We start from the raw sequence: 72,089 nt of genomic DNA, 5'->3' as shown, positions 1-72,089 counted from the left end.
CTTCTGACATTTTATTAGTGGTAAACATTTTCCTCAATTCAATGCTATTCCAGTTAGATGTCTTTGTAACAAACCGTATCAAAAAGCTCTTAAATCTATTGTTTAAATCAACTATAATGCATCCAAGGTCAACATGAGAAATGCGAGAAATATATTTTATTTATTTTGCATCTCTTGGAAAAAAACAAATTTATGTAAGTCACTAATGGCTTTCTTTGCTTAATCCTAATCCAGCAACACCTTTTATTCTGACACTGGGTAAATTTAAATATATGAGAAAATGCTTTGACCTTCAGTCAACATTCATCTGTTTTATGGTTTCCAGCAGGACTGAATGATGGATCCTTAATTCTATTGACATCCTAAGGTTTCTGAAGCTCGAAAAGGTAAAATGAATTTATTTACATTGTACAAGGCAAGAATGTCTAACAGGAACTCCTTGGAGCTATCTCTCTTTTAATTATACCTCAACCACCTTCAGAAATGAAGTCAATCCAAGCCACACGCTTAGTACAGCTTTAACAAAATTTTAATAATCCTGCAGCATTGGATTAATTGATAACAAAGGCATTTCAAAACTTGATCAGAATAGCAATCTTTTTTTTAAAAATTGTAAAAATTACAGATTTTAATAAATCTATTAATTTTAAACTTCTATTTGTAGATATATATTAATAATTAATATATAACTACATGCTAAAACTTAATTGTAAAAAAAATGCCCAAATATTCTGCTTTTACTATAACCTTTAGTGGTGGATATCTGTACGGAGAGAGAGAAAAAAAGACATTTAAAGAATAACCTATAGCAATTATTCTACAGGGCTTTTGAAGAGCATAGTCTAAATATAGGTTTTTGTAAGGTATGTTTAGACCTTCTACTTTTGATTAATGTTTTAATAATCATTTAGAAGGAAGAATTTTAATTGAATTTTAATATCGCTGTATTTGTTTGCACAAGTGTTTTAAGTATGTCAGCCTCTATTGAGCTTCTGATAATATTTACTATTTCAAAAATGCTACACTTTGAGTCATATCTATATTATATAATTTCAGTACAAAATACTTAAAAGAATACTTAAAGCTTTTGAAGATAGCTACATTGGAGTTGGATAAAATCACACATTAATAATGTGCTCACAATAAATTCATTACCTGCAATCACTTTTGAAATTTCATTCTATTGACCTTTGCAAAAAAATTGTTTTCATTCTAATTTATCTTTTGAAAAGTTCACTTAGCAGTAATCTATAATACTGCAAAATCAGCCGAATAGCAGTCAGTTCCTTCAGCCTAATGTCTGCTTCATTATTCTTTCACACCACTTCTTATCATACGATCAGATTGTGCAAAAGTAAAGCAGATTTTTAAAAAAAATACAATTCAGTGAACAGGTCGGTTCAAAGGCTATAATTCAAAGTGAAGTGCTGCGATTGTCCAGGAACAGAGAACTTTCACTCTCTGGTTTGTGATGTCACAGCTGCTGGTTTGAATTACAACCTTGTTAGTCACTACCAGTTATCTATTAGCCCATATGTAAGCCACTGAACTGATTGTTATGCAACGTTAGCTTCGTTTCCATTGTCATTGAAATATTTGACAAAAGTGTGATAATGTCAGTTGCCTGTCTTTCATCAAAGTGACCTAAAATGGTAACCTGCTACACACGTTTTTTTTTGTTTTAAAACTTAAAATATTAACTTCATATTTGGTCACACCAAGCCGGCTGCAGTTTGCTGGGTGCTGGGTAGATGGCACTACAGCCATAGTGGAGATCAGACTGTCATTCCTCTGGGTCTTATTTCCATTATATGCTTGTAAATTAACCTGTCAATTTATCAATCAACACCATCTTGATTTTTTTTCATCCACGGTAGCAGTCGAAGTGAATTTGCCTCGTAAATAACTGGGAGCCTGTGTTTGTTAGTATTGTGAATGAGTTTATTATCACTTTGATGACTGCTATGAATCACAAATGCTGCCGGGAGGCTGATAAGGCAGTACGAGTTAACAGGGTTTAAGCCATTTTAGATGAGGAGGATAACCATGCATGCAAATAACATAAATGAAAAGAAAGGGCAAGCATGTTCCCCTGTTAGTGAACAATGTTAGAGCTGGACAGAAATGGTGCAATGGATGTACTGAAGAAGTCCTGTGTTGGACTTTTATGGATTTTTTTTGGAATACCAGTGATTTGGGGAAGATCGCCAAGACTTTACAAAGTGGAGAGGCTGAACCTCACCGCCTGTTTCACACAGAACATTGTTACTAAAAAAAATCAGGACTCAAACGGGGCCGAAAGATGCAACATTAAAAGTGAAAGCAGTTGTTCAGCATTTCATCTTTAAACCGGTAGCTCCATGATAATCTGCGCACCCCCCCCCCCCCCCCCCATATGGAAAAATGAGAAGGAGGGGACCTCAATTGCCCTGAATCATCCTGCCTTTCATTTTTAAGTCTGTTCATTTTCTCCCAGTTCACATTATTAGCCTACACATGAGTGCATAATAAAAAAAAAGTGGTGCGAGATAGGCTTCCCTCAATAGCTGAAAAGCATTTCATTTCACTTGTTGTTATTTGCAAATGGTGTATTGTGAGAACGGTCGGCCCTTTGCAGTGGGCTTGGCGGTTGGTCTTTCACGTGAAGGGACAACAGCTGGTAATTAGTGTCAGCAAGCTTAGCCTAGCCTAACTATGTAAGCAGATTATTTCTGACTGGAAAAAATACTACAGCTGAGCTACTCAATGGACTATTTATGGTTATTAGTCCTGTTTTTAGCACTGGAACATAATTAACTGATTCATTTTCTTTCAGGGGTTTCTTAAGATTTTTTTTCCCTGAGATGAGAAACGTGGGAGTTCTCACTCCTGTGGACTTCTGGTGGTCTGTACTTGTGCATTGCACATGCTGAGCCCCATATTTTCATCTGTGCAAGGATGATTACCTTTACTGATTGGATTTCCCCCAACCATCCCTCCCTTACAGGAACATCTGGGGAGCCCCAGCCCTTCCAGGATTCTCAGTATATTGGCTGCGGCAGATACTGAAGATAAAAAAAACACATTGAAGCTTGGTGGCTGTTGAAGATAATTTATGATTAACCTGTCAAGGAATTCAGAGCTTTACTGTTTGCCTCCAGAAAATAAACTAATGAGCAGAGGAGATATTTAAGATGTAATTAACAGTTGAACATCCTGTTTACCTATATACTTCCTTAAAGCTGAATTGAAAGGAAGCTTCAGGTAGGCGAATTAGATACTTTTAAATACTGCAAATTTCAATACTTTCTGCAAGTAAATACACATGTGAGCAAAACAAATGCATTATTTGTAAAATAAAAGCTTATCTTAAAGAAAAAGAACTCTTTCAGCTAATGATTATTTGTTCCTTTTCTGAGTATTAGGCCTGTGATTTGGCACGGTGTCTCAAAATACTATGCTTACAATAACACAAATCAAAATTGACTTGTTTTATCCTGTTTAACTAAATGTCAACTGTATTCACTTCAGAAACCTATCTGTGCTACTACAAGGATGACCAAGTATTGTATAAATCTGCAACATTATATTACACACAGTATAACTATTTCACTAAATGTTTTCTTATAGTTTATATATGGCAGCCTACAATACTCAAGAATGCAAGTGGAGTAAACTTCTGCTTCCTAATATTGGTACATAAATGTATTAAACTATTTGTTTGAATGTGTTGAACTATTTGCATGAATTTCTTCCTGTCACGGTTTTCATAGACAAAAACATTTCAAACACACGTTACATTGCCAACTTTCTGGTTAATTCTTCAGTTGGCCAAGGGAATGTCTTATGAATACGTTAACATCATATGGTAACGTGTCAAAGTACAATTTCATTTCAAAGGGCCACAGAAAAGTTAACATTGAATGTAAATTGACTTCACAAGTACTTTTATACTTTTATACCGTCATAGTTTTTTCAGTTTTTTTTATTGTTTCAAAAATATAAAGTTGTTGAATGCTTATTGTGAGCTCTGCTGGCTAGAAAGTATATTTTTCCTTGTAAGGTTTTCCTGAAAATTTGGAGGACATGTGCAAAACTGCTAAAGATTATGTTGGGGAGAAAGTAACAAAGAGTGAACAACTTCCACAGAAATGCTTTCTTAGTACTCTTTGTTCACAGAGTTATACACAATTACTGCCAACAGAGGTCAAAGGCTGCAAATGTATAGATGTGATTTTTGATAGTTTTGATTCCAGCCTCTGTATACCAACAAAAGTGATACTGCAGTCTTAATACTATACACACCATTGGGAGAAACCATTTCATTTCATGCATTTAGGCATTTGTCTTGGAGTTGGCCATATAATACTCTTATTCAACGTGCTTGGAAGCAATAGGCAATTAAGGGGTTTGAAGGGGTGCTTTTCTGCCTGTGTGAAAGGTTTCAGGTGTGAAGGGCTTATTTTCAAGAGCACTGCAAATTTATAAAGCTTTCAGAGCCCCCTTGTAAAAGGGGGAGGGGGAGGTAAGGGCGCTCAAGTGCAATTTTCTATTCAGTGCCTGAACACTGTGCACTGTTTCGTGTGTGGCTGGTAACAAGGGCTACGGTAATGGCACAGACAGGATCCTTTGGCACAAAGCCTGAGAGGAGAAAGAGATTACTTTAAAAAAAAAGTATAGGCAAATCTGAAGCAAGCATGACAAGTTGAAGAACTACTCAACAATTACAACAGCCAGCCACTGGACTGTGCACACAGATACCTACTTAGTCTGAACACACTTTGAAGGACCGTTCAGTGTGTATCAAATGATCAATACTTTTGCTGTTTCCCTTTGAGAAATGTGATATATATATATAAATTGCAGATTACCAACTGTTACTTTTTATTGCAATTTTACCTTGAAATTCCAGTGCAATACTCAATTTCACTCCATGTAAGAAATTAACCAAACAAGACCGAATTAAACAATCTAAAATCATATAAACAAACATATCAAGTAATTTGTGCTTTGGAATATCGTTCTTGTGTTCATGGCAAAATCATTGTCAAGACCATACATTCTGAAGAGTTTAATTCAGTGTATTATGCTCTTTATGCTCCAAATGCTTGTATTCAATTTTATCTTCCCTTGTTCCAACACTAGCCATTCTCGTTATTTTATAGGTAAGACAGACAATCCAATCAGAACTCACTGAAATAGTTCATCAGGTAATTTCTTGTCCTTCTGTCCAGTGTTTAATATTCCTGAGGTTACCTATGTTCAATTCCTTTTGATATATAGTTATTTATATAATACAAAAATGTACACATTCACATATATATACATTTTATTTATGTATGTAGTTTAAATATATATATATATCAGACTCCACAGAATTAAGAGGGGTGTATGATATCGAAAAGTGCCCATTCTGCTCAACTAGTCACTAATGGTGTTTATACTTTAGCCATGTTCAAAGACTTTAAAAATGTTTTGATTTCACATCTGAGTTTGTCTTTTTTTGCTAGATTACTTTTAATTAAAAATTCATTGATTAAACTAATACAATACCATAAAATAGTGGTTGATATCCCATGATAATAAAAGGAATATATTGTTTTATAATAGGGATAGTATCAACAAAGTACAATAAAAATGTCACAGCAAGTAGGTGTCAAGCTTTTAAATCATGTCTGAATAACTATTCCTTGAACAATTCTTGGCTATCGTCATGCTATTCAAATAGAACATTTTTCGTCACATTTGTATAAGCATGAGACTTGTTATAACAGAAGCTATTAGTAATTGGATAAGTACAAAATGTTGAAATTAGCATGTAGCAACCGAGACTGAAAATCACAAACACAAAGGAAAACTGACGGTTACTAGCAGCAGCCAGAAAAAAACTCTGGAATCCCTCAAAACATTTTTTCAGAAAAAAACTTTTGGTTTGTCATATTGCATTCATCACTAAGCTGAGCATTAACAAATGGAAATAAGTTTGTGTTACATAATGAATAAAGAACAAGGAAAATCATTAAACATGTCTGTACAAAACTTTGTAGACGTCCAGGAGCCATTCCTTTTTAGCTAAAGAGTCTGTGCAAGTTGTCAGTCACGGTTTCAGGTATTCAGTTATGCTTGAAATCATGTAGAATTTTCTTTCATGATTAAGTACAACTCATCTCCGCGCTAATCTTGATGGCACTTGTTGATTTCAAGCTTTGTATCCTTAATAAAAATAGAAATAAAAATGATGGAAATCATCATTACAACCGTTACAATCTTTTGAACTTGCTTATAGTTTGGAATAAAATATTAAACACACGATAAAGCACGGACTCTTAAACTTTCACTGAAGTAAAATTGAAAGCAAACATGCTGTATTATGTGAACCTTCTGACCTGCAGTTATAGTGGGCATAAAGAGTATGCAGGCTAAGCACAGCTGGACAAGAGTACAGTTGATGAGTGCACTAAAACTCTGATGAGATTAATTCAAAGAAAGTCTTTATGTTTTGTAATGTGTTTGAAAGTAGTTACGGCAACTGTCTTTGGTCATTCTTGTTCTGAGAATTCCAATCAATCAAAATTTCATCTCAGCAAATGCTGTCAGCATTATTGTTCAAATGTGGAGTGAGATTCTCAACATAAAATATCATTTTGGTAACAATATGTGGTGTAGGGGTATGAACCTGGCATAGCATAAAAATGTCAACTAGCTTTATTTTTTACTGTAATGAAAATAATATCTGATTAAACAGATGTGAAGTTAATCAAATAGTTCTTTTGCATTGTATGAAGTTGTGTTTGTTTAATAATATATTCAGTGATTTATTCATTTACAGTAGATAAGGAAAACACCACGTTTGTCCCAGGAATGATTTTTTTTCACAAGTGTCCCTGGAAGATGTCTTACAAACATCTTCCAAAATGTCTTTGGGTAGAGATAAATATCACTTCCTATGCAACATGAACTGTGATTCTCCATGATCTATGGCTTGGGAGATCTGCCAGTGTATTACAATATTTCAAGCATGTCTCAATGCTAGGAACCAGCTGAGTCACAAAGTTAAGGGTTCAAACCCTACTCCAGGGGCTAGAGCTTATGATGTTGTGGAGTGCTGAAGAAGTGCTGCATGTTGGCGATATTATATTTCCGCTGAGATGTTAAACCATCTGTCTGTTTAGATGGATGCAATTGTACAACTTGAAATGCAGTTTCATACTATCAGCACAGGCTCAGTGCCACAGGATCATTTACATCCATCTGAGAGGACAGATGGACCTCAGTTTAACATGTCATCCAAAAGGCATTACCCTTTCAATACTGCATGGAATGTCAGTATCGACTAAACATTCATGATTCTGGAATGGTGTTTGAGCTGATGATTTTCTGACTTAATGACCAGGAAGCTGCCAATCTGAAACTTACCCTCTCATTTCCATGTACAGTGGCGGCAGAGCCAAGATGGTGTCAAAGTAAGATGCTCCAGCTGGAGCTCCACTGCTCCTCTAGTTCTTTTTTTCTTTCCTTCATTTTCTTTCATCATTTATGTGTTAGGGGAGTGGAAGAGCTGGCGAGCCCAGGAGGCAAATCCTGGAGCGGAGGCAAGCATGGGGAAGCAGACCTGGAGCGAAGGCCGGTGAGGGGGAAGCGGTCCAAGAGCAGAGGCTGATGAGGAGAAAACCGTCCTGGAGCGAGTCTGAGCAGATGAAGCAGTCCCGGTGTGGAGGCTGGTGTTTGGGGAAGCAGCCCTAGAGTGGAGACCAGTGCAGTCCCGGAGCGGAGCCTGGTGAGGGGAAGCAGTCTTGGAGTGGAGGCTGGGGAAGGGGGAAGCAGTCCCAGAGCGGAGGCTGGGGAAGGGGAGACAGTCCCAGAGCGGAGGCTGGGGAAGGGGAGACAGTCCCAGAGTGGAGGCTGGGGAAGGGGAAACGGTTCTGGAGCGGAGGCCGGGGAAGGGGAGGCAGTCCCGGAGCAGAGTCTGGTGAGGGGGAAGCAATCCCGGAGCGGAGTCCAGTGAGCAGGAAGCAGTTCTGGAGTGGAGTCCAGTGAGGGGGCAGCAGTCCTGGAGCAGAGTCCGGTGAGGGGGATGCGGACCCAGAGCAGAGGCCAGGGAAGGGGAGGCAGTCCCAGAGCGGAGGCCAGGGAGGGGTAAGTGAGTCCTGGAGGAAATTTACCTTGGAGTAGCTGAGAGCTGGCACGGACTGGGCAGGAGCTGAGCCGGGACGGTAGTTGGATTGGGGCCTGGCACAGGTGGTCACGTATGGAAACGCCTGTATTGTAATGTTTATTTTATTTTGTTTATCAGACTGTAATATCAATTCTTTAACTCTGTCTTATTTCTAACTTATTCTTTGAACACTGCAAAGTATTGCAGCTACTTTTCTTCTTTATTCCTCTTTTATATCTAAGGTTTATACCTAGGTACTTTGTACCTAAGATGGTGCTGTAACACTTATCACTGTACTCCTGTGCTTGAGTACACGTGACAATAAAGGATATTCTAATTCTAATTCTAATTGATCGAGGTTGGAAATAAAAATGAAGAACAGTCTGAAGGCAATTCTGGAGATAAAGGAATGAGAATTTTCCTAGTACTTTGAGAGTAAGAATTTCACTTCTGGCAGGTCTCAGCTCCACATTTATTTCAGAAGGAGGCTGCTCCTCTATAGAGAAGAACATCTCTGGTAAGCCATCAGGAAGTAAAAGCATATCATCATCAATAAGGAAGTAAATGTCTGAACTAGAATCAATACATTCTGTGTAAATATGTGGTATGCAGGCTGGCTGGAAAAAATTTGGATAATAGCAGAACATTCAGAACACATCACCTGTTTACTAGTCTTAATCTCAGCCAAATATTCGGACTGATTAGATGTTGAGGGTTTAAGTTGTACAATTTCCTTCCCATTAATTTCTTATCCTTTTCTTCAAAAGATCATCATTATTCTGCAGATATTCTCCAACACAAGTGATGGGTTTTCTACAATAGTCTTTTGCAAATCTACTGAAAAATCTGTGTTTTCTCTCTCTCGAGTTCCTTTTTTTGGATTTCTCATCAGCACCCATTGACTACATTGGAATGTTTTCCTCAAATAATAACAAGTGATTTTCAAGCTCTGAATATTTCAGTGAAATTGAGATGTTTTCCACCCTCAGAGCTGATTTTTCTTCTGTCAGCTTCTCAAGAGCAATGGCTGCCTCTACACAGGACTTGTGGAAATCATCAGCCTTTCATTCTCAAATCTCTCAGGCTGATCGTGTTGTGTGGCTACTAATGTCTGGATTTGTAGTCATGCAGTCTCTCTTAGATGGTGATATTTCTCCAATTCTGTTACATTTGATATGTTCAAGCTCCTTTTTGATGCTAGATTTTCAGCTTCTCCAAGGTACTCCTCAGATTTAGAAAGCGTAGAGTTTGGGTATCTCTTTGTTTAACAGAAAAAAGCCCTGGAGTGTTTCCATAGCTTGCTGAAGTGACAATGACTAATATTGGCATAATCCAATCTAGATTTACGTGCAACCTTTAAGACCATAAGAGATAGGAGCAGAAATTAGGCCATTCAGCCCATCGAGTCTGCTTTGCCATTCAATCATGACCACATGGGATTAATGTGGATTTCACTGGTTTTCTCAATTCTACTCCCTAAACATTATCCCAGTCCCAAGTCTCCAACTCGGCACCACCGTCTTGACCTATCACCTTGTCCCCCTCCTTCATCTACCTATCACATTCTCAGCTACCTACCCCCCTCCCATTTATCTCTCAGCTTCCCCAGCTCACAAGCCTCATTCCTGATGAAGGGCTTATACCCAAAACATCAACTCTCCTGCTCCTCGGACGCTGCCTGAACTGCTGTGTCTTCCCAACCACCACAATCTCTGTCCTGATAAATTTCTCAACCCCATTTCTCCCTGTAACCCTTGATCTCCTTGACAATCAAGAAATTATCTATCTACATCTTAAATATATTCTGGCTGAAGATGTTTCTTCTTCCCTCCATCCTAAAAAACCTTTCCTTTACGCTCTCTATCCTTGGATCGTTTTCATTCTCTAATTGCAAAGTTTGAACGATCTCAGCTGGTTATTTTCAAAGTCTGTAGTTTTTCTCAGAATGTATCATGTTCATCTTGATGGTGTTGATGCTTTCCTGGAAGGATATGTTACATACAATTAATCTCTGTTCATAGAGGTGAAGTACTATCAATCCTTTCTGAAATTTCACTGGTCCCAAATCTGAAAAATTCCTGAGAAATCTGTGATATACAATTGGAAACTCCAATAGTGGTGTCCACATTGCTGCCTAAAGACAATTTTGAAACTTCACCCAAAAATTAACACGTGAATGACTAAGGTTTTTTTTCAGCAGCTGGCCCTTTAAGTGTTAGAACATCTATGATTTGTGCCTGTTCTTAGCCTGCAACACTGATAGTCCTTTATCTGCTGCTGAGTTCCAACTTTTCCAAAGTGACGTTCACCTCTGGGTGCCAGCGGCTGAGACCTCAGGATTCCAGATTCCTTCTGCTTCCCTGTAGTGAGGAATATCTTCATCTAATTGTGATTGTTGCTGATATCCGAGCTTGGCAGCACAGTCAAAACCCGAGGACAAATTATTATCCTAAAAAGAAACAGCTGAGATTTCTTCAACAGTACCACCTGAATCCAAAGCACAGAAAGGTCCAGGACATCTGCTTCCACTAAGTTGAAACATGAGTTGTAGAAACAAGGACAGAAGTTGCTGGGAAAGCTCAGCAGGTCTGGCAGCATCTGTGAAGAGAAGTCATTATTAATGGGTCCAGTGACCTTTTCTCAGAACTCAGAACAGTGGCTAGGTTCCATCTCAGTTTTTAAAAAAAATCCTAAACCTAGAATGCCCTCCTTAATGGGTTACCTTCAACTGCAGCACTATACTTCCCCCGCTGTCTGTAGCAGCTCTTTTGAGAGTAATAAATAATCTGCAGTCTTCTCCTGTAAAGGAGTTTTTGCTTTGAACAGTGACTCCTGGTTAACTAAGTGAACTTTAGTATCTTCTGCAACTGCTACATAAAGAATACTCAAAGTCACGTAGTATCTCTGCTTAATAAAGAGGAGTTAGGATAAGTATTTCGGTAATTTCCTCTCTTCTGTTGTAGTGAGTGTAGCATTCATCTGCACCCTTACCTCTTATCTGGTCCTAATACCTACTTTCAATTCCAAAATTGAATGGAAAATAATCTGAGATATTTGGGCATTAACCACGGTGTTGTATCTAAAAGAATATATATGTATATTTACAATTTAAAGTAAGTGTTACTGCCATTAACCATGATATCTGCATTTCAGAACTCATCTTGTGGACTTGCAAAACTGGAGAAGCTGAAAGCATACAGTATATCAATTATATCTCCTATCTCCATCCTCAGTGATTGGGAGCCCAGCTCATGGGTGAAAAAGGTAAGTAATTGCATCTATCTTTGGCCAAAAGTAAGGAGTGCATTGTCAATCTCTCCCTCTTCCTGAAGTTCCAAGTTACAGCAGCACAAATTCTATTGTTCTGCCAAATCCACTGACTCCAAGTCTTATCAAGAAACAGGTAATGGCACAGGATACTACAAAGGCTGTGTCCTGACAACACTCTGGCAATAGCGCTGAATACTTGGCCTCCAGAACTAGTCTAAACCTATCCAAGTTCATGCGATACTGGCATTTAGCCGACAATGCGGGAAGTTGCCCAGGTATGTCCATACTCAAAATGCAGGAAATATCTAACCTGGCCAATTACTTCCCTATCAATCTATTTTCTATTATTTGCAAAGTGATGGGAGAAGTCACTAACAGTACTATCAAGCAGCAAAATGAAAGTCACCATTATTCCAGAAAGCTAGAAGCTGTTTCCTCATTAGGGAGGAATGACTGGCAGTAATTTTAACCTGAGAGTCACCATAGAACATAGAACATTATAGCACAGTACAGGCCCTTCGGCCTTCAATATTGCGCCAATCTGTGAAAATAATCTGAAGCACATCTAACCTACATGACTCAATTCTCGTCCATATACCTATTTAAATGCCCATACAGTTGGTGAGTCTAGTGTTGTTGCAGGCAGTGTGTTCCATGCCCCTACTACTATCTGAGTAAGGAAACTACCTCTAACATCTGACCAATATCTATCACACCTCAATTTAAAGCTATGTCCTCTTATGCTAGCCATCACCATCTGATGAAAAAGGCTCTCACTGTCCAACCCTCTGATTATCTTATATGTCTCAATTAAGTCATCTCTCAACCTTCTTCTCTCTAACAAAAACAGCCTCCAGTCCCTCAGCCTTTCCTAGTAAGAACTTCCTTCCATACCAGGCAATATCCTAGTAAATCTTCTCTGAACCCTTTCCAAAGCATCCACATCCTTCCTATAATGCGGTGACCAGAACTGTACGCAATACTCCAAATGTGGCCACACCAGAGTTTTGTACGGCTGCAACATGACCTCAGGGTTCCGAAATTCAATCCTTCTACCAATAAAAGCTAACACATCGTATGCCTTCTTATCAATCCAATCAACTTGGGTGACAACTTTCAAGGATCTATGTACCTGGACATGGAGATCCCTCTGCGCATCTACGCTACCAAGAATCTTATCATTAGCCCAGTACTCTGCATTCCTGTTACTCCTTCCAAAGTGAATCATGTCACTTTTCCGCATTAAACTCCATTTGTCACTTCTTAGCCCAGCTCTGTAACTTATCTATATCTCTCTGTAACCTGCAACATTCTTTGTCACGATTCACAACTCTACCCAACCTGAGTATCATCTGCAAATTTACTAACCCATCCTTCTATGCCCTCATCCAGGTCATCTATATAAATGGCAAACAACAGTGGACCCAAAACAGATCCTTGCAGTACCGCACTAGTAACTGAACCCCAGGATGAATATTTCCCATGATCCACCACCCTTTGTCTTCTTTCAGTTAGCCAATCTCTGATCCAAACCACTAAATTACCCTCAATCCCATGCCTCCATATTTTGTGCAATAGCCTACCACGGGGAACATTATCAAATGCCTTACTAAAATCTATATGCACCACATCAACAGCTTTACTCTCATCCACCTGTTTGGTAATCTTCTCAAGGAACTCAACAAGGTTTGTGAGGCACGACCTACCCTTCACAAAACTGTGTTGACTATCCTCAATCTCCAGATGATTATAGATCTTATCTCTTATAACCCTTTCCAACACTTTACCCACAACCAAAGTAAGGCTCACAGGTCGATAATTTCCAGGGTTGTCTCTACTGCCTTCTTGAACAAGAAAACAACATTTGCTATCCTCCAGTCTTCTGTCACTATGCCTGTAGACAACAATGACATAAAGATCAAAGCCAAAGCTCAGCAATCTCCTCCCTGGCTTCCCAGAGAATCCTAGGATAAATTCCATCTGGCACAGGGGACCTAACTGTTTTTACACTTTCCAGAATTGCTAAAACCATCTTCTTATGCACCTCAATCTCATCTAGTCTAGTAGCCTGTTTCTCTGTATTCTCTTCGACCACATTGTCTGATGGTCTACATCCCAGGGTACTGAAGGAGGTGGCTCGATAAAATCGTGGATGTGTTGGTGACTATTTTCCAGAGTTTGATAGATTCGGGATCAGTTCTTGCAGATTGGAGGGTGGCTAATGTTGTACCACTTTTTAAGAAAGGTGGGAGAGAGAAAACAGAAAATTATAGACCAGTTAGTCTGACCTCAGTGGTGGGAAAGATGCTGGTATTATAAAGGATGAAATTACGACATATCTGGATAGTAGTAATAGGATAGATCAGAGTCAGCATGGATTTATGAAGGGGAAATCATGCTTTACTAATCTTCTGGAATTTTTTGAGGATGTAACTCTGAAGATGGACGAGGGAGATCCAGTAGATGTAGTGTACCTGGACTTTCAGAAAGCGTTTAATAAAGTCCCACATAGGAGGTTAGTAAGCAAAATTAGGGTGCATGGTATTGGGGGCAAAGTACTAATTTGGACTGAAAGTTGGTTGGCTGACAGGAAACAAAGAGTAGTGATAAACGGCTCCATTTCAGAATGGCAGGCAGTGACCAGTGGGGTACCGCAGGGATCAGTGCTGGGACCGCAGCTTTTTACAATATATATTAACAATATAGTAATAACATTAGCAAATTTGCCGATGATACTAAGCTGGGTGGCAGGGTGAAATGTGATGAGGATGTTAGAAGATTATAAGGTGACCTGGACAGGTTAGGTGAGTGGTCAGATGCATGGCAGATGCAGTTTAATGTGGATAAATGTATGGTTATCCACTTTGGTGGCAAGAACAGGAAGGCAGATTACTACCTAAATGGAATCAATTTAGGTAAAGGGGCAGTACAAAGAGATCTGGGTGTTCTTATACACCAGTCAATGAAGGTAAGCATGCAGGTACAGCAGGTAGTGAAGAAGGCTAATAGAATGCTGGCCTTCATGAGGGATTGAGTATAGAAGCAAAGAGGTTCTCCTGCAGCTGTACAGGGCCCTGGTGAGACCACACCTGGAGTATTGTGTGCAGTTCTGGTCTCCAAATTTGAGGAAAGACATTCTGGCTATTGAGGGAGTGCAGCATAGGTTCGTGAGGTCAATTCCTGGAATGGTGGGATTACCTTACGCTGAAGGACTGGAGCGACTGGAGTTGTATACCCTTGAGTTTAGAAAACTGAGAGGGGATCTGATTGAGACATATAAGATTATCAAAGGATTGGACACTCTGGAGGCAGGAAACATGTGTCTGCTGATGGGTGAGTGCCAAACTAGAGGACACAGCTTAAAAATATGGGGTAGACCATTTAGGACAGAGATGAGGAGAAACTTCTTCACCCAGAGAGTGGTAGCTGTGTGGAATGCTCTTCCCCAGAGGGCAGTGGAGGCACAGTCTCTGGATTCATTGAAGAAAGAGTTGGATAGAGCTCTCAAGGATAGTGGAATCAAGGGTTATGGAGATAAAGCAGAAACAGGATACTGATTAAGGATGATCAGCCATGATCATATTGAATGGTGGTGCAGGCTCAAAGGGCAGAATGGCCTACTCCCGCACCTATTGTCTATTGTCTTTTTCTAATGTGAATACTAATGAAAAGTATTCATTTAGCACTTCCCCTATCGCTTCTGACTCCACACACAACTTCCCACTACTATGCTTGATTGGCACCCATCTTATTCTAGTCATTCTTTTATTCCTGATATAGCTGTAGAAAATCTGAAGGTTTTCCTTGATCCTATCCACCAGTGACTTCTTTGTCCCTCCTGGCTACTCTTAGGTCTCTCTTTAGGTCTTTCCTGGCTCACCTGTAACTCTCAAGCACCCTAACTGAGCCATCACAACACATCACATCACATCCTAACATAATTTGGAAACGCCAGTGTTGGCTGACGTGACACCAATGGTTAAAAAGCACTTGAGAATGTAACTTTTTTAAAAAGCTTTGCAATTTATATATGAAAGAATTGAAACCAACATGGTCATTCTCAAAGATGAGAGACTTAACAAACAATCCAAATATTTTTCAATATATAATTTCAGTTACATAACACTGTAAACGTTTGGTATAAATTCTGTGTCTTACAATCTTATTCTCCATAATCACCTGATAAAGGAGCAGCTCCAAACGCTAGTGCTTCCAAACAAACCTGTTGGACATTAACCTGGTGTTGTGTGACTTTTAATTTTGTACATCCTAACATGAGCCTTCTTTTTCCTTTTGAAGAGAGATTCAACTTCCTTTGTAAACCACAACTCCTTCACTTGACAACTTCCTCTCTGCCCCTCAGGTACATATTTATCAAGGTCATGCAGTAGCTGTTCCTTGAATAAGTTCCACATTTCAATTGAGCCCATCCCCTGCGGTTTCCTTCCCCATTCTATGCATCCTAAATCTTGCCTAATCGCATGATAATTGCCTTTTCTCCCAGTTTGAACTCTTCCCCTGTGGCAATATACCCATCACTCTCCATCACTAAAGTAAACATAATCGAATTGCGATCACTATCACCAAAGTGCTCACCTACCTCCAAATCTAACACCTGGCCGAGTTCATTACCCAGTACCAAATCTAATGTGGCCTTACCCCTTGTTGGACTGTCTATGTATTGTGTCAGGAAACACTCCTGCACACATTGGACAAAAAGTGACCCATCTAAAGTATTCGAACTTTAGTATTCCCAGTCAATATTTGAAAAGTTAACATTCCCCATAACAATTACACTGTCAATCTCGCTCCTATCGCGGGATCATCTTTATTATCCTACCATCTACATCTCTGGAACTATTTGGAAGCCTATAGAAAACTCCCAATAGGGGTACCTCTTCTATCCTCTTCTCATCTCAGTCCATACTACCTCAGTAGAGGAATCCTCAAGCGTCCTTTCTGCACCCGCAATACTGCCCTTGACTAACAGTGCCACACCACTCTCTCTTTTACCATTTACCTCTGTCCTTACTGAAACACCTAAATCCTGGAAAATGCAATAAACATTCCTGTCCCTGCTCGACCTATGTCTCTGAAGTGACCATAGCATCGAAATCCCAGGTACCAGCCCATGCTGCAAGTTCACCCACCTTATTCCAGATGCTCCTGGTGTTAAAGTAGACACACTTCAAGCCAACATCTAGCCTGCCTGTGCCGTCTTGCGATCTTGAAATCTCAGTTCTAACTTCACTACTCTCATCCTCCCATATACCGGAACTACAATTTTGATTCCCAACCCCATGCTGAATTAGTTTAAACCTACCTGAAGACAATTAGCAAATGTAACCCACCCCCCCTGGATTATTGGTACTCCTCTGGTTCAGGTGAAGACCATTGTGTTTGTAGAGATCCCACCTACCCCAGAAAGAGCCCCAATTATCCAGGAATCCAAAACCCTCACTCCTACACCATCCCTGTAGTCACATTTTCAAGTCTCTCTCTCTCCTTTTTCCTTGCTTCGCTAGCATGTGGCACGAGTAAGTTGCAGTTACAAAGGGGGGAGAAAATATTTAGTTTGGATTGCATCTGGGCCTTTGAATTGAATTGAATTGAATTTATTGTCATGTGTACCGAGGCACAGTGAAACACTTTGTCTTGCGAGCAGTACAAGCAGATCACAGAGTTAAGTAGCATAGATAAGTAAATAATAGGTAAGCAGCGGCAAAAACAAACACAGGTACAGGCATATGTTAAGAGTTTGTGAGTCCATTCAGTATTCTAACAACATATAAGGTAGATATTGTTTTGAAACCAGCTGGTACGTGTGTTCAGGCTTACGTACCATCTCCCTGATGTCAAAGGTTGTAGAAAGCATTGCCAGGGTGGGATGGATCTTTGAGAATGCTGGCAGTCTTTCCTTGACAGAGGGGCTGGTAGATAGATTCTACAGATGGGAGGTTGGCCTTTGTGATTGTCCAGGCCTAGTTCACCACTCCCTGTAACCTTTTGGCTCCTGACCTCATTATGGCCTTGTTTCAAGCAGAGAGAAAAGAGCTGAACTCTTGAGGTGAGGCTGACTGCAATCAAGCATTCAGCTGAGAACAGCATGAAGAAGCCCTAGCAAAACTAGAACCAAAGAGAATCTAATTTTGGTAGGAGTCATACCTGACACAAATTAAGATGGTTGTCATTGTTGGAGGTCATTGGAGATAACCTCCACCAATAGCCTTATCTCCAAGGCAACATGCAATGGCAAACATTGTCTTTCACCAATGCTCCTGTCTTTTATGAAGTGGGTAATGCCTCTGCAATGTTGATTGGATTGCCTTGATCAAACTGGCGGTATATTCTTTAAGCTGGTGCACAATCCCTAACCATCCTCTGGTGTGTGAATCCTTGAACTGCTGGAATGGGAATTATACACTTTGCCTCTTGAAGCAAGTAACTGTAACATATGTATAATTCTATTGAAGAATTAAGCACAAAAGGCATTCAACTCTCTTTTTCTCAATAGAGGATTCACATATTCTTTGAGCAGTTCAAGAATTGCAGGGTTCTTATTGCCTCCAAACTGAACAATGATATGCATCATAAATGACAAAGTGTATGCTTACTTCAGGGTATTTAATGCCCTGTAACCTATAGATTAGACATAGGTTTATCATCTTAACAATGAACACCACCCCAGGTACTCAGAGAAACATTGCAGTACGTCGTTAAAGATTTCTTGAACTTTATTTATGGGAAGTATGGGAACCTTGAAGCGAGCCCTCAATTGTTGGCTAAATGACACCAATCTCTACAGTTTGGAAAGAACTTTGGATCAGAATTCAGTCAACCTAACAACAGCAAACACTAAAAAGTGTGCAATGATCCCGTTTTCTAGCTCTGTTTAAAAGATAGCTCCAAACTGAGAAGCATTAATCTTAAATGATTAATCTATGATGCCTTCACCTTCTGTGTTGTCAAGAGGCCATGTTTGGGGAGTCAATATTAGGTTTGAACACATTAACATGGCAAAGCACAAATATCTGAGATGATATATTGGTCAAGTAATTTATGTCATACCTGGCGAATACAAGGGACTACATAACTGGGGGAGGCAATGATCTCGTGGTACTATTGATGGATTGTTAATCCAGAGATGCAGAGAACATTCTGGGAACCTAGGTTCAAATCCAGCCATGACAAATTGTGGAATTTGAATTCAATAAATATCTGGAATTAAGAATCTAATGACTACTGTAAACCCATTGTCAATTGGTGGGAAAACCCTATCTAGTTCACTAATGTCTTTAAGGAAATAAGTCTTCCATCCTTGCCTGGTCTGGCCTTCATGTGACTCCAGATCCACAGCAATGTGGTTGACTCTAAATTGCCCTCTGGATGGGCAATAAATGCTGCCTAGCTAGTAATACCCTCATCTCGTAAATGAATAAAGAAAACAAATGAGGCACTCACATGTGTTCCTTCATTGGTAAGGGTGCAGTTGAAGCTTGTCTTTGTCTGTTACAATCCGAATTGAATTTTTGGCAATCTTTCATACCATCTGGATTTCCATAAACCTGCTCCATTCATGTAGCCATGTTAAGTTTTTTTTGAGCACAAGCTCTACCATGTTCTTACCATGTTAGGCAGTTTACATTTCAAATGTTTTGTTATTTCTGTAGACTAGGAACAAGTTCAAAAGCTTATGTGATGATTACGTTTGCCTTTAAGGCAACAAAATATTTCAAACCATTTTAAGGATTGGACTCTGCCATCTCTCGGAAACTCAAGAAAAGTTCATTGTGCAGGAGGAGACCATTTGGATCATTTGATCCACATGGCTAAAAAAAAATTATTCAGCCTCATCCCACCTTCCAGCTCTTGGTCAATAATCCTTTAGACTGTAACAAACACTACATTGGACAAACAGGCAGAAAACTAGTCACGAGGACACATGAATACCAACTAGCCACAAAAAGACATGACCCTTTCTCACTATTATCCCCACATACGGATGAGGAAGGATAACACTTCAACTGGGACAACACATGCATCCTAGGCAAGCCAAACAAAGACACGCACAAGAATTCCTAGAAGCACGGCATTCCAACTGGAAGTCTATCAACAAACACATCGAATTAGACCCCATCTACCACCCCCTGAGAAAAGGAACAGGAAGTGACTTCACCATAGGAAATAACATCACCACAGGAAATTTCATCACCAACCCAACATATAAATAGAAAGCAGGATTTTTCAGCATTGTTGCGCTTGAGGTCCACTGAAGATGTTACCTAGTAAGGTAACGAAACGTCTGGAAATATACCTTTTAGCTCAGCAAGCAAACCTACATCACAGCATATGAATTCAGCATTTTGTGAATGTAATGAGAGTTTCTAACTCTGCCCACCCCTTCAAACAGAACCAAACCATCACTTGCATCAAAAAAACCTCTCTAATCCTGCTACCAGCACATATTTATGAACCTTTCTCATACAAATTCAAACCATTTTTAAAAATCTTCACCTGCACTTGATTTCCCACTTCTCCCTGTCATATATGCATTGTTCTGCAATCATTTTAATTGATTGTACTATGTATTTGGTTAGAATACATAGCTTATATGTGGGCATCACTGAAAAGATCATCAATTGATGTCCTCCTTAGTTGTTCTGTGGTGGTGGTGGGATGGTGAGGGAAGGGGCCTTTCTGTTTTATTGTTGCTATTGATGTGGTAAGACTATTCCAACAATGCAGAAATTCCTGGTTTTGAATGAATGATAATGGAAATAGGACCAAGCGGGGCTGGGTGTGATCTGAAATGAAGCTTTCACATGCAATTACTGTCCGTATCCTTTGAGGTGGTGCCTTTATTAGATTTGGGAAGATACTGCAGTGGTCCATTTTAATTGTCCACATTTGTACCTGTCAATGATTGAAGGAATTGATTGATAACCTGATCATAGAAGTAGCATGAGTTGGCACCTCTTTTCATAGAACAGAATTCATAGAATCCCTATAGTGTAGAAACAGGCCATTTGACCCAACAAGTCCATACTGACCATCTAAAGAGTATCCCTCCCAGACCCATCCCCCTACCCTATTAATCTACATTTCCCCTGACTAATACCCCTAACCTACACATCCCTGAACAGCATGGGCAATTTAGCATGGCTATTTCACCTAACCTGCACATCTTTGGATTGTGGGAAGAAACCAGAGCACCCTGAAGAAACCCACGCAAACACAGGGAGAATGTACAAACTCCACATAGACTGTTGCCCGAGGCTGAAATCGAACCTGGGTCTCTGGCACTGTGAGACAGCAGTGCTAACCACTGAGCCAATGTGCCGCCCTCTTGTTATTGTGTTACTTGTCATTAAATCTCTGGGACACTCTGTGGTGTGGTGGGGAGGTAGCATCCAAGGTGAGATCAATCTTGTTGACTTACCAAATGTAATGTCTGTAAAGGCTTAAAGCCTCTGACAAAATCTAGGTTATATTTTCAAAACCAATTCATCTCCTTAAAGGAGACACATTCTAGTGATCTGCTGTTCTGAAGTGAAGGAATTCTGACATCTTTCTCTACCAACTATATCTTCAATACCCCTTTTCACCAAACTGGTAGCAACAGACAATGCTGCAGCTTGTATATCTTCTGACCAGGGGAGGTCTTCGGAAGCAGTGCTGGTCGTGAGAAACTGCCAGAGACATTGAAATAAAGGGACGTATCAAATCTCAGAATCAGTGAGCTTTTGCCAAAGGTACTGGTCAGCATTTCTACCAATGAAATTGGATAACCAGCTCTGTACTACTTGTTTAATTCCAAAAAAAAGTTAATAAATTAATTGCAAACTCAGTGATCTCAATGAGAATGAATAACTTGCATGTGCAGAGTTCGTTTGTGTGTTTTATAAATAGATTTCTAAATATCAAAAACAGTAAGTTAATGATTATAAAAGCTACCCAGTTTATCTAATTAGTCCAGGTATAACATTATAATTGTGTGCCATAGAGCCATAGTAAACAAGGGGTTGCTGAAATAATTAAAGAGGAAAAATGATGTGGTCATAAATCATAGCAGATGAAATTTTCGAACGAAATTTTGCTCATGCATTGAAAAGCTTCTAATAACCATTGTTACAGCTTTCAAATGATCAATTACTACCTCTAGTTGTAAAAGTCACTGATGGGTAAAGGGCAGTCTTTAATAGGATTACCATTCGTGGGATCTATTCTGATGATAATTGAGGGATCTGGGGCCTATATCATTGCAACGTTTTGTTGGTCACTTTTTCCAATGGATATTTCAAGCATTTTCTGTTTTTATTTATCAGGTGTCTTTTCCAATTCATGTTTGTGGGACCTTTGTGTGCAAAATGGTTGTTGACTAAAATGCAACAGTATTTTAAGATACTTGCCTTGTGAAAGGGTTAAACATAAAGGAAGAGTGGTGAACTGAGATTTGCCTTTATTCCCAGCAACATAGTAACAATGCAACCCCATGATAGCTATCCTCCATGGAAAGTAGTGTAACCCTGTCACTTGGACATATAATTGTTTTCTAGCAGTGAGATTGTGAGTTAAAGAAAGAGAGCCACAAGATATCCCAAAGCACTTTGTGCACAATTAATTACTCTTAAATATGTGGCCGCTGTTGTTAAGATGGGTCATGTGACAAGGCCTCACAATTATCAATCAGACAAATAATCCAAAAGGTAAGAATACAAAATGCTGGAAAAAGTCTCTGGTCTAGCAAATCTGTTGGAAGAGGAGGAAAAATAATGTTTCATGTCATTGGTTTTCATCAGACCTGATCAGATAATCTATTTTCGGTTTTAGTTTTAGATGCTGGTTTTAATGTGTAAGTTTGCAGTGTGCATTTGCAATGTAAGGATTATGGATAGTGCCTTTTAAAAACTATACCCTAACCATTGTAAGAATTAGGATTCATTATGGGTTAATTCTTTGTTTAAATTGATAGTAGATCAGGTAGTTACCAAACTACTTAGAGTTTAACATTGGAGCAAACAAGTAATTTGTAGTGTTCACTTTTAATAAAATGTACACTCGTGAATAGCAAAAAAGTAACTTCAGGTTATAATGGAGCTGATACATTGTAAATATTACCGCACTGTTGAGCAGACCTTCACAAACACTTCTTCAGAACAATTTTATTGAGATTAGCGTTGCACTGATTAAACAAGTATAATCGATTAAAAATTGAACCCAGCAGGAAATTAATCACCTAATTGTCTTGTCAACATGCCACCTGGTAGGAGCACAGTACAAGAGTTAACACAGGCTGGATCCAGTTGCTCAAGTCCTGTTTTGTGTATGATTTCTGGCAATTTTTCAGTCATGAATCAAGCCACTGAAATACATGTCTGGGTAGTAGTTCAGAAGCTGGGTAACTGACAGGAAATAGGATTGTGCAATCTGAACCAACTTCTGTCCAATTTTATTATGTCACTCACTGATTTTCCAAATGCATATTTAACTAGGAAGCTCCATCAATTTTTCTTGCACATTAATTTATTATTTTAGATATAACCAAACAAATTAAGTTTTAATTGCTCACTAATTTTAGTTATTTGTATTTCTTTTTTATTGCTCATTTCATCATTAATTTATTTACAACCCTATTGTTTATCCCCTACAGAATACACCTCTATTTCATTCTCACTCTATATTCACCACCCCCTGGACTGAAGCAGACACGGTAGTTCAACTCCAGCAAAAGCATTATTAAGGACAAGACTTCACTTATTTGGGCTCACAGCTGTTTGGGCTAAACCATCCTTAGCTCTTTAAAATCTTGAGTTGCATATTTTTAGGTAGTTGAGCATGCTTCTTCAATACTGAGTTAGGTCGAAACCTTCTTCACACACAGTTAGTAATATCAGCATGTTAGCCCTGCTCATTTTAAACCAGAATGGAAGAGGATGCATATTATTGTTTAATTAGTGCCCCCGGCTTACATTTAATCAGCTAAGAAAAAAATTAACACACAATTCCCTTGATGAGTTAATTCCAAAATTTGGCCTAATTCATGCAGAATCCAAATTGAGGGAACATATAATTCCCTTTAGTTCATAGGTCTGGAAAATTAACATCGCTACTTTGCTGTATATGGTCAGCCTAGGAGGTCAGGGTGGAACACTCTCTTCATAAAGGTCTTCTCAATCAAAGAAGACAGGACCCTGTGAATGGTGGTTCATGTAACCTTTTAACATCTCAAATGTTCCTTGTAATTAAGTGCAAATTCAATGTTTAAAGATATTCATCGAGATGTACAGCATGAACACAGACCCTTCGGTCAACCCATCCATGCCGACCAAATATGCTAACCTAATCTAGTCCCATTTTTCAGCACTTGACTCTCTGACTATATTCAGCCAGTGCTGGAACATTTTTTTTTGTTACAACCACATTGTGAAATCTAAAGGCTGAGTCATCCCATGGCTTTGTGACCCTGACATCAGGTTGAAAAGTGGGTGCTGTAAACCTCTTGCCAGTAGAAGCCCTGGCTTGGTTACTTTCCCCTCAGACAGCCTCCTAACTGACTGCCCGTATTGCCGCTATCTAATTAAAGATGGCAGGTTGGTGCCTGGTGCTACTGAGCTAATCAGAGTGCAAGCAATTCTGAAGTCTCAACAGTGCCACATGAAGATGTGAATGCAGGTAAGGTAGATTGATGGGCACTAAAAAACATTACATATAATGGTTTTTTTGCAATGCTGAAGGTCAGAGGGAGAAACCCCTTTGTGGATTCTTTGGAGTCATAGGGGTTTGATTCCTGGTCTGCAGCGTGCTCCTTGGACCATGGAACCTCTGATTTCAATTGAACTCTGTGTTCCTGCCCAACCGCTGTTGCCACAGAGAAACTATGAAACTGGAAGCTTCCAAAAAGAATAAGATGCCTCCTGTTCTTGGCCAAACAGTGGTGCTCCTGCTGAATGACAAATAATTGGGACCAAAGTTATGTAAAATTCTTTCCTGCCTTTGAGAAGTGGACAGCTGATTTGTCTTCCAGTCTACCTCCTGCCCATTGCCAGACAATATTTCCAATCATGAGATGGTGTTTGTTGGTGTGTTAATGCCCTCTCAACTCAATTCTCATCATCCAGGTGCCAGAAAACATTTTCTCATACTTGTCAATACTATTCTGATTCCTCCATCTATCTTCACTGGATGTTCTTAAGCTGTCATTTTTGCCAAGCTTAACCTTTGGAAATTCATATCCAACTCACACTCCTTTTCTTCAGAAAAAAATTGAGTGTTTTCAGAAAGATGGATTATCCTTTTCAATATTTGCAATTGATGTGTAAGGCAATGCTTCTAAAAGAGTTAACATAAAGGTTTTATTTAATAAGGGAATGTGTAGTTATAGTGATTCATGGATTATCCTTTTCAATGTTTGCCATTGCTTATTGTTGTAGAAGACAATGCTCCTGGATGATATTACTTTGAGCTCCACCCAGTCTAACAATGTCATACATTTTCTGGGGTGAGGTATAGATTGTCTTCCATAAGTTCCAATGATATTAGAAATGTCATTACTGGCTCCTTATAGTCTTAAGTAATTATGTTTATCCACTCAATATAATTTGTATCTGTTGCCATTGTGCAACAAACTGACTTGATTATGCAAGACAAATGCATCTTTTTAAGATTTTCCAATGGTTTACCTTCTAATATTGACATTTAGATGAATTCTTGGACTCGGCTCTGTTTTCTCTTCACATAGGATAAACTATTTGCCTTTCCAAAAAGATTTCCATGGAGACAAAATCTCCAAGTGTTAGGCTAATTTTCTATTGCCCTGCTTTTATGGGGAAGGAGACTTTTGTGGTACAGTGGTAATATACCTTTCTCTGGACCAGGAGGCCCAGATTCAAGTCCCATCTGTTCCAGAGGTTTGTAATAACATGTCCTGAAAAGATTGATTCAAAAGGATCCAGAAAGGAGGATTGGGGACAGCATTAAATCTCAGCTACCCAAAATCCAACACGACCTATCTATTACCATATTTTAAAATAAGTTTTCCTAATCTACCTCAATCAAGTCTCCCTTTATACATATATAGAATATTTTGTTTGTCCTTCATTTTGAACTGAACCATATCACTCTCAAACTTGGAATGCAATTATAGTGTGTTGTGGCTACTCTTCCCCAGAGACATCTGTATCACTGGATTATTAATTAAACCTGTTCATTGCACAATGATAGATCTAAAATAACCTATTTTCTAATTGATTTGTCAACATACTGACCTTGAAAATCACCATTTTCCACACAATTACTACAAATTTGATTTGCTCAGTCCATATGAAGATGTAGCCCTACCTTAATTATTGTTCTACGCATTTCATATGTATTTCCTATTTTCTGATTTATCACCTGCTCAACACTAGAGGGTTTGTAAATTGTTATCAAAAGTGTTTCCTTTGGCTGAGTAGCTTAGTCCTTTAGAGATCACATTAGGGGAAGCCTAATTGAGGGGAAATGGGTGAGACATGACAATACATGTAATTGGTAGTACTTTATGAATGGAACAACATAAGTGTGGCATTGCAGTTGCTTATAAATGTTTCAGCTTGGCTCAGTGCATTGCATCCTGAGACAGAAGTTATAGGTTCAAGCTGCATGTTGGCATGTGAACTTACAGTGTAGGCTGTTATTCTAGTGTGCTGTTCGAGGTGCCATCTTTCCAATTGTCCATGGTTCAAGTGGTACTAATGGTGCCATGGTTCTGTTAGAAGCATATTAATTTCTCCCTCAGATGCACAATGAAATTAGCAATTAAAAATATTAACTGTTAACAATAATATCAAAAATTAGACTGGATTGGTAATAAACTAACCAACTAATCAACCCTTATTATCATCTCGGATGGAGGTAATAAAAAAAGAGGGAATAAACATGAGCATAATGTATTTGGAAAACTTATAACTGCCAGTTCTAGTCATCACATTTGACAGCACTTAAAAATAGTTCCAAATTTAATTCCTGAATCAAATTGCAAGGTTTTAGCAATCAAATTATTTAATATATAATAAATAAGCTTAATTTGCTCAATTCACTATAATAGCAAATTGCATTTACATATTGCTTTAAAGTATAATGAGCTTAAAAATGTGTTGCTGGAAAAAGGGCTTATGCCCAAAATGTCGATTCTTCTGTTCCTTTGATGCTGCCTGACCTACTGAGCATTTCCAGCAACACATTTTTAAGCTCTGATCTCCAGCATCTGCAGTCCTCACATTCTCCTTTAAAGTATAATGCCAACCACATCATGCTACTGCTCCAAAGAAGTGAAAAATGAATGACTGATCCTTTGGAAAGTGCCCAAAGACTTTGTCAAATAGATAAACTTTAAGAAGAGTCTTGAAAATGGATAGAGAAGGTGGAGTAGTGTTTGGTTGGTGGGGTCGGGGGAGGGGGTGGCATGAGGGAGGGTATGGGGTAGTGAGAAGATTAAACGGCTGGTGGTGGTGGGTACAGTGCCATGGTATACATAGGCCAATCTCTGAGTGACAGTAGGCACATGAGGGATATGCAGTTAGATAAACTTATTAAGTGGAACCAGTGTAGATTCATTATTATAAGGTAATGGATAAATGGCATCCTATGAGTAGGCTAGTTGATGACAAATTTGGGACTTATGCACAACAGCTTGGGAAATTTGCAACTGGGTGTGTAGAGGTAGGAAAAAAATGTGGCTGCATGTACCTCCCTTTTGAAAATGGCTATCCAGACATTGGATTTTCAGTCCAGCAATGAAGGCTACAGTAGAACTCAGGGCTGGTATCCAGAAGTAATGAGGAGGATGCAAGTTGCAAAGGTAGACTGTGTAGATAGCCTGCCTGATTGCTCTTTCTCTGCACTGAAGTTTTCTTCTAAGAACAAAGCATAAAGCTTCCTTCCAGCCTTCAGTTTCAACACACTTTCCATACTGCATGTGTGCCAACTCATGTCACCTCATGCCTTCTACCACCTCCACTGCCCCTCATTCCATTCATGAGAATCAGATTCCTGTATCCACTCCTTGGCTCTTTACGCCACTTATGTCAACTCATGCCAACATGTGCCCACAACCACCATTGCTATTACACTTACGATTCCAACTCACTTAGTACTCACCATGGGCAGAACTCTGGACCCATTCATGTATGAGAAAATGAAGTTGGACAGTGTATTGGAAGATTTCATTATAATAATTAAAAACCCCTCCCAATGATGGAAACCCATTCCTTCAAGGAAGTAAATGCCATATAAGAACATTTATTTTGATTCAAGTACTCAATTCCGAAACAAAAATTAGAATTTATTTATTGTCCCAACTTAAATAATCCTTAAAAAATGAAGTTTCCAATCAAATTGTGGAATGACTGGCGCTCTATTGTAATAGGATGGTCATGAAATCAATCATGCAGTAATAATTCAAAATGGAAATTTCATGCTTAGTTCATACAGAGTGAAATAGCAAGCAGTGTTTTTTTTTAAAACCCTCTAGTCAATTTTCAAAGATTTAAAGAACAGGGCTTTTAAGTAGTAACAGTTTGACGGCTCTCTCAAACAGCTGTTTGTGTCTGGTTCTCTTGACTACCTGACCATGATAAGTCTGGGTACAGTTCAAATGAGTTTCGCAGTTAATGAGTTTATGAATTTTTATAGACCTTCATTTTTGCTTTTACCACTTCAAAGAACATCTTACCTCCCCCGGGGGATCCTCACTGCTTGCAAAGTGTTAAGGACCATAACCAAAAGGGTACCTTACTTTACAAAACTCAATCCAAGGAAATGTACAAGGATATATAGATTTGTTGTTACTGTGTCAACTCTGCACCATTTAGCTTTCATCCTCCCGGGCCTTGAAGGTCAGACTTGAGTGGATGTAGCAGGTCATTTGAATGGTCATCATCCTTCATGATTGCTGCATGCCCAAACCGCAAATCAACGCTGACCATGAAATTGGAAAGTGCTGCATTAGGGTGGTGGTTAACCTTTTCAGGGTTACCCTTGTCCACCATCTCTTGCCATAACAGAAGGGTCCTCCATTACTGGGAAAATCCATGCCAGTGAGTAGATCATTGGAAAACACATTGCTAGAGGCAGGGCAATAATGGTTGTAGCTCATGTTTTATTGAATATGGGTAGAGGCAGGCAGTGTGGCCAAGATGTGAAGAAAATGGTCACAGTGATGACTATATTTGAAGATCAGCTCTGCTCTGAGAGAATGCACTCAGTCTAAATTAGTCTGAGAGCAAGTAGAGTAAGTAACGAGAGAGAAAATACAATTTGTAAACAAGCATTATAGTCAATTTAAGATTTAATGGTATAACCACTGACCGAAAGATTCTAAAAGCAAATTAAAATAGTATTGATCACTATTAGAACCCAGATTAAATGAAGTCACCCCGTTTGAAAATGGAATTGCACAATTGTAACCACAAAGCCAAGGTGGAGTAAATGAGCAATGTTAATGATGGGGAGACCCTTCCAAAGAGATTAATCTTCCCTGAATCGTGTATCATCAAACTGTCAGGTACAAACTTAAATAAATGGCCCATGTTTATCTGAGTCTGGCTGTGTGGTTTACCAAGCATTTACTTTAGTCAGATTTGACTTAATAAATAGGGGAAAGGACGCACTAGACAGATAATGATCCTTGCAAACAACTACCTATAACTCTCTTTGCAGCTTTTGGATGTAGCATAGCTCTATTTATCTCAACTGATTGGGCCAGCCACTCTTTTAGACAGTGTGTGTGGAAAGTAAAATAAATGGATGCCATTAAAACTAGTGATGCGTTGATTATTTGATTAAGTGATTAATAATTGCCAGAGTTTGTGATCGATTATGTTTTTTAATCAAAGAGACAGATAGGTTCAGCACTGAAAAGTTAAAATGGTTATTTAAAGATGTACATACATAAAATATTTAAGATTTAACTTTGATTTTATGATATAAGCATGTTAATTATTCAGAGATACAAAAATCTTTATTGGCTATTGAAACATTTAGCAACATTAACCGAAAAAATTGCAACTTGGAGCCAATAGCTTAAAAATTGCGTTATGCTGCAACTTCAACCCACATTCAGTAATTGGCTCCAATAGAAGATTTTTTTTTCAAATATTTATTAAAACATTGTTTCCCACTGTCTTCTATTATTATGCACTTACACCATATTTTGGAATACCCAAGAATAAATGTCGAATCTTAGATTTCATTTTCAGAATTATCAGTTAACAGTACAGTGGACCATAGTGATAGTTTGTGTCCTCAAAAGAATACTATAACTAACAAATTGATTTTGACATGGGTGAGCACTATGACTCTTGTTAGGACTCTTGCCTCTGTGTTGTGCATTTATGTCCCATTATAGAGACTTGGCCAAAAACTGAGGCTTCCTCTTGGACTGCTGTGTTTCTCACATTACTACAGTGATTATACTTCAGATCAGGACTTCATAGATTGTAAAATGTCCTGGGATATTCTGAGGTACTTAAGAGCACTATATAAATGTGAGTTTATGTTTTTAAAAAATCAGAATTGTCTCTACATTAGTACTGTCACTATATCCACCCACTTAATCAATGTGCCAGATGAACCATTGGTTTAACTTCTGACAATACAACACCCTCTTATGTACTGCATACAAGTTTCTACCAAATTTATTCTGGTTTTGGCAGCAACAAAATGATAACTGTATACATACCACCCATCCATTAGAGTGTAATTTTCAAAATACCACCATATTGATTTGCCATTGACAAAGAATGAAACAATCTATTGGATGTATTTATGTATGTATACAATAAATGTATTTCTAAAGTATTGGTTATCAATGAATGAGATTTGTGCATCTAAATTTCTGGCCTAACATCCAGGTGTTAATATATTGACCTCTAAAGCAAATTCCAAGGTAAAAACTGAAGCACAGGCTGTGAAAAAGAAACAAAAAATGTTGTCATCATGGGAGATATCATTCATAATAACTCTTTCTATTAAGACATGTTCTCTAAAAAGCTACTGCCAATTACTTAACAAAGAAAGTCAGAAATCACATGATACCAGGTTATAGTCCAACAAGTTTATTTGAAACCACAAGCCTTTGGAGCACTGCTCCTTTGTCAGGTGAAGTCACTTTGCAGTGCTTCAAAAGCTTGTGTTTTCAAATAAACTTGTTGAACTATAACCTGGTGTTGTGTAAGTTCTGACTTTGCCCACTCCAGTCAACACCGACACTTCCACATCTTAACAATGCGCTGATTTGAAATGTATGCTGGGGGTTTGCATTGCAAACACAGCATGTTCCCACAAGCAGCAGTGTAATATTGACAAAATAACATTGTTTTTAGTAATGTTTTAAGGATAAATAGGAGGTCTTGTGGCATAGTGGTAGTATTGCTATCTCTGGGCCAGAACGCATGGGTTTGAATCCTAAGACATGACTTGGTGGTAATAAAGATGCATTGTAATGTGCCAGACAAGTTGACTACCAGCCTGAAAATCTTTTTAATATGCCTGATGACAGGCAAATAAGAGTGAGAGAGTCTGCTGGATTAACCATCTTGCAGAGGTCAGCAGCAACCCACAGAACATCTTGTCCAAAGATTTCAATCACATCCAATGGACATCCATGGCCCAAGCCTGTTGAACGAGGACGTGAGAACAGACAGAGAGAGAAAGGTGAGTATTGGCAAGGACTAGGGAGAACTTCGCAACTCTTTTTCAAAATTAAAGATTAAGCTACCAGACAGAAAGACAACTAGTTTTAACCTGAGGGTCACTATGCCTCAGGCGAGGAGAGAGATTGACTAGGGGCGACCTTTGTGGTAACCTTGGCCTGTGCAGGAATTGAACCCATGCTGTTGGTGTCACTCTGCATCGCCAGCTAGTCAGCCCTCTAATTTTCCAAAGTAATGCTTTTCCATCCCCTAATTGGACAGACATAACCTTGGTTTTATAGTTTATTTGAAAGATAACAATTCTGGAAGTGCAGCAATGGAAGTGTTAACCTAAATTTTTGTTCTCATGTCTCCGGATTGAGGCTTGAAACCATTAACATTACAATAGAAGAGGTTTTAATTTTTACTAAGTTATTGAATTTTTACTGCATGTAAGGTATTATTATATGCATCTGTATCTGCCTCTGCTTTTGAAATAAACCTGCAAACAGAAACAAAACCTTCCAGATTGTTAGATGTTTCTGTTTGCAGCAGTATGCTTTCAGTACAGGTTCTCATTCTCTCTTATCCTCCAATACTCATTCTGTAAACATACAACATTTCTTTTGTTGTGTTGTAAATTATAAATACAGCTGCCTAGAGTGCGATTTCCACTGGTGTCGTATTTGAAGCAGTCAGTTCAAGACTACCCACAACATAAGAGTGTATTTAGCAGATGTTGTACACTTCATAAAAATAGTTCATGATAATGTAATCTAACACTTTTAAGACCGAAAGTAAATTGGTCTATTCCATGAAAATTATAGGTTATTTGGCAAAGTGTTTGAGTAGCACACACAGAGGTATTAAAACTTACTTACAGTATAATAGAGTACACAATAACATGCTGTAATTGTGTTGGTTATAAATACCATTGTGTGTAATTTATCCCATTTTCTACATCTAACCAGTGAACTCTTCTTCAAAGTAGCTTCTCAGTCAGTTGTATTGAAGCTTTTGTGTATTTCTGAGGGAAGGGAGAAAGATCTAGGTTAGTGAAAAGAACCAGTGTGCTACAATACACTAAATCAGAAAGAAAACACGTTGTGCATGTTGGAAATCTGAAATAAAAAAAAGTGTTGAAATACTCAGCAGGTCAGACAGTAGTTGTGGAGTGAAAAAGGGATAACCTGTTTCTGGTCTATGATCTGTCTTCAGAACACATGGAAAGATTTGAAAGCACGGAGGAACCTTTTTGCAGCTGTCAGGTAAGACATGTTAAGTTATAGTGAGAAATTACATTTAGTTTTAACCAATTATTCTCCAATTAATGCCAGCAGACCAATTTATGAAGGTGTGTAATGCTCTTCAGGATCACGGCAGTGGCTGCACAGCAGCGTGTTCAACTTCAATGAAACTTAAAGGTTGCAAAGGGTTGAACCAATGAAACTGAAGAGCTGTGGCCATGGTCAGGTGAAAGGCTGCTGCTTATAGCATTTCTCCTTCGATAGTGCCTGACAGGTGAGACCCAAGTTCCTAGGACTGACATAACCTGATTTGCACTTCGTACACTTTCAACTGTTTGACCATGCTGCCAGTCCTCAGCATTGTGGGAACAATGTATCAAATGCATATTGTAACTTTTTGATAAAGAGGAAGAGGAACAACAACACACACTGCAATAACAGCAGCTTGCAAACTGCTCCATAACGTAGAGGGGCTGTTGCTGAGATCTAACTCCAGATCTCAGCAGGTCCACAAGCATGGGATCTGATCTCTTAATACTGTCTGACCTGTCTGAACAATCATGTTTTTGCTCAGACCAATGTTTACATCTGTATCATCCTAGAATACAGCCTCCTTCCCTGTGGAACAGGTTGTCATGCATTGCCAATAGCTGACTAAATGCTGCTACCTGTCACTGGACAGCCACGTTCAACAGCCACAACCCACTGCACCTCAACTCCCACATCGCCTCTTCTTATAAAATGGTGTGTTTCTTCTGCCAAGAGAGAAAGCAGAGATGTGTGAGTGTTGTTAATGCTTGTACAAGCAATTGAGTGAAGAATATTATCTGTGAATCATGGGCGTGAGAGGACAAAAGGCTGAGGGTGAGTATGATTACAAACTAGTTGGATTGCAATGTGAGATTCCCGAAGTGAAAGCATTGAGTGGAGCTAAAAGATATGTTGACCTGAGGAGAGTGCTGGGAAGCCAGTACATGGGGTTAGACATCTGACATATGCTACTTAAGTTTCCCACATTCCTGCGATACTGGGTTCTTTCAGCGCAATGTTTCCTGGTTGGGGAGACCATCCTTCCTCTGTTGTCTTCCTTGGCCACTTTCATCCTTGGTTGCCTGGTTGGAGAGGTGTCCCCATCTTTGGGACAGTTTCCCTCTCAACAGTATCTCCAAATAAGGATAAAAAGACTACTTCTGTTCACTGCAGCCTGAGAAATCATAAGCTGGTGAGTTTTTCTAAAATATGTTATGCTGCCTTGAGTTTGACAGAATTGATGTGTCGTCCCTTCTAACCTCCTTGACTGCCAGCAACACACTAGTTCGAGATGCTAATGACATTGCTCGGTTAAAGGCCCTTAGCAAAGCAGTCTGAAGAGTTCAATCAGTTCCTCATCCACTAATATTCCCAATGTTTCCACGGGCTCTAAACATAAGACAATTCCACCCTATATCGCACTTGCACCCGGTTGATGCAAATGTCATGCTAATAAAACAGCAATCTGATTTGACTAATTCTCTCAAAATCTGTAAGGAAGTGAAACATTTTCTATTTTCTAATGTCATTCGTAGAGAGGGGAGCTGGGGTTCAGATGTCAGTCTGGAGTCAAAATTCTCTGAGCAGAGTTTAATTAACAATTCACATTCACGCCGGCCCTATTTCATGCATTTCTTCTATAAGAGTATGTCTTAAAGGGACTGGTTATTTTAAACACAGTTCAACCTGAGCAATGTACAATTTCTCTATGTCATTTCTGGAGGGGATCTCAAGATATAAAATATAGCTCATGATACAACACTTTTGTTACAAATTTACGTTCCCTACTTCACAGTAAGGATATACCGAACAGAGAAAAATAAAGCTTCTTTCAAAGCTCGTACTGAGGAATTGTATAGAATTGAAGTGATAAGCTACGTATTACTCCTTCTAAATTACTGTTCATCAACTTAGCAGCAACAATGGGAGAAATACAATAGAAATAGACCAATTTTGTTCTTATTTTAATGGAAAGAATCTCACACCAATCATCCATGCCACTATAGAATTTATCCAGTTGGCCACTGCTTTTTTTCCCAGCAACAGGGGAAAAACCACCTGACACGACCGTAAGGAAGAATTACAGAGCTACATTGTAATGCCCCTCATTAAAGGTAAATTAGAAAATGATGTAAATTTTACATGAATCATGCATAAGTAGAATACACAATGGGAAACTGTGGGAAAGCTTTTGAGAAAGAGCACAGTTTTCCTGCTTGCAACACTGTCATTCATGAGTCAACAAATCCAACTTAAGTGCAGAATAAACTCTAGAGATTTGAGAGAGAATCAGTCCAGAAATCTAAGGTTTAGGTTGAATTCAGGCATCACTCAACAAAAAAAGGTAGTTTAGGTCGTAGCTGATTTAAAAGTATTTTACTAAATAGTAATGGTGTCATATTACCTTTGGTGTCATGTCCCTTTTAGATCTCAACAGGTAAATGAGTCATGTACTCAAGAGGTAATCACATGTCACAGGCTCTCTGAACTCTGGCACTTGGGACTTAGTCCAAGTCTGGAGATTTCTCTGTGCAGTGCGTTTTCATAAGCTGAAAGTAACTGTAGCCCTAACCTTAACCTTACTCAGAGATCTTCAAGTGAATGTATTTCATTTGTGTTTCTCTTGGAATACAAGAATATTATTATGAAACAACAGTTTAAATATACTTAAGTTAAATTGACAGGAACTGCATGTTCTATAATAATTTTATCAAACTGCTGTAAAATGATCAATTAGATAAGTTTGACTTATTTAAGAAGTTTCAAGAAATTTTATTTATTCATGTTTATGGTTTATATTAAGTATACTCAAAATTAGATTTTCATGTACATAAAGGCATAGAAATAATTTTCGGGGCATATATACCAAGAATTGGGAGGAAAGTGAGACTATTGATAATTTCAGTGTCTATTAGTCATGAAGAGAAAAAAAGAGAAATCCTGTTTTATTGTCAAAACCTTTTTGCAATTCTTTCACAGGATACAGATGTCATTTATTGACCATCCATAATTAACCAGAGGGCCATTAAGAGTCAACCACATTGCTGTGGGTCTTCAGGCACATGAAGACCAGACCGGGTAAGGATGGCAGCTTCCTTCCTTAAAGTGCATTAGTGAATCAGTTGGGTTTTCTGCCAATCGACAACAGTTTCATGGTTATCATTGGATTCTTAATTGCAGAATTTTTACTGATTTCAAATTATACCATCTGCCATGGTGGGATTTGAACCCAGGTCCCCAGAACATTACCTGTGTTCCTGGATGAATAATATTAGCAATAATACCACAAACCCATAACCTCCCTTAAGTAGTGCTGGCAATAGAATTGCAAGAACCATGAATCTTTTTGTTTCTTTATTCCATAATCTAAAATATTTAGTCACCTCAGTCGGATGAACACTGCTGGAAATCAAAGTCTCGATATTCTAGTACTCAATCAATTAAGCCCCTTCCACAACTTTTAGCCATGTGCTAAGCTTTTAACCTTAGCTCTGTATAGACTATTAAGGTTTGAGAATATTATTTTATTTCATTCTGTGCTGGGGACATGTAAACAAAGTTAGTTCAATAATGGCTGCCTGCGGCTAAGTATTGGTTGGTTTTAATCAGTGCAAACATAATAAACTAGGGAACAAGCAATTCTGGATTTGGTGATGTGTAAAGAGGCAGACTTGATTAGGAAGCATACAGTGAAGGAACCCAATGGTGAAGTGACCATAATATGGTCGAATTCATCCTGTAGTTTGAGAGGGACAAGCTAGCATCAGATCTAACAGTATTCCTACTCCACCAAGTTCCCACTCCCACTCCAACAGTGCCTCCCACTCCACCAGGGACATGCAGATCCTGGGCCTCCTCCATTGCTAAGACCTCACCACCTAATGCCTGGAGGAATAATGCCTGATCTTCCACCTTGGAACCCTGCAACCACACGAGATCAATGTCGATTTCACCAGTTTTCTCATTTCCCCTCCCCCCACTTTATCCCAGCCCCAAGCCTCCAACTCGGCTCTGCCTTCTTGACCTCTCCATCTCCCTTCCCACCTATCCACTCCACCTTCCTCTCAGACCTATCACCTGTCCCCGCCAACCTTCATCTCCCTATCACATTCCCAGCTACCTTGCCGCCAACCCCACCCGTTCCATTTTCCTCTCAGCACCCCGCAGCCCACAAGCCTCATTCCTGATGAAGGTCTTATGCCCAAAACATCAATTCTCCTGCTCCCTAGATGCTGCCTGACCTGCTGTACTTTTCCAGCACCACACTCTCGACTCTGATATCCAGCTCTGCAGTCCTGACTTTCTTCTAACAGTGTTACAGTTGAGTAAAGGTAATTAGGAAGACATGAGGGAAGAGTTGGCCACAGTTATTATGAAGAAACATACTAAGATGAGGATCAGGCAACTGTGGTTGACAAGGCAAGTCAGGGCCAACATAAAAGCCAAAGTAAAAAGCATAAAATATGATGAAGATTAGTGGGGGACCAGAGGATTGAGAAGCCTTTAAAAACCAGCAAATGGTTACTAAAATTAAATCAATGAGGGAGAAGATAAAATATGAGGGTACGTTGGCTAGTAATATAAAAAAGATTGCAAAAGTTGTTTTTAGATATATAAACGTAAGAGAGAGACAAGAACGGGCATTAGATCACTGTAAAATGAAGCTGGGGAAATGGTAATGGAGAACAAAGATATGGCAGAGACACTGAATAGATACATTGCATCAGTTTTCACAGTGGAAGACACCAGCAGCATACCAGAACTTAAAGAGAGTCAGATGGGGCGAGGTGAGTGTAGTGGCCACCACTAAAGGAAAAGTGTTGGGGAAGCTGAAAGGTCTGAAGATAGATAGGTGGACTGGATGGACTGCACCCCAGAGTTCTGAAGGACATAACATGGGGGACATAGGAGTGGTGATCTTTCAGGAATCATTGGAGTCAAGAAGGGCCCGGAGGTCTAGAAAATGGCACTGCTGTTCAAGAGTAGAGGAAGACAGAAGATAGGAACTTATATGCCAATTAGCCTGACGTTGATTGTGGTAAGATTTTCGAGTCCATTATTAAAGATGAGATTGGGGACTACTTGGGAGTACATGGCAAAATAGTGAAAAGACAGCACGGCTTCGTCAAGAAGAAATCATATCTTTCAAATCTGTTAGATTTCTTTGAGGAGGTAAGACCAAGTTAGACAGAGGAAAGCCAGTGGATGTAATCCATTTGGATTCTAAAAGGCCTTTGACAAGGTGCCACACAGGAGGCTGCTAAATAAGATAGGAGCCTGTGCTGTTAGGGGCATGGTACTGGCATGAATAAAGCATTGGGTGGCTGGCAGAAAGCAGGATGTTTGGATAAAAGGGTCTTTTTCAAGATGGCTGGAGTAACCAGTGGAGTTCTGCAGGAATCTGTGTTGGGACAACAACTAGTCACATTATATATTAACAACCTGGATGACAGAACTGAGGGCGTTATTGCTAAGTTTGCAAATGATACAAAGATAGTGGAAGGACAGGTAGTGTCAGGAAGCAGGGAGGCTTCAGAAAAACTTAGACAGGCTAGGAGGGTGGGCAGGTGGAACACAATGTGGTAAAGTATGAGGTTATGCACTTTGCTAGGAAGAAAAGAAGTGTAAGCTAATTTCTAAACGAGGAAAGGCTTCAGAAATTTAAAGCTCAAAGGGACTTAGGAGACCTAGTTCAAGTTGCTCGAAAGGTTCAGCTGGCAGTTAAGAAGGCAAATGCAATGTTAGCATTCACTTCAAGAGGGCTAGATTGCAAGAGCAGAGATGTACTACTGAGGCTATCTAAGGCACAGATCAGTCCACATTTGCAATATTGTGAACAGTTTTGGGCCCTGTATATAGGAAAGAATGCATTGATATTGGAGCAGGTCCAGAGGAGGTTTACAAGAATGATCCTGGGGGTGAAATTCTCATCATAGTATGAGCTGTTGAAGACTCTACGTCTCTACTTGATGGAGCACTCAATACATGATAGGGCATCCCATTGAAACTTACAGTGTACTGAAAGGCCTGGATACAGTGGATGTGGAGAAGATATTTCCTCTAGTAGGAGAAACTAGGATTTGAGGGCACAGTTTCAGAGTCAGGGAATAACCCTTTAGAACTGAAATGAGGATGATTTTCTTTAGCCAGAGGGTGATGAACCTGTGAAACCCATTGCACTAAAAGGATTCAGAGGCCAAGCTGCTGAGGTATGAAGAAAGAGATAGTTAGTTTATTGATTAGTAAGGAGATCAAGGGTGGCAGGGAATAGGCAGGAAAATAGGGTTGGGGAACATATTAGATGTGATAAAATGGTAGAGCAGCCTGTCTGGGCAAAATTGTCTAATTCTGTTCCAATATCTTACAGTCTTATTATGATATTCCCACCTCAAATCTTGTTGGCTCACTAATTTATGGGAGCCTACCTGATCATATCTGCTGTTTGATGTGCTCTGCTGCTGTTTGACCATACTATGCCAACTCAAATTTAACTCATGTTAATTTTGATGTTACGGTGCAATATATGTACATAGTATATGGGAGTTGAATTTCTTTAACTAGCATAGTCAAGTTTGTTCACTTTGTTCAAAACTATGATGTCTTGTGGCTTTGTTTTTAGTAGGTACCTCATATCTCAAGCCTTGCTGGGTTTTAAAAAAGCCAAGCAGATTATAACATAAATGTGGGGATCTTATCCAAGTTTGTAAAAAAATTCATAAAATCATCAAATGTATCTAGATTTTTTGACATGCATAACCCATACTGACCTGTGTGTGATTACGCTATTTAGTCAGTAGGACAAATAGAGGCAATAGATTCTATCCTTTGTTTGGAAGTGGAATAACCATGGAATCATAGAGCACAGAGGAAGGGCATAGTGCTTGTCCTGACTTTTTGAGAAATCTAATTGGACTTACTTTTTTCCCATAGCTGTGCACTTTCTTTTTAGTTTTCAAACATTTCTGCAAGTAATTTTTGAAAAAGAACATAAAAATGTCATGAAAACTGGGAGTACAAGGTGCTTTCAAGCCTGCTCTACCGTTCAGTAGGAGTGTAGCTGATCTTTGACCCCTTGACATGATTCAATAGACAATAGACCATAGGTGCAGGAGTAGGCCATTCTGCTCTTCGAGCCTGCACCATCATTCAATGTGATGATGGCTGACTATGCTTAATCAGTATCCTGTTCCTGCCTTATCTCCATAACCCTTGATTCCACTATCCTTAAGAGCTCTATCCAACTCTTTCTTAAGTGAATCCAGAGACAGGGCCTCCACTGCCCTCTGGGGCAGAGCATTCCACACAGCCACCACTCTCTGGGTGAAGAAGTTTCTCCTCATCTCTGTCATAAATGGTCTACCCCGTATTTTTAAGCTGTGTCCTCTGGTTCGGCACTCACCCATCAGCGGAAACATGTTTCCTGCCTCCAGAGTGTCCAATCCTTTAATAATCTTATATGTCTCAATCAGATCCCCTCTCAGTCTTCTAAACTCAAGGGTATACAAGCCCAGTCGCTCCAGTCTTTCAGCGTAAAGTAGTCCTGCCATTCCAGGAATTGACCTTGTGAACCTACGCAGCACTCCCTCAATTGCCAGAATGTCTTTCCTCAAATTTGGAGACCAGAACTGCACACAATACTCCAGGTGTGGTCTCACCAGGGCCCTGTACAATTGTAGAAGAACCTCTTTCTTTCTATACTCAATCCTTCTTGTTATGAAGGCCAGCATGCTATTAATCTTCTTCACTACCTGCTGTACCTGCATGCTTACCTTCATTGACTGGTGTATAAGAACACCCAGATTTCTTTGTACTGCCCCTTTACCTAAATTGATCCCATTTAGATAGTAAACTGCCTTCCTGTTCTTGCCACCAAAGTGGATAACCATACATTTATCCATATTAAACTGCATCTGCCATGCATCTGACCACTCACCTAAGCTGTCCAGGTCACCCTGTAATCTCCTAATATCCTCATCACATTACATCCTGCCACCCAGCTTAGTATCATCAGCAAATTTGCTAATGTTATTACTAATACCATCTTCTATATCATTAATATATATTGTAAAAAGCTGCAGTCCCAGCACTAATCACTGCGGTATCCCACTGGTCACTGCCTGCCATTCTGAAATTGAGCCGTTTATCACTACTCTTTGTTTCCTATCAGCCAACCAACTTTCAATCCAAGTTAGTACTTTGCCCCCAATACCATGCGCCCTAATTTTGCTCACTAACCTCCTATGTGGGACTTTATCAAAAGCTTTCTGAAAGTCCAGGTACACTACATCTACTGGATCTCCCTCATCCATCTTCAGAGTTACATCATTAAAAATTCCAGAAGATTAGTCAAGCATGATTTCCCCTTCATAAATCCATGCTGATTCTGACCAATCCTGTTATTACTATCCAGATGTGTCATAATTTCATCCTTTATAATAGACTCCAGCATCTTTCCCACCACTGAGGTCAGACTAACTGGTCTATAATTTCCTGCTTTCTCTCTCCCACCTTTCTTAAAAAGTGGTACAACATTAGCCACCCTCCAATTCCCCTCTAGATTCCTTGATTTGATTCATCCTTCTTGTTGAATATACCCAACAACTGTGCACCCATCACTGTTCGCAGTTGTGAATTCCAAAGCTTGACAATGCGTTGTAATCTTGTAATCACTACTAATTTCTGGCTCAGTTTCAGCTTACATTATGAATATTAATGATGGAGTTTTGAAAAACTGAGCTCAGTTTGCACCATTTTCTTTCAACCATGGACCAATTCAATATGTTTTCATCTGTAATTTAACAAAGGTTAGCATATTTAATTCAAAATATTGACTGCAACAAGCTTTGCTCCAATTTTCATTTTCACAGTTGACGGTCACATGGATACACTATCATGAATTAACTGGCCTCCAACAACATTTTCTTCTGTGCCAGGTATGACTTCAACCAGCAGAGTGTTTTCACCTAATATCCATCGATTCCAGTTTTGCTGGGGCTCCTTGGTGCCACACTTGGTCAAATGCAGCCTTTCACTCAAGGGCTTTCACTCTCACCTCACCTCACCTCACCTCTTGAATTCAGGTGAGTTGAGGTGAGAGTGAAAGCCCTTGCATGAAAGGGCCATGTTTGAAACAAGGATGTAATGAGGTCAGGACCTGAGTGGCACTGATGGAACTCAAACTGGGCACCACTGAGCAGGTTATTACTGACTATGAGCAGCTTCATGTTGGTGACACCTTCCATCACTTTGCTTGATGTTTGAGAGTAGACTGATGGGGCAGTAATTGGCTCAGTTGGATTTGTCTTGCTTTTTATGTATAGGATATACCTTGGCAATTTTCTACATTGATTCCACAAGATTGCTGTGAGTGCTTTAGCCTTATCTTTTGCACTGTTGTACTGGGCTCTTCCATCATTAAGGATGGGGATACTTGCAGAGCTTCCACCGCTGATGAGTTGATTAATTGTCCGCCACCATTCCAGACTGGATGTGGCAGGACTCCAGAGCATAGATCTGATCTGTTGGTTATGAGGTTACTTAGCTCTGTCTATCACTTGCTGCTTAGGCTGTTTCGCACGCAAGTAGTCACGTTTGGTAGCTTCACCAAGATGACACCTCATCTTCAGGTATGTCTGGTGCTGCTCCTGGCATGCCCTCCTGCACTCTCCCTTGAGCCAAGGTTGAAACCCTGGCCTGATGGTAATGGTTAAGTGGGGGATATGCCAGAATGCAAGGTTACAAATTATGCTTGAGTACAATTCTGCTGCTGTTAGTGGCCTATAGCATCTCATGGATGCACAATCTTGAATTGCTAGATCTGTTTGAGGTCTATCCTATTTAGCATGGTGATAGCACCATATAACACAATGGAGTGCATTCTGAATACAAAAGCGGGACTTCATCTCTACAAGACCTGCGTGATGGCCACTCTTATCAATACTGTCATGGATGGATGCATCTGCAACTGGCAGTTTGGTAACAATAAGGTCAAATATGTTTTTTCCGTCTTGTTGGTTCCCTCTCCACCTGCCGCAGACCCAGTCCAGTAATTACGTCCTTTAGGATTCAATCAGCTCAATAAGTGGTGCTACTGCTGAGCCACTCGAAGTGGTGGACATTGAAACCACCTACCCAGAATACATTTTGCACCCTTGCCACCATCAGTGCTTCCTCCAAGTGTTGTTCACCATGGAGGAGTACTGATTCATCAGCTGAGGGAGGACGGTGTGAGGTAACCAGCAAGAATTTTCCTTGCCCATGTTCAACTTGAAGCCATGAGACATCCTGACATGCACAGTAAATGTTGAGGGCTCCAAGGTCAACTCCTTCTTGATAGTATACCACTGTACTGCCACCTCTGCCCCTGCCAGTGGAACAAGACATGTCCAGGGATGGTGATGGTGGTTTCTGGGACATTGGCTGTCAGATATGATTCCGTGAATATGACCATGTCAGGCTTGACTAGTCTGTGAGACAGCGCTGCCAACTTTACCTCTAGCCCTTAGATGAGGAGGACTTTGCAGGGTTGACAGGGCTGCTTTTGCCATGGTCTTTTCAGGTGCCAGATGGTCCATCCAGTGTCATTCCTTTGAGACTTTGTAGCGATTAATACAACTGAGTGGTTTGCTGGATCATTTCAGAGGGGAATTCAGAGTCAGCCATGCTGTTGTGACTCTGGAATCACATGTAGACCAGACCAGGTGAAGACAGCAGATCTCCCTCCCTGAATGTCATTAGTGAAGCAAGTGGATTTTTCAGACAATCAACAATAGTTTCATGGTCATCAGTAGATTTTTGACTCCAGATATTTTTGAATTGAATGCTCAGGTGAGATTCAACCCCAAGTCCTCAGAACGTTAGCTAGATTTCTGGATTAATCGTCTAATGGTAATACCATTAGGCCATTACCGAGTACAATAAAATACCAAATAGTTCATAGAAACTTTGGATCAATTCCTTTAATAGTTACAACTCAGTTGATATTATTGCATGACTGGAAAGGGAAGAAAACAGCCAAAAGTGTAGTGTGTAACTCTAACTCAGCCATCACATCCTCTCCTTGCAGAAGTCATTCATTAGATATTGCAGTGGGTATTTATCATGTCAGAGGCAGTCATTTAACAGGAATTGATTTCTTTTCATAGAAAATATTGTTTTGGGTGTGTGAATCTTTGCAATAGCCTGATACAGCTCAGTGTTGTTCACTACCAGGATTGAGGTTCTCAAACTTTGACAACTATTTCTCCTATAAGATTAGATCTAGTGAAGTTTCTGAAAAAACACCAAGACAGCTCGGGAACAGTTGCAACTAAGTAGGGTCACATTGCACCTTCTGCATCATCAAATCTATTGCATAAAGGTTCAGTTCAAGGAGGACAAAGCTCAGCAATGCGGATCTTTCTCCTGCCATGGAATCATCAACCTGTCAGGTACAAAGTAAAAGGGAGAAAATTAAACCTGAGGGAGAGGCTCTATCTAAAGGGTTGTAATATAATATGGCATTCTCAAAGCAGCAGTGCCAAAAAGAGTTAAGACTCTTCATGATTTCAATTACTGGACTGTGTCAAATGCCAGCCAAAGACTTGAGGGTCTCCTTTGTGACTAGACCTGGTCTGTTTACAGTTTTGTAGGTTACAGCTGCCTTGAACCTTTTTTGTCACAAGATAATTTCAATCACCTGCAAAGTGTATCTCGGCCAACAGCTGAAGGACCATTCTGATCAATATTCAAGGTATTGCCTGTTTCCGAGGGATATTAAACTTGTCAATCTCCACAGAAGTTTGCAGCAGTAGTTTCAGAGACAGCTTTGATTCATCAGCTCTGCAGGCTTTCCTAATATCCTGGGCATCATTTACTGCATGCTCACGGAAGTTAGGCTATTCATAGTCAATCCCAAGGCCTCACCTCCTTGCCATTCCATCAATATACAGATGGTCTGTGACGCACTAACTGACAATGCACAAGCACTGGGATCAACACATGACCCCTTCATTCTGAGCTCATTGCTTTTAATTCAGAAGAGAAATTCACTATTGTCGGACTGCAGGCAGTTCCAGGTGTCATGCTACACCTTAAAACTGCAGCACTCAACTTTATTGTCACAAACCAGTCAAACAAAGACACGCTAAAATAGCAGCATTGACCATGTAATTGAGTTTATGCAGTGACTATGTATTTTGCATTTAACATATGGGATGGAATTCCCTATATGAAACAAACTGGATGAAAATGTTGCGTTTATACCTATTTCCAGCAACTTACATTTTTGTTTCTGCTTCCCAGCACCTGCATTTATTTGGTTTTTATTTGTTTACTCATTTCTGATGTATCTTCTAAAGATGCATCAATCATTATAGATAGATTCAAAGATAGCAGCCACTGTGTGTTTAGAATCAATACAGATGCTTCATTTAAGCAATAATCACTATTATCATTTGTAATCATAGTGAGAATGAATTGATGGTCCTCAAATTTCTCAAGTTGTAGTTAAATCAGACAACACAATCCAATCACAGTTGGTGAACCTGCAAGCATATCCATAGCACCTATGTAGTGGGGAATTGAATATTTAGGTTAGAATGGCAGAGCAACACCTGAATTTTGAAGCACTGATGGGCAAGACGTGAGGCTTTACATTGCTGGGTGGACTGGGGTGCAGAAAGACTACATCTTCTGCAATCTTGGGGTGGCACGGTGGCTCAGTGGTTGGCACTACTACCTCACAGCGGCTGGAACCCGGATCGATTCCCACCTGAGGCGACTGTCTGTGTGGAGTTTGCACATTCTCTCAGTGTCTGTGTGGGTTCCCTCCATGTACTCTGATTTCCTCCCACAATCCAAAGATGTTCAGATCAGGTGAACTGGTCATTTTAAATTGCCCATAGTGTCAGGTGCATTAATCAGGGATAAGTATAGGGTGGTGGAATGGGCCTGGGTGGGTTACTCTTTGAAGGGTCAGTGTGGACCTGTTTGTCCAAATAGGGCCTGAACAAAGTCTACCTACCACTTGAACTGATGTGAGGCTTTTTGATTAGATTAGATTCCGTACAGTATGGAAACAGGCCCTTTGGCCCAACAAATCCATATCGACCCTCCAAAGAGTAACCCACCCAGACCCATTTCCCCACCCTATATTTATCCCTGATTAATGCACCTGACACTATGGGCAATTTAGTGTTGGAATTTTCCAGTTGGCTACCAGGAGGTGTTGGGGAACTGTGCAGATGCCTAGAGGTGGCTTCACTCCCTGTCCACAGTAGTCCAGCTGAGCTTGTATTCATGAGGCAGTAGAAGGTAAGTTATATCATGAGACTAGACAAACACCTTCCCACACATTCTGAGCTAATCCTAATAATGTGCCAGTGAATGGGGTCACCTGTATTCCATAGCTCAGTAAATAATTCCGTGTCAGCTAGGCTTGTTAGCAAGTCTATCAGCCAAGATAGTAAGCATTAGGAGCAGACACAGGCAGTTCAGTCCCTTGAGCCTGCTCCGCTATTTGATATATTCATAGCTGATTTCAGCTTGGCCTTAATTTCCCTTTTCTGCCTGCTGTCCACAACCCTTCAACCCATCATGAATTACTTGCACTTTCACACTCTTACCCTCTCACTCCCTCTCACTTCTCTGGTCCCCTATTGGCCTCTTGACTTCAGGGCTGAGCTTATTTGAACCACTTTTTGAACACCAGTATTTCCACCCAATCTGAGCTTCCAGCCCAGTGGAGATCAGAAGCCCATATTGAAAATCCTGTCTGTTACTGTGATTTTCTGATTTACAAAGATCCAGTGTAGAGAACTGATTGCAACCCCCCTAAGCATTATCCAGTTTGTATCTCAATTAAGATTTGATCAGGTCCAGAGGCTTTTTATTAATGGGGTAATAGATTGATGTTGCTAAATCTCTCTGTCATCTAGAATCGTTGATTTAATTTATTCTATTTAATTGAGAAGAAAAAATTATTTTTGATTGAACAAAAATTATTCAAGTTCCCTGGTGAGAATGTGGAATCTTCCTGGTGATGAATGGACTGCTTGCATTAAAAGAATAGCAGTATCAAACCTTCTTCACAAGGTTTCCAAAGTAATCACAGGGAGGGAATAATGGATATACAAACTAAATACAACATGCTCAGAAAGATCAGATATTAACATAACAGACAATGATGTAAATGAAGACATGGCCAGAAAGAAAGCTAAAATATAAGTAGGACTTGCTAGAAGCATAAAGAAAAAATGTACATTTCATGACCTCAGCTCATACAAAAACACGTTGGAGCCAATTAAGTCCATTTAATGTAATAATGTTAGAAACAATGCATTTACAAAGAGACATGGCACTTTGCTACATTTTGTGAAAATAAAAGACACGGGAATGTTTTTGTGTATATATCAGAGTTCTTCTAAGTTTGGGACATTATCGAAGGTGCTGACCATTCCATTTCCTTTCCAGATGTTTTTGGAGCATCTTCTGTTTCCTCTTGTGTGATCATTTCTTGCCTCTTTAAATCTGCAGTTTGAACTTCCACTGCAACAAGAATTAAAATATGTCAAGTTTACTCAGCAGAAACAGCTCAGCTGATGATAAGTGACTAGATGTGCGGCCTCTGCATTTATTTAACTCACAGGAATTGTTTATTGCCTCATAAAGTCAGTAACTCTGACATATATCACTTAAATTAAGCTTCTTATTACTGTAAAAATGTAGGGATGATATCTCACCTGCACTGCTGCTGCTCTCAAAGAATGATTGTAAAAATGTGGTGGTCTTTCATTTCTTGATAGTCCTGTAACTCTCAGTGGAGCTATTCCATATTATCTGACAGCATTTCATGACATCATCCAAGGCAAAGGACATTAAAAGGACAGAATACAAATGAATCTTAATGTTAACTTCATCCTTCACTCTTCCTGCTGGAAATGGGTTTGCTTCTTTCTGAATATCTCACGGACCTTGGCAAAGTGTCAACAATCACAAAAGCAGCACAACTAAGGCAATAGGTTTCTTGACGTGACTTTTCTGAACACCGTTGCTGCTTTGAATGGATGGGGAGCCAGGAACACTCTTCCATTGTTACAAAGGTGATAACATTTGATTTTGGTTAAAAAAGGATCAGTCACCTCTTTCACTGGGAAAAAAAGTTCAGTGGGATGTATAATGAACTCCTGATTCAATAGTGCCAACTCACATCATCTGTTGACTTTGAATTTCACTTGTAAAGTCTTCGGAAGCAGGAATTTGGAAGATGTTCAAACAGAAAGAAATGCCATGAAGTTTGTGCTTGTATCACCAAAAGGGACATTATCTTTGGAAGCAAACACTGTCCCTGAAACAAATATCTTAGCTTTTCCAAAGGCCTCACTTAACAATGTAATATTGCACCAAGATGCTAATTTGGCTGCAGATTGGCTTGAAAAGAGCTGATGTGACATTCTTTCAGATCTCGTTGTAATTCTTCTGTGCGTTTTGACCCACACAGGGGTTCCCTAATTTACAAACATCTGATTTAAGAACATTTATGCTTACAAATATGATCTCATATCAGGGTATAATTTTAAAGATCCTGATCATCCACTTTATATTGTCCTGTATTGCATTCCAGTTTGTGTCCAAATCGACTTGCATGCAGACTCGAGAACGGAACCTATTCACAACCCAATGAGGGCCTGTCGCCTGAAATATCAGACACCACTTTATGCATTTCCCACTTACGCTGTAAATCCAGTTAGGTGCCACATCATATTTTGAAGTCTGTTGGTGATCAACATATAATATGGCAGATATCTTCTTTAAGCTCTCCTGCTCACCTTTCCTGGCACTGGGAGTGGGCCCCGTGCAGAACTGCATTCTCCCATAGTGTAAAGTATCCCAGACTTGGCTTAGTCTGTAATAAACTCTCCACCCTGCGTTGCAGAGCAGATATTGATTTCTGATCAGCAGCTGCAGGATAACTACAGACTCAACATCCAGTCCAGGGGAGGCAGGTGAAATTTTGACTTGACTGAAATTGTTAGCAACACAAGTGAATTACATGCTGGCAGTCTCTGCATAGTTCTGACTGCACATAAATCAACAGAATATTAATTCTGACATCTCATTAGAGAAGACCAATCTGTGAAGGCCCTCAGATTGAGAGTATAGTGAGTGGATCAGCTGGAGAACGTTTATAAAACAGCTTTTAGTAGTGAATGATGTAACAGCCCTGTATATCATCACTCAAGCAATTATGTCTGCAGAAAATATTGCCTCATGGCTTTTTTCACTCTAGTAATTCCTCTGAGGGGCCTTTGCGAATTTTAATAAGACAACAGCATAATGTTTTAACATAGTGCTTGCTTTAAAGAGTGCACCTTAAGTGCAAACTGTATCTACTAACAGTTGTTCTAAAATTTCCTCGTGTGGGATTGTTCACCAACAATCTGTTACCAAAATGCAATAATCCAGCAAGATTACATCGACTGACTTTCCAAAACCCATTCTATAAGGTGTATATACCAAACATACTTTGAATTTACTTGATTGTTTTGATTTTTGATATAGATTTGAAGTTGAAATGAAATACCTTATCCGCGTTCTGTGGATTAAAAATGTAAATCATGAATCCTAATATAATCACTTCATTGAAAAATGCACAGAGTTTTTAAAAAATAGAAAATATTAGCTGTTGTCCATCTATAATAAAAAGCATTTCAATAGTAGAATAATATATCAGTCAAAGGTAACCAGAAGGTACTCAGCTTTTCCAACAACTTCTGTTTTTGTTCATAATCTGAAAGCTTTGGTTTTAAAAATAAATGAATTATGAATAAAGATGAGTAAACTACACGTTGCACGACCTGTCAGGGCCATCCTCTCTCAACCAGCCAACAACTGAAGGAATCCCTCGAATAAATGGGATTTATAGTCAGTTTTATTGCCAGGCCTGTGCTTTCACTGGTGAGCGAAATTGCATCCTTAAGATCAGAGATGAAAGCAAATGACTCATCACAGTAATTAACACAAATACCACAGAGGAAATCACTAAAATATGGTGTAAAGCAATAGTTTTGTTAGCAAGTGGTTGAAAGTCGATTAAAAACTTTTATCTTTAGACACAGCCACATTTGCACTGTTCTCACCACACCCAGCACCCAAAACCCCTTCGACCATACTTGCACAGTTTAACACATTGGCAATAAAAGCCTTGGGGAACAAGGAGACAGTCGTGATATCTGAATTATATCACATGTGACTAGGAAAACAGTTTGACTATGATCCAATGTCACTTCTCTATCTTGAAAGAGAAGAGCATTGTAATTTCATATTTACATAGTCTGTAAAAGTGACCTTTCAACTTTTTGATTCGGAAGCAATGAGGTAAAGCATTGCACTGTACATAAAGAGTTTATCCGATCCGTTTAAGGTCTCTAATTATATTAATTATCTTAACAGCAAGCGTGAAGATTATTTATGATGCATGAAACTTATAGACTTTTAATTGTGTTTCTATATGAAGTGGGGTTTCCATAATTTTCATAAAATCTGGTAGCAGGGTGGTGCTTATCAATTGAATTGCTGACTCATGTTTTAGCATAAATTAATAGTTTATCCTGATCTCCTTTTATAAATGTGGGGTGGAGGACTTTTTATATACAGTACTTGTTTTTAGACATTGATTTCCTTTTTGTTCCCTTCGATCTTCTCCCGACATCACTTGACAATGAGGGATGCAACACAATCCTGACCCTTATCAGCCTGTAGGTGACCTCTGACTTTTCCTGCAAGAACTCTGACCCTAATCCTGACAACTTGATTAATTGTCCAGTGTTATGATTTATGAGTATCTCCTCAGCATAATTAACAGGCAACAGGTGGCTGAACAAAACTTTAGCTTAATAAGCACTTAGTTCAATGCTTCCCTAAATTTTCAAACAATGAAGGATTATAGTCAAGGCCAACACATTTTGCTAATACTCCTCCCAAGAAAAGTAGAAAATGGAATAGGCAATTCAGTCCCTTGAGCCTGTTGTACCATTCACTTGGATCATGACTGATCTGTATTTCAACTTTATCGACCTGCTTTTGCTCCAGATGTCTTGGTAAACTTGCCTCACAAAGATCTGTCAACCTGTGTTAGAATCTACTTGTTAATTCCTTCACACATCTCCACATTCCCTACTCATCCATCCACTCATTCACTCACCCACAGACTTATCCATACACCCACCCATGTATCACTCACTTCTTCACCTTTTAACCTATTCTCCCTCTCACTCATTCACTCACCTACTCATACACTCACTCACTTACTAACTCATCCCTCACTTACTCACACCCACATCGTTCACCACACCCATTGCCTCAACCCTCATCCATTTAGCCAATGCACAGCCGTTCACTTATCCATTGAAAGCCTTTGAAATTTTCAACACGTCTGAATAAAGATGATGTAAAACGCCGTATTGCTCCTCTTCAACACTGTGCTTTGACTGTGGCAATGCCTTGCTAGTGTTGCAGGGACAAGCAATCCCAGGTGAAAGGATGCAAAACTGTTGTCGCTCAGTGATCTTCACGATTAGATTGCCCCAGTATCACTGTCCACTAGAAGACTTGGATCATTTCTCTGTCAATCTTGTCAACAACCTGAATAACGGATGTAATTTTTCTCACTAAGCTGGATGGTTCGTTTGCAAACTTTCATCACCATACTAGGTAACATCATCAGTGAGCCTGCGGTGAAGCACTGGTGGCATGGCCCACTTTTTATTTATGTGTTTATGTTTCCTTGGGTTGGTGATGTCATTTCCAATGGTGACATTATTTCCTGTGGTGATGTAATGTCCTGTTCATTTTCTCAGTGGATGGTAAATGGGATCCAAGTCAATGTGTTTGATGATAGAGTTCTAGTTGAAGTGCCATACTTCTAGGAATTCTTGCATGTGTCTCTGTTTTGCTGGTCCGAGAATGGATGTGTTGTCCCAGTTGAAGTGGTGTCCTTCCTCATCTGTATGTAAAGATACTAGTGAGAGTGGGTCATGTCTTTTTGTGGCAAGTTGATGTTCACGTATCCTGGTGGCTAGTTTTCTGCCTGTGTGTCCAATGTAGTGTTTGTTACAGTTCTTGCAAGATATTTTGTAAGTGACATTAGTTTTACTTGTTGTCTGTACAGGGTCTTTCACATTCATGAGCTTCTGTTTTAGTGTGTTGCTAGGTTTGTGGGCTACCACGATGCCAGGAGGTCTGAGTAGTCTGGTAGTCGTTCCTGAGATGTCTTTGATGTAGGGGAGAGTGGCTCGGGTTTCTGGACATGTTTTGTCTGCTTGTTTGGGTTTGTTGCTGAGAAATCAGTGGACTATATTCATTGGGTACCCCTTCTTTTTGAATACAACTATACAGGTGATTTTTCTCTGCACTTTGTAGTTCCTCTGTGCTGCAGTGTGTGGTGGCTCATTGAAATAATATTCTAATGCAGCTCCGTTTGTGGATGTTGGGGGTGATTGCTTCTGTAGTTCAATATTTGGTCGGTGTGTGTTGTTTTCCTGTGTACGCTGGTTTGAAGTTCCCCATAATATAACATAGTATATCACACTGTGCCTCTGGCCTCCAACTGAGCTGGGTGCCACAGGGTTCATAGTTCCTTGAAAGTAGAGTCACAGGTAGATAGGATAGTGAAAAAGGAGTTTGGTATGCTTTCCTTTATTGGTCAGAGCATTGAGTCTAAGAGTTGGGAGGTCATGTTGCTGCTGTACAGGACATTGGTCAGGCCACATTTGAAATATTGCATGCAATTCTGGTCTCCCTTCTATTGGAAGGACGTTGTGAAACCTGAACGGGTTCAGAAAAAACTTACAAGGGTTGGAGGATTTGAGCTATAGGGAGAGGATGAAAAGGCTGGGGCTGTTTTCCCGGGAGCATCGGAGGCTGACGGGTGACCTTATAGAGGTTTATAAAATCACGAGGGACATGGATAGGATAAATAGACAAAGTCTTTTCTCTGGGGTGGGGGACTCCAGAACTAGAGGGCATAGGTTTAGGGTGAGAGAAGAAAAATTTGAAAGGGACCTAAGGAGCAACTTTTTCACACAGAGGGTGGTACATGTATGGAATGAACTGCCAGAGGAAGTGGTGGAGGCTGGTACAATTGCAACATTTAAAAGGCATCTGGGGCTATGAGTAAGAAGGGTTTAGATGGATATGAGCCATTTACAAGAATGTTGCCGGTTCTGTTTCTGTGCTGTACATCTCCATGACTCCAAGTCTGTGCAACATTCTTCCCACAAAGCACCTACACTAAAACAGCATGACTGCATCTGGCCAAGCAGCTCAAGGCCTGTCTGGTTTCAAATCAAAGCTGATTGTCTAAGGATTGCTGACATAAATATTCCTGCTGTGCAGTTTGAAAATTGCAGGGTCTGGTTAGATTTAAACTTGGTTTCTAAATTTCAGGTTTTTTATCCATGCTCTTGGCAAAATGTCAACATTTCTGTCACAATCGCGAAAGTCATAGGTCACCTGATCACATTTCCCTCCTGTTGACTTGGTAAGTGCCAAGATATTTGAATTATAGCACTACCTAAGCCATTTCGCAGGTAATTACCAGGTTTCCAGGTGAAAGGGCCAATTACACAACACTAACTAACACTATCTTATGATAAAAAAATTCAAGAAAAATGAAGAAAATATTCATCAGTTTATTCTTAAATATTGCACAAGTAACGACATGCATGGTAGAATCTGTAAAACAGTGATGATCAATTTATTTATAAGTTGTCTGGGATCTTATAAGTAATAAATTAAAGAACCTGGTGTTGGCTGAGCAGTGTTCTGTGCATTCACATTCAGGAAGTCAGTGAGTCGCCAATTCCACTGAAAAACCTATTCTACTCAGGCAGTTATATACATTAAACCAAATAGAATGAATAATACAGCTAGGGTTAATAGGAAGTGAGTCCAAAGATGGATTTATACCTTTGTATCCCAATTTTGAGAGTCATCCCACCAATTGGTGACTTTGGTTTCTTTAATATGATTTTGTACTTGATCTGTCTTTTGGACTACAGTAGTGAACATTTTGAGTGCATTAGCTAATTGGGCCCACACCGATTTTAATTTTTCCAATGTTTCTGGTCGCAGTTCAATACCAGTTTCATATTTTTCCAAATAATCTTCGTCAAGTCTGTAAGAGTTTGTCACTGACATTAACAAAGACGTCATTTTTGGTGGACGTCAACAAGTTCCATTAGGTCTACCCCTGGCTGGTGTGTGGGGCCTAATGCAGAAAGTTGTGTTGTGAATGTCCTAGGTGAGGTTCCATTTTAATAATGTTTTAGGGAAGTTGTATGCAGTATTCTCCCTCCACCTTTACTCCACTGAGCTGATGTCAGTATCCATCATTTGGATATCTATGGTACTCTTTAAATTGCTACTTGCCTGAAAAACTGCAGAAGGGTTACACCCGTAACATCGACTTCTCTGCCTCTTGATGCTGCCTGGCTTGCTGTGTTCGCCCAGCTTCCAGCCTGTCTACTTTGGATTCCAACATCAGCAGTTTTTTTGTCTCCGTATACCACACAAGGCATGTTCATTTGAATATACAGCATAGGGGCTCACAATGACTTGTTTGGTTTGTTGACATTTATCCAGAGTGATGCCTACATGCCACCACCACCCCCCCCCCACCTTATTCCCCCGCCCCCTCCGTTTTTCAACAATGCCGTCATGTTGATCAGTATCATATCCAAACAATTGTGTGCCATAATATTCTAACCCACATTCTTTCTTGGAAAGTGCCAATATTTTTGTTTAGTGCCCATTTTTGTTTAGTGATGTTATTAGGATCCCAGCACCACCCTTTTTCCTGGGGTTGCCTCACAGACATCATCAAAACAGACCTTGGTTAGTTGCTATGACTGGCAATTCAAATTATTGGCATGTCTCTTCCTGTGGAACAAGTGCTGTATTTGTTCATCGCTGACCAAGGATAGGACTTGTCTTTTGCTAGCCTGCTCAAGGTTGTCCCTAGACTGTTATATCATCCACTGCCCACAGATGTTGCACAGGATTGGATTCTGCTGCCTGCTGTCATCATCTATATTTCCTTGGATGATTTCATTTATTCTCCTGGCATCCCTTCTATCACCATTACCAAGTGCTGACTGGCTTGATTCTCCTTTAATTTCTCTTTGGTGTCTTACCGATTATCTTGATTGATTTTATCTGAGGCCTGCTTAACTTGTTGGGTTAATATCCTGAGTTTCTTGTCCAAATTATCCTAATCAAAGTTATTGACTGTGGACACTCCTACTCTGTGAGTTATTGCCAAATAGTTAATTATGTCTCTTTCACTGCCTCCCGTGGGCCTGGTTCTGGCGTTACTTGTATCAATTCTCAATTCCCAATAAACTACATGTTAAATGTTTCTGAAGTTGTGGAGGAGACCACTCTAATATCTGAGTTCTGGACATGTCTAACACCACAGGTACCACTGGTGGATGTTGTAATTTAGAAATTGCCTGTGTATGTCTTGAGGTGGTTCTCAGACAGATGGATGGGTGCACTTACAGCTGGTTTTGGATTGTTCCTAGTTTCACATGCTAAGTGTCTACTATCCATGAGTTTTCTGGGACATCTTTGACCTAGATCCAATCTTTTCTCTGGACCAATTAAATGCACCCATTGGTTGAAAATCCCCACCAATCATCCATGGATTTGACACTTTTATAACAATGCCCTGTACTTCCATTTACTGTCCCCATACATTATTTGCTGATTGTTTTTGATTTGATTTGATCTATTACTGTCATGTGTACTGAGGCACAGTGAAGGGCGGCACGGTGGCACAGTGGTTAGCACTGCTGCCTCACAGCGCTGGAGACCCGGGTTCAATTCCCATCTCAGGCGACTGACTGTGTGGAGTTTGCACGTTCTCCCCGTGTCTGCGTAGGTTTCCTCCGGGTCCTCCGGTTTCCTCCCACAATCCAAAGATGTGCGGGTCAGGTGAATTGGCCATGCTAAATTGCCCATAGTGTTAGGTAAGGGGTGAATGTAGGGGTAGGGGTATGGGTGGGTTGCGCTTCGGCGGGTAGGTATGGACTTGTTGGGCCGAAGGGCCTGGTTTCACACTGTAAGTAATCTAATCTAATCTAAATTTAACTACTTTACTGGACGATTGTACTATACCAGCATATCGGAATAACAGAAGAGTGCAGGATACAATGTTACAGCTTTCGAGAAGGTTCAGAGAGAGATCAACGTTAACAATAAAGAGGTCCGTTCAAAAGTCTGATAACAGTGCAGAAGAAACTGTTCTGTTTGTATGTATTTTCAAACCTTTATATCTTCCTCCTGACAGAAGAGGATGGAAGAGAGTATTGGCATGTGAGGGTTCTTTGGTTATTTTGATTGCTTTCCCAATTCAGCGAGAAGTATAAAGGAATTCAATAGATAGTAGGTTGGTTTGTGTGAAAGACTGGGCTGTGTTCGCAACTCTCTATTGGTCTTGGGGAAGAGAGTTGCCATATTATGCTGTCATGCTTCCAGACAGGATACCTTCTGTGGTGCATCCATAAACATTTGGAAGAGTCTTTATGGACATGCCAAATTTCCTTTCCCTCCTGAGGAAGTAGAGATGCTGCTGTGTATTCTTGATCGTAGTGTCAACGTGGGTGGGCCAGGACAGATTGTTGGTAATCATCGTCACACCTAGAAACTTGATGCTTTCGACAATCTCAATCTCAGCACCATCGCTGTCCTCCACTCTGCTTCCTGAAGTTACATCTGTACATGACAGCGTGGTCCAGCAGACCCATCATTGCATTCAGCTGCTGTAGCAGGCTAGAGCTACATATGTTAAGATAGTTCTGTCCTGGTTTGACTGGCCTTCTGATGATGAAATACATGAAAACTAGAAGGACTGTCTGCTGCACATCACTCGACTCCTGAAAAAGGTCAAGGTTGCATCTGTCATTATTTTATTTAGCACCAGTATGGATTACCGTCCACACAGTACTCCACACCAATATACAGGCAACCCATGATCCGTAAACAAATGTTTGCCTCCCCTGTTTAATTTTGTTCTTAAAGAATTGGTTCCTCCCAAACCTTGTTCTTATTCAAAAATCATGAATTTTGGTCTGGTTCCAAATTCTCCTGATCTGTTTGTTGTCCTTTTGAAAGGCTTGCATTGCATTTGCCTTCCTAACTACAAACTGAACTGGAATGTCAAATGTAAGAGAATTCTCAACTCTGATTCCCAACTCCCTTCAGATTTCCAAAGCCTTTCCCCATTTTGAAACTATGCTATGCCTCTATTCGTCTTATCAAAGTGCACAACCTCACACTTTCCCACATTGTGTTCTATCTGCCACTTCTTTGTCCACTCTCCTAGCCTCCAAGTTCTTCTGCAGCCTCCATGCTTCCTCAATACTACCTGCCCCACAATCTGTCATTGTGTCATCTGCAAACTCATCAACAATCCCCTTAGTTCCTTTGTCCAGTTTGATAATGTTTAACATGAATAGTTGTGGTCCCAATGCTGACCTTGCAGAACTCCACTAGTTCTGCCTAACATCTGCCTACCATCCTGAAAAAGACCCCTTTATCCCCACTCTCTGCCTACTGCCAGTCATCCAGTACCTTGCTCCTAACACAATGGGCTTTTACCTAATTTAACAATCTGCTATGTGACAAAGACCTTCTGCAAATACAAAGAGATCTTGTCTACTTGTCTGCCTTTGTATAACTTGCTCATTCCCTCTGCAAAGAATTCTAACAAATCTTTCAGACATGAGCTCCCATTGATGAAGCTGTACTGACACAGCCCAATTTTACCAGACACTTCCAAGTACTCTACAATCTCATCTTTCATAATGGACTCTAAATCTTACCAAAGAGCAAGGTCAGGAAAACGAGTATATAACTTTCTGACTTCTGCTTCCCTTGCTTGTTAACCAGGGGTGCTACATCAGCCATTTCCCAGTCTACTAGGATGTTCCCTTACTCCAGTGATTCCTGAAAGATCACCTCCAATGTCTATACAATCTCCTCATCCATCTCCTTCAGAACCCTGGGGTACAGATCATCTAGTCCAGGTGATCTATCTTACCTTCAATCTTCAGCTTCCCCAGCACCTTCGCATTAGTGATGGCCACTGAATGCATTTCTGTGCCTTGACTCTCTTGAAATTCTGGTATGCTGCTGGTGTGTTTCACTGTGAAAACTGCTGGAAAATACCTATTCAGTTTAAGTGGTACTGTGTTCATTCTTGCCTCTCACTTACCCTTCATATATCTAAAAAGGTTCTTGTAATCTTCTTTTACATTACCAGTTAACTTACCATGATATTTCATCTTCTTCCCCACTTATTGCTTTTCTTGTTATCGTTTGCTGTTTTTTAAAAGGCTTACTCCGCTTCCCTCCAACCCCCCCCCCCCCCCTCAACCTCCAGCACCTCTGGCTTCCCACTAATCTTCACCAGGTTGTATGCTTTCTCTTTTGCTTTTATGCCGTCTCTGTCTTCCCTTGCCAGCCATGGTTGCCTTGTCCTCCCCTGAGTATGTTTCTTCTCCCTTGAGGTGAATTTCTGCTGTGCCTCCCGAATACACCCAGAAACTCCTACCATTGCTATTCCACCATCTTCCCTGCTCAACTCCCCTTCCAAACGACTCTGGCCAGCTCCTCTTTCAATTTTTTCTAGTTACCTTTCACTCACTTGCAATACTGTTACATCTGATTCTGGCTTCTTCCTCTCAAACTGCAGATTGAGTTTGATCATATTGTGGTCACTACCCCCTCAGGGTCCCTTCACCTCGGTAAATCCACCAATGTGATTTTGGTAGTATCCCAATAACCCAGAAACGCACGCAGGGAGCTAACATCTCTTGGGAGGGACAAATGAGATTTGGTCTCAATACATTTCGTTTCTTTCTCAAGTATTGTCTGCGGTATCGCAGTTCCCATGTGTGAGACCTGGGGCCTCATAATTTGTGCCTTCTTTGCGTTGACCTTTAATCTTAGATTGTTGAGTAGGGTTAATAGTTCGTTCAGTAATTCTAAATGTTTGGTTTTCATGACAGTCTGCAAAAGGAGTCAAAAAGTGGAGATGCGGTCAGGTAGAATCAGAGGATCAGGAGAGTCAACGTTTCAGGCATGAGCTCTTCCTGATGACACTCTGATTTCCAGCATCTGCAGTCCTCACTTTCTCCCAGTCTGCAAGAGGAGGTCATTTGCATATTGTATTAAGCAGTCCAATCAGAAAAGTGTTTCCACCCTTCAGCCAATCTCTGGGGAAAGATAGAGCGGGAGTTGTGGAAGCCCTGGAGCAAACACATGTATCCTGCTAGTTCAGGAACATCAAAGCAAACTTACACTGATGTGGAGGTGCTGGTGTTGGACTGGAGTGGACAAAGTCAGAAGTCACATGAGACCAGGTTATGGTCCAGCAGGCTTATTCAAAATCACAAACTTTCAGCAACGGCTGCTGAGCCTATCGGTTTGGGCATCTGCCAAAAGCAACAGCTTGCTGGGTCAAACAACAAATGACACCTCCACATAAGGCCCAAGCCTGGGATGTGTTCTGCCCCTAGTGGAGACCCACTAGCACGGCTGGGTGGTGACACTGCTGGGGTGGCATGATGGTTCAGTGGTTAGCGCTGCTGCCTCACAGGGCCAGGGACCCAGGTTCGATTCCACCCTCAGGCGACTGTCTGTGGGGAGTTTGCACATTTTCCCCATGTCTGTGTGGGTTTCCTCCGAGTACTCCGGTTTCCTCCCACAATCCAAAGATGTGCAGGTTAGGTGAATTGGCCATGCCAAATTGCCCATAGTGTCCGGCAAAGTGCAGATTGGGTGTGTAAGTCAGGAGTAAATATATGGTAGAGAAATGAGTCTGGGTGATTTACTCTTCGGAAAGTCAGTTGGACCGAAGGGACTGTTTCCACACTGCAGGAATTCTAATTCTAAAAATCACATTGCCCAATTTAAATTCTAAATAGTGTCTCTCTCTTTTGTAGGTGCCATATCAAACTGCTCTGGACGATCTTCCTACAGGTGTGCCATGTATTATTGAAATTACAGATGAGTAGTATCTAAATCACAGGATACCCCTGTGTCCAATAGGAGTGGCCTCCTACCTCACCTACGCCATCCCATATGGTATCACACACCCAGTGTGCAGAGGCTGGGCACCGTCACATTCTAGGCTGTGTATTTAATTGACAATACATGGCCTGGAGAGTATTATCTCCCTTGTTAAATTTACTGCAGCTTTCCTTATCGGTGCCTCCAGCTACAAGGTTCAGGACTCTCTGTTCTTGTTCCTATGGTGGTGCTTGTTGATGGGGTGCCTTACAGTCTCTGACAAAGTGGCCTGTACGCTCACAATTATAACGTTTTCCCAGTGGTCGCTGCAGTCGAAGGGAAAGTCTCTGCCTGTCCCAGTGGGTGGGGTGTATGAGAGTGGATGACTCCTGTAATAGACTCCCCTATTTCTGTCACTCCATTCGTTCTGCTGCATGGTCTATGGGGTTAGATTACAGTGGGTTTGGGGAAGTGGGGATGAGGTCTGCAAACTTCCCACCTTCACCTGATTTATCTTGCATCCCTTGGTCTGTTTTGGGTGCTGTAACTCCTGAACCTCTTTCTCCCAGACCCAGTTCATCATTCAAAATATCCAAGCCTCACTGTGAGCATCATCGATTGAGTGGAAATTCTCACACGCCTTCTTCGTTGCTTTGGTAACATGTGAAATAAGGGTTTGGGTCTTTGTGGTGCTATTAACACAGTATTGTTAGTAGGGCTCTGTTCATGTTGCCAATGACTCCTGTGAAGTGTGTCCACAGGTGCTTGACAAATGCAGTTGGGTGCTGTCCTTTCCATGTCTGCATTTATTTAATCTTTTCAGAGGTTCCCTCCACTGAAACCTATTACGGTCAGAACTGCCTTCTTTATGTCCACCAAAGTGCCTCCCCTTACATTCTGAGGACTGGAGAAAGCAGAATGGACAGCTGCGCTCAACAATATATTGTCCAGCCCATACAGGGCCCTGTGTGATATTTGTGGTTAAAGAATGCATAGGGGTCTCTGTGTTTTGAATATGGGGATGTTTGTAGCATTTTCCAAAGTTGGGTGACAGAGGTGATGAGGCCATTGATCTGACCATTCTGGTGGTGAAAGGGTTCGTTGTGGCAGAAGCAGGACGAAGAGGCTGCTGCACTGTAGTTCATTCTGAAACAATGTGGCCATGAGGGACAATACATACTTTAACCAGAGAATGCCAGAGAAGGTGGTGGATGCAAGGACGATTACAATATTTAAAAGACATTTGGATAAGTTCGTGAAAAGAAAAGGTTTGGAAGGATATGGGCCAAGTGCAGGCAGGTGGGACTAGTTTAGTTTGGGAACATGGTTGGTGTGAACTGGTTGGATTGAAGGGTCTGTTTCCGTGCTGTGTGACTTTTTTACTGTATGACTTGGCGAGGCAGTTCCAGGCCTGTCAGGATTGGATGGAAAGTTGGTTGTCCAAGGCTTCTTGAACACTGCCTGTTCCAGCTCTGCAGTTTGCAAATTTCAGAGTCCGGTTAGTTTTAGACTTGACTTTCACATTTAGAGTTTTCATCATGAAAAAATACCAATATATCTGTAACATCCCAGAGGCCATAGTCATCTGACCATATCCATTTATGCAAGACTCCCACCATATGGTAATGAGTAGAGTGTCTGTAGACAACTCCTTCTATAGTAATGCAGTTCCTTAATTTGAGTCATACTGATGTCACTGTTCAAATAACAATTGAACACTTTCTTTAATTTGTGATAATTGTGTCTTTTTTCTGTACTGATTCTGTTTTGTTTCCTAATTCATTTTTTTTACACTACCTAAATCACTGAAGAATTTTATCATACAAATTGCTAATCCATACTCTCTCAATGTCATATGTCCCTGATAAAGGGATATGTACCTACTTTCAATTCAGTGCAGAAGCAACAGAAGTTCTATAAAGTGCAGACCTAATTGAACAGTTCCATTTGAGCTAATAACGTATAATAAATGTGTGAGGGTCACTCAAAGTGACATATTTAATTGTAAAATAGTCTGTGACTGCATAGTAGAGATTGCCTCTTATGAAGTTATACTATGATTTGTAATGGCAGCCATGGAAATTAAGCTGCCCTTTCAGCACCAAGCTGTAACAGGCTGGTCAAGTCTGAATATTAGAATTCATCTCCTTACTTAGAATCAACAGTTCAACTTGTTGGCAGGGTAAGAGATGAATGCCGAGTACATTGAATGCATTCAACAAACGCTGATCTCAAGGTCATCACGCTTTGACTATAAACCCGAATTGATACATTTGTAACTTTGACATGGCAGACCAAGGGATCTGTAAGAATTTGAGATGGAAACTATGAGCTTTTTATCCTAGGAGAACAAGAGTTCATCAAGTGTCCTTATAATTCAGATCATAGAACAGACTGTCTGGTGGTTGGTCTGTCTTGTTAGAGACAGGTTTGCTTCCAAATATTCTAGGTAGCAACTACTATAGAGATTACTTTCTGTGTGTCACCCTGATGACCAGTTGCCATCAAAAGCTTCCTGTAGATATGCCATTCCTTTATTTCCCTGATGCCCATTGCTCAATATGGGACAATTCTGAAAAGTCTTCAAATGGTTGAAAAACTCTGTTTTTTTTGTTCAGCAATAACAAAACTGGGTTGAATAAAAAGCAACCAGAAGCTGCTATAATCATTCACCTTTATGCTAATATGGGTTTGAACTTAACCAGAAAGTATCAATTTTGTCAAGTTTTATGGAGAGATTTCTCAGTGGGCCCTGGTGAGACTTTTCACACCTCTGCTTATCCTCTCTTCCTTCTTGCAATAGGCAGAAATACTCACCACTACCAGGATCTCTTGGGATCCCTGGTACCAGTGCCATTTTAAAAGTCAGAGGTTGCTCTCCCCTTCACTGACCATGAATCCATTGTCAGTTGTTGTAAAAACCCATCTGGTTCACTAATATCTTTTGGGGAAGGAAACTGCCATCCTTACCCGGTCAGGCCTACATGTGACCCCGGATCCACAGCAATCTGGTTGACTCTCAACTGCCCTCTTGGTAATTAGGGATGAGCAACAAATGCTAGCCTAGATAGCGATGTCCTTATCTTGTGAATGAATATTTTAAAAATGTAGTGGGAGGGGAAACCACAAAAAATGCTCTGCAGAGCACATTATATTCAGCAACAGAAAATGTGAAGGAAAAGAAAACAAACAGAAGCTGTGTTTGCCTTCAGCAACAGATGGGGATTTTTTTCACTTCCAAGAAACAACAGATTTCTAGTCGATGAATGATTACTAACCCCAGCACACACTGACTGGAATTGAGTGTCAGTTAAGTATTATCTGGCTTCTAGCGCCGACATTGCTGCCCTCTATCACGCAGAAAGTGACATTCCTCCACTCATCTTGCCTGTGAAAGGCTGCTGCTGCTCTCCCAACTCTTCAGTCTCCATCACATCCCTTTTTTGCCAACTTCAGATGGGGAGAACACAGCATGGTCAGATTTTTTAAAAATTCATTTTGTAGGATGTGAGCATCAATGGTTGGCCAGCCTTTATTACCCATCTCTAGTTACTCTTGAGAAGGTGGCAACGAGCTGCCATCTTGAATCTGCTGTAGATTGTCCCACAATGCCATTTGGGAGGGATCTCCAAGATATTGACCTAGTGACAGTGAAGGAACGGCAATATATTTCCAATTTCAGATGGTGAGTGACTTGGAGGGGAACTTGTAGGTGGTGGTGTTCCCATATATCTGCAGCTGTTGTCCTTTAGATATGTTACATCCTGTACACAGTGTGCAGAAAGACATGCCCCGAGACCATCTCAAGCATTGGAACCTTATCTACAAGAGGCCTATCATCTGCTTCACTGTGACCCAGGTTGAAGTATGTGCTGCAATTATCTGTGCTCACCTTCATTCAGGGGGTTGTGTGATGAAGTCGAGTTGGAGTTGGACTGAAGGGTCTGTTTTTGGGCTGTATATCTCTATGACTCTATCTGCAGTCATAGAGTCATGGTGTCATAGAGATCTATAGCATGGAAACAGACCTTTCAATATAAATTTTCCATGCCAACCGGATATCCTAACTTGATCTAATCCCGTTTGCAAGCACTTGGCGCATATCCCTCTCAACCCTTCCTATTCATATACCCATCCATATGCCTTTTAAATGCTATAATTGTACCAGCCTCCATCTCTTCCTGTGGCAGCTCATTCCATACATGCACCACCCTTTGTATGAAAAAGTTGCCCTTAGGTCCCTTTTGTATCTTTCCCCTCTAACCCTAAACCTATGCCCTCTAGTTCTGGTCTCCCCCACCCCAGGGAAAAGACCTTGTCTATTCATCCTATCCATGCCCCTCACAATTTTATAAACCTCTATATGATCACCCTATAGCCTCCAAGGCTGCAGGAAAAATAGCCCCAGTCTATTCAGCCTCTCCTTATAGCTCAAATCATCCAACCCTGGCAACATCCTTGTAAATCTTTTTTGAACCCTTTCAAGTTTCCCAACATTCTTTCGATAGGAAGGAGACCAGAATTGCACTCGTCACCTTTTTCCTGGAATCCTTTGCTGTTCATGAACACAGCTATGTGTCGATGTGATGTGTATTGAGTCTTTAGTGTCCTGCAACTGAGGGAAGGCAGCTATGTTGGCAAAGCCTCCAACCCAGGCAGCAGCACTGACCTCGCCATGAGGAAATGAAATAAAATGAAGCAGTGTGATATATCACAAATCACATTCGTGAAAGCCTTGATGTGCCTGTGGGTCGGTGGTTTGAAATCCACGGTGGAAGTAACCAGTTGCATGAAACCTTAGTGCAGCTGACAGCCACCAGGATTGGACAGCCATCCACTGCTTCATGTCCCCGAGCCCACACCAGCAGCTGACAAGTTCTGTGACAGTGTTCTGAGACATCCCCAGTCTATGCCAGCACTGTGCCTCACATATCTGGAGAAAATGGAATTGTGGATGATAGCCTCTGGATCTCCTGCTCCTCCTGTGCATCCTGAGGGGACATGCAAATACAAAGTCGTCATGTGGAGGCTGCTTAGCGGCTGCTGGAGATTGCTGCTGGTACCAGGCTTACTGTGGTTGCTCCATTTCTCTTTATCTTTGATGCACCTCAGCAACAGTGAGAATTACTCTTACTGTGGTCTGATCAATTGGTCACTCTGTCAATGAAGGTTTGTGGGGGCTACAAGAAATAAAACAGGTCCTTAGTATTGTGGACAGTCAGCATTCGCATCACACGCAAATTATGGGTTAACATATTCCTCCAATTAGTGGGACATGGATAACTGTGACAAGGAGGGCCATGGAACATCTCCACATGGACCTTTGTCATAGTGACCTTATTCTACGAATGTAGCACTAGTCACGCCATGCAAACACATAAGTTCTTTATGATGACTGATACTGAACCCTCCTACCACCATATCACTCAAGAAAGGCAGCATTCCATAAAAGAGCATGTTGACAAAGACCATGCGAGAGGAAATAAGCTCCATAACCCTTGAGTAGTCCATGAGGTTTTGGATTTGCTGACTGTAGGTGCTATTTTTAAGGTTACCTGGGATTACTTCTGCTTCACAGGGCTACCTGTCTTCAATCTGCAATGACCAATGACATGGTCAAGATTATCAATGACCAGGATTTGTATCTCAGACAGTTGGACACTGCCAGCATTTCACTTGCATGAGTTCTGATCATGAATGACTTCAACCTTTGCTGTGAAAGTGCCTGATTTACTCAATTGCTCTTTGAAGAATCTGACAGGTAGAGCCCGTGAGCTGAGACAGGGGTACAAAGACTTGCCCTGTCAATTTGGTGGTCATAAACATTTTCCATTTCCAGTGGTCATTTATAATTCCCATGAGTACAGAAGGCAACACAAGTCACATTTGGCACAGTGAGTCATAGGCTCCGCCTGGTCATTAAGAGACCTCCTTGTCATAGGATGCTCCGAACAACATCCCACCTACAGACCCTATCTCTGTAACCCTGCATTTCCCATGGCTAATCCTCCTAACCCACACATCCCTGGACACTGTGAGCAGTTTAGTATGGCCAATCCACCTAACCTGGACTGTGTGAGGAAACCAGAGCACCCGAAGGAAACTCACAAAGACATAGGGAGACATGCAAACTCCACTCCTGAGGCTGGAATCAAACCTATGTCCCTGGCACTGTAAGCAGCAATGCTAACCACTGAGCTGCCGTGCTGTCCCATACATTCCTTATTTCTTGCGATCTTTGTTAAGCCCATCAGGGGTGAGCCTCACATGTTCCCACACACCTCTTTGAATTGCAACTTCCATTACAAACATTACCCCCGTTGCACTAGCCCTCCATAGTGGTCATGGCAAGCATTGTACTGCACTGACTCTGTGTCAAAGACAAGTGATTCTGACTATCATTGCCCTCCACCTATCTTCCACCCCGAGGGAGATACCCTGTGCTCTCCTATGTTATTGTCTCCCCGCTTATATGTTGAGCTCCTCTGCCCCTCACAATTATTATCTCCTCTACGTTCCAGCATTCCCACAATTAAATTCCCAAGCTTCCCGACATTCACTGAGCTGACCCCCTAAAACTAACCATGATTCACCACCTCCAAGCCCCAGTGATTTGATCAGACAGCCTCTGGCTGAGGGGGGGGGGGGGGGGCGCAAGCACAAAAAGCCCTTGTTTAGGGATTGTGAGCATTCCAAGTAAGTACGAATTGAATGAATCCAAAGAGAGCAAGCAAGGAGCACTGCAACGCACTGTGTTCCAAGCCTTGAATTGGGAGCCTGTCCCTTCAGGCACAGGGTCCTGGCAGTAGCATTATGAATTGTGACAGTGTGTTGCAAAGTATAGCTTTGAAGTATATTGTAAATAAGGGTGAGAGAGGGTTCAGAGGTTGGTCGTTCATTCAATAGGTGCAAGTAGGCCTCTCCTCACTCACTAGCAAGATTCTCACCTCAACAATCAACACTTCATTGGAGAATCAGACTTTTTCTTCTTGGCATTGAAAATCTAATTTCTGCTGATTGATCCAATTTTCCTAATAGAGGTGGCAATGACCACATCATTCAAGGGCTGGGAGGAATCCACCCATGATTTTGATCGTGCATCTTCTACATCGGTTTCTGATATCCAAGAAACAATGTCCTATCCTGAGCTACCAGCTGACTCACCACAGTAACTAAACAGTATTTTAGTATGTACAGCCAGCACCTTCATTAAAGTTGCTCATAAAACACTTTTGGCAAGAGTACACTGCATTAGATACTTAATTTAACAGTATGCACCTTGATTTGTAATTATTATTATTTTCTATCTGTGTCAGTCAAAAAGTATGATTCTGAAAACTGAACCTCTTCTTAAAATGTCTGCTCCTGTACACAAAATCTTAAACTTATCTCAAGGCAGTAAATAATAACAAGTTTTCAGTCCAACTCAATAACAAGACAGCTTGTCTCAATGAATCTGATTTTGACCCCACCTCTTTTCTGTATACTTTTTCATTCTGTCCCATGACTAACAAGTTTGATTCTACAATTCTCGAGGTGTTGGTGATTGAATGAAGTTTAATTTCTATGCAGAAATTAAACTTCATTCAATCACTGTGAGGTGGTGCACATACAGTAGCATTGCTTTTCTTTAGCACATTTTAACCAAATTCCGGAAATTTTAAACACAAATTGAAATTCAGTGCCAAAAAGGTCCCACAATCTTTCATGTTTGTTTAGAAAACATCACATCAGATGAATCTGCTACAAATCCAGGCAAACCTTCAGATTGAATTAAACAGCGTTGGGATTGGGCCATGGGCTTCCGCTCATTATGATTGATTTCAGGCCTCACTGGAAGATAAATTAAAGTGTTTTAATTGAACACATGGACACAAATAATATATTGTAAAATGTTATCTGTAAAATGTTTTCAAATGAATTTTTAAAAAATTTCCAGATACAGTTGTCCCTCCGTACCGGCAGGGGATATGTTCCAAGACTTATTGCAGAACCCCAAATCCACGGATAGGAGCGAACCCATTCACTTCAATGGGAAATTTACCTTCGCGGCAGCCCACCATCCCTGGTTCCGGAAAGTTCCCTATAATATGTTTGGGCTGAGGTAAACCGCAGGTAACTGAAACCACAGAAAACAATTCCGCGGATACGGGGGGGGGGGGTGGGGGGGGGGGGAGTGGAGGGGAGCGGTTGCTTGTATATTAACCATTTTACATCAGTATAACTTGCAAAGGCTAGTGTGTGTTTTTCAAGTCATTGGGATTGCATTATCCACAGGCAGTAGATTGGCTTGTGACCAGAAATTTTTGATTTTTGTCATAAATTCATCTTTAGCTGTATTAATTAACCAATGTAGGATTCTTCAATATCAAAGTAATCATTTTCAAAGCAAATCTATGAAAAAAACTGATAAAAAGAAGTAGTAGATGTGTTTCTTGACAGATTTTGTGTTTACAGAAATACAAATGAGCTTGAGTAGACATTTGAGAGAAAAGAAGAAACTTCTCAAAATTGATGCATTTTTACATGTGTCTCACTACAAAACAAACCTAACATGTATCTTTAAAACTACTCTTATTGCCAGTACTGAAGTCAATGGTGAGCATTTAACACTGTAATGATTGGAATGAGGTCAGTCAGGTGGACATCATAGAAAATACATCTGAAAGAACTGCGGATGCTGGAAATCAGAAACTTGAACTGAAATTTCTGAAAAATCTCAGCAGGCCTGGCAGTATGTGTGAAGAGAAATCAGAGTTAACATTTTGGGTCCAGTGACTGTTCCTCAGAATTCTTTTGCACATCGACTGAGAGGGGGATGAAGTGGAACTGGGGATCAGTGCAGTTCTGAGCCAGTGATGCTGTGCTGTTTAAGAACGAGTTCAAGAGCTTGCATTTGACAATGCATGGCACTGAATGTGGATCTCAGCATGCAGTGACAATAGCTGTCTGTGGAACATTGAACATCATAGAGATATCTATGATCTTGGGTGGATTCAAAGCATGAAAAATAAAACTTGAGATGGAATCCACATGGGGTGAGTCCAAGCTGGAGGCAGTCACTGAGGAATGTAATGTGGCCGTGGAAGTGAGTTTTAGCAAATAACTTTTCAAACACCAAATGCAACAGCAGAATTAATGATGATGGGCAGTAAAAAGCTAAAAAAAAACCTGCCAGAGAGAGTAGCAGAACTTCTTCAAGGTGGGCATGCTTAGAAGAGATGTGGTGGTGAGTTAAATACTGCATACCATCTCATAGAAATTAAGTGGCCTGATTAGGGCTTGTTATCCTGGTCCAATCAGGGAGCCCTGGCTGATAGACATAAACAGAAGTGTCTGAATAAAGATTCGTACACCTTGTGTCTCTCACTGTGTCTCAAACCTGCACACACACACCATGGGTGCTAAGGAAAAAAAAAAGCACTACCGCAGTTAGGCGGTAGTGAGGGGAAATAAGAAAAAAATTTTTAAAAATAAACAGAAGTGTCAGGGTACTGTTAACTCTAGGAGCTGGCTCTGTGCAAGCTTGACTAGTGTCAGATACAAAGAACGAAGAACAATACAGCACAGGAACAGGCCCTTCAGCCCTCCAAGCCTGTGTCACCACATTTGTCCCTTCCATGCTAAAACTGTCCTCACTTACAGAATCATTATCCCTCTGTTCCCTTAATATTCATATATTCACCTACCTGCTTCTTAAATACTGTGATTGTGTTTGCTGCTATCACCTACTCTGGCAGTGCATTCCAGGCACCCACCACCCTTTGTGTACAAAACTTGCCTAGTACATCCCTTTTAAACTTCTCCCTCTCGCACCTTGAACCTGTGCTCCCCTAGTAATTGACCCCTCCACCATATCCAGGCCAGTCACAACTTTATATACTTCTATCAGGTCATCCCGATACCTCTTGCGTTCCAGTGAAAATAAACCCAGTCTATTCAACCTTTCTTCATACCAGACAACATCCTGGTAAACCCTTTCTGTACCATCTCCAAAGCATCCACATCCCTCTGGTGATGTGGTGACTAGAACTGTACGCAATATTCCAATTGTGGCCTAATTAAAGTTCTATAAAGCTGCAGCAAAACTTGTCTATCCTTATAATCAAAGTCCCTGCCAAATGAAGGCAAGCATACCATAGGCCTTTTTCACTACCTTATTTACCTGTGCTACCACCTTCAGTGATCTGTGGATCCGCACACCCAGATCCCTCTGCATATCAACACTCCTAAGGGTTCTGCCATTCACTGTTTAATTTCCACCTGTACTTGACCTTCCAAAATGCATCACTTCACATTTGTCTGGATTAAACTCCATCTGCCATTTTTCTGCCCATGCCTCCAACTGATCTATCTCCTGCTGTATCCTTTGACAATCCTCCTCGCTATCCACAACTCCACCAATCTTTGTCTCATCTGCAAACTTACTAATTTGACCAGCTATATTTTCTTCCAAAACCTTGATATAGATCACGAACAGCAGAGGTCCCAGCACTGATCCCTGTGGAACACTACTAGTCACAGCCCTCCATTCCAAAAAGCATCCTTCCACCATTACCCTCTGTCTCCTATGACTAAACCAGTTCTGTATCCATCTTGCCAGCTCATCCCCTGATACCACGTGACTTCCCCTTTTGGATCGGTATGCCATGAGGGACCTTGTCAAAGATTTTAGTGAAATCCATGTAGACATCACCAACCGCTTTTCCCTCATCAATCACTTTCATCACCTCCTCAAAAAACTCAATCATGTCAGTGAGGCATGATGGCCCCCGCACAAGAACCATGCTGTCCATTGCAAATAAGCTCATTTGCTTCTAAATGTGTACAGATCTTGTCCTTGAGAATCCTTTCCAATAATTTTCCGACCACCGATGTGAGACTCACAGGTCTGTAATTTCCAGGAATATTTGTACTATCCTTCTTAAACAATGGGACAACATTCACTATTCTCCAGTCCCCTGGGAACTCACCTGTGGCTAAAGAAGATACAAACATGACTGTCAATGCCCCAGCAATTTGTTGTCTTGCCTCCCTCAATATTCTGGGATAGATTCCATCAGTACCCGGGGACCTATCTATATTAATGATTTTTAAGACAGGCAACACTTTTTCCTTTTTAATAGCAACTCAGCTCAGAAACTCAACACTCACTTCCCTGAGATCATCCTCCACCAATTCTTTCTCTTTGGTGCATATCAACACAAGGCATTCATTCAGGATCTCACCTACCTCTTCTGGCTTCACATGTAAATTCAATCCTTTGTCCTTGAGTAGGCCGGCCCTTTCCCTGGCTACCTTCTTGCTTTTTATACATGTATAAAAAGCTTTGGAATTCTCATTCCTTGTGTTTCCCTACCTATTCTTGTTCTTAGTCATGTTTGCCTTGGTTTCTACCTCTCCCTCAATTTCTTCTACTGCCCTACTCCTCTGGTTCCCATCCCCCTACCACACTAGTTTAAATCCTCCCCAACCACTTGACCAAATATACCCCCAAGACATCAGTCCTGGTGCTGCCCAGATATAACCTGTCAAGTTTGTATGGACCCCACCTCCCCCAGAACTGGTCCCAATGCTCCACAAATCTGAAACCCTCCCCCTCACACCATCTTCTCAGCCACATGTTAATCCTATGTTTCCTGCTGTTTCGACTCTGACTACGTTGTGGCGCTGGTAATAATCCTGAGATAGCTACCTTTAAAGTCGTACATTTCAACTTTCTTCCTAGATTGCTATATTCTACTTTTGAGACCTTATCCCCTTTTTTAACTGATGTCTTTATTACCAATGTATAACACGACCACTGCTGTTTGCCCTCCCCCTTCAGAATGTCCTGCAACCGTTCCGAGACTTCTGGGAGCCTAGCACCAGGGAGGCAACACATCATCCTGGTCTGTTTCCACCAAAGAAACACCTATCTGTTCCCCTTACTATTGAATCACCTATAATTAAGGCATTTCTATGCTTATCTCTCCCTCGTTCTGCAGCAGAGTCAACTGTGGTGCCATGAATTTAACTGCTGCTGTTATCCCTTGAGAGTTCAAATGTAGTTAGCCAGAAAATGAAGGCATCACTTTCTTGAGAGATTTTCTTGAGAGTAAGAAAGAGAAATGTTATTAAAATTAGCACTGAGGGAAAAACGTAATAAGGAATGCAACATCAATAACACACACAAAATAACTTTATCATAGAATCACTACGGTGCAGAAACAGGCCAATCAGCCCAACAAGTCCACACTGACCCTCTGAAGAGCCAGGCCCATTCCTCCACCCTATTACTCTACCTTTACCCCTGACTAATGAACCTAACCTACACCTCTCTGAACACTATGGGTAATTTAGCATGGCCAATTGACCTAATCTCCATATGTTTGGATGGAGAAAACTGGAGACCCAGAGAAAACCCACGCAGACAGAGGGAGTGTGTACAAACTCCACATAGTCACCCAAGGGTGGAATTGAACCCGAGTCCTTGGTTCTATAAGACAGCAGTGCTAACCACTGAGCCACCCATTTAATATTTGTAGTACAATGCGTTAAGGAGAAGGGAGATGATTCCCCCCTCCTCACCCTGTCAGATCAGACTTCAATTCTCTAATGCCCCTAAGAAGCAGTGACACCTGCTGTTAGAATCACCATTTTAGCTCTGGCTAAAAGAAGGCTGAGTTCCAGGTTCAATGATTTAAT

General features: G+C 40.5%; 1 long non-coding RNA gene across 1 annotated transcript; it reads left to right on the top strand.

The window, feature by feature from the left end:
- The first annotated feature begins 31,018 nt into the window (after positions 1 to 31,018).
- Positions 31,019 to 67,422, top strand: LOC132834199 (uncharacterized). The gene is made up of 3 exons (XR_009647150.1): positions 31,019 to 31,093; positions 32,290 to 32,339; positions 67,342 to 67,422. It is a non-coding gene; the product is annotated as an uncharacterized LOC132834199 (long non-coding RNA).
- Positions 67,423 to 72,089: the final 4,667 nt, after the last annotated feature.

This window comes from Hemiscyllium ocellatum, chromosome 39 (assembly GCF_020745735.1).
Source record: "Hemiscyllium ocellatum isolate sHemOce1 chromosome 39, sHemOce1.pat.X.cur, whole genome shotgun sequence".
NCBI classification, from domain to species: domain Eukaryota; kingdom Metazoa; phylum Chordata; class Chondrichthyes; order Orectolobiformes; family Hemiscylliidae; genus Hemiscyllium; species Hemiscyllium ocellatum.
Note: the sequence above shows the minus strand (reverse complement) of the source record. Positions and strands in the feature narration are given on the sequence as shown.